At 31.6% G+C, this 71239-nt stretch overlaps 7 protein-coding genes across 10 annotated transcripts in view; 2 read left to right on the top strand and 5 right to left on the bottom strand.

The window, feature by feature from the left end:
* The window catches only part of LOC115718165 (protein PLASTID TRANSCRIPTIONALLY ACTIVE 7), a 1957-nt gene extending 1714 nt beyond the window's left edge, over positions 1 to 243 (top strand). Inside the window, exon 4 of the mRNA XM_030647126.2 lies at positions 1 to 243. This exon is cut by the window's left edge and continues 333 nt beyond it. Within this exon, the coding sequence (XP_030502986.2) occupies positions 1 to 3 (3 nt within the window). The 3' untranslated portion in view covers positions 4 to 243.
* A 9380-nt stretch (positions 244 to 9623) lies between these two features.
* Positions 9624 to 12903, top strand: LOC115716767 (protein phosphatase 2C 57). The gene is made up of 11 exons (XM_030645665.2): positions 9624 to 10134; positions 10213 to 10341; positions 10439 to 10541; positions 10645 to 10755; positions 11586 to 11665; positions 11756 to 11809; positions 11905 to 12021; positions 12111 to 12165; positions 12326 to 12358; positions 12451 to 12497; positions 12595 to 12903. The coding sequence occupies exons 1-11, from the start codon at positions 9806 to 9808 to the stop codon at positions 12716 to 12718; spliced, it is 1182 nt and encodes a 393-aa protein (XP_030501525.2). The 5' UTR covers positions 9624 to 9805; the 3' UTR covers positions 12719 to 12903.
* An 8989-nt stretch (positions 12904 to 21892) lies between these two features.
* Positions 21893 to 22817, bottom strand: LOC115716955 (uncharacterized). The gene is made up of 3 exons (XM_061116702.1): positions 22515 to 22817; positions 22370 to 22425; positions 21893 to 22263 (listed from the first exon to the last, which is right to left on the bottom strand). The coding sequence occupies exons 1-3, from the start codon at positions 22603 to 22605 to the stop codon at positions 22135 to 22137; spliced, it is 276 nt and encodes a 91-aa protein (XP_060972685.1). The 5' UTR covers positions 22606 to 22817; the 3' UTR covers positions 21893 to 22134.
* Positions 22818 to 32905: 10088 nt separating this feature from the next.
* On the bottom strand, positions 32906 to 35534 carry LOC133038095 (uncharacterized). Its single transcript, XM_061116144.1, has 5 exons — positions 35491 to 35534; positions 35095 to 35407; positions 34632 to 34848; positions 33972 to 34161; positions 32906 to 33416 (listed from the first exon to the last, which is right to left on the bottom strand). Exons 1-5 carry the CDS (start codon positions 35532 to 35534, stop codon positions 32906 to 32908), a joined length of 1275 nt encoding a protein of 424 aa, XP_060972127.1.
* A 7314-nt stretch (positions 35535 to 42848) lies between these two features.
* LOC115715727 (uncharacterized) lies at positions 42849 to 46006 on the bottom strand. Its single transcript, XM_030644394.2, has 6 exons — positions 45404 to 46006; positions 45184 to 45286; positions 45006 to 45071; positions 44600 to 44755; positions 44023 to 44119; positions 42849 to 43182 (listed from the first exon to the last, which is right to left on the bottom strand). The coding sequence occupies exons 1-6, from the start codon at positions 45891 to 45893 to the stop codon at positions 43054 to 43056; spliced, it is 1041 nt and encodes a 346-aa protein (XP_030500254.2). The 5' UTR covers positions 45894 to 46006; the 3' UTR covers positions 42849 to 43053.
* Positions 46007 to 46153: 147 nt separating this feature from the next.
* Positions 46154 to 49648, bottom strand: LOC115716403 (acyl-CoA-binding domain-containing protein 1). 2 transcript variants are annotated; one of them, XM_030645188.2, is made up of 6 exons: positions 48723 to 49648; positions 47854 to 47959; positions 47663 to 47766; positions 47254 to 47345; positions 46951 to 47048; positions 46154 to 46721 (listed from the first exon to the last, which is right to left on the bottom strand). In XM_030645188.2, the coding sequence occupies exons 1-6, from the start codon at positions 49259 to 49261 to the stop codon at positions 46551 to 46553; spliced, it is 1110 nt and encodes a 369-aa protein (XP_030501048.1). In that variant the 5' UTR covers positions 49262 to 49648; the 3' UTR covers positions 46154 to 46550. The 2 variants fall into 2 exon arrangements, with proteins under 2 accessions (XP_030501048.1, XP_030501049.1); XM_030645189.2 differs by having other exon boundaries at positions 47663 to 47763; positions 48723 to 49618.
* An 836-nt stretch (positions 49649 to 50484) lies between these two features.
* LOC115717774 (glucan endo-1,3-beta-glucosidase) lies at positions 50485 to 64471 on the bottom strand. Of its 3 annotated transcripts, none has more exons than XM_061115278.1 (4): positions 62105 to 64471; positions 51257 to 52236; positions 50773 to 51139; positions 50485 to 50686 (listed from the first exon to the last, which is right to left on the bottom strand). In XM_061115278.1, the coding sequence occupies exons 1-4, from the start codon at positions 62139 to 62141 to the stop codon at positions 50664 to 50666; spliced, it is 1407 nt and encodes a 468-aa protein (XP_060971261.1). In that variant the 5' UTR covers positions 62142 to 64471; the 3' UTR covers positions 50485 to 50663. The 3 variants fall into 3 exon arrangements, with proteins under 3 accessions (XP_060971261.1, XP_030502609.2, XP_060971260.1); XM_030646749.2 differs by lacking the exon at positions 62105 to 64471 and adding an exon at positions 52330 to 52814; XM_061115277.1 differs by lacking the exon at positions 62105 to 64471 and adding an exon at positions 52330 to 52818 and having other exon boundaries at positions 50485 to 51139.
* Between the last annotated feature and the right edge of the window lie 6768 nt (positions 64472 to 71239).

Below are 71239 nucleotides of genomic sequence, written 5' to 3'. Positions count from 1 at the left end.
TAAACAGATTTTGAGCTTTTGGTGTAAAATCTTCGAGTGTTGAGAATTTTTTCGGCATTTTTTATATTTTAATTGTTAGAATTATTCTGCTGAGTTGCAATACAGGATTTTAAACAGGAATTGTGGCTGATATGATCTCACCAATGAACTTACAGTGCTTCAATGTATCTTCAAATTTTTCAATCAAAATACATGAAAGATCTATACAACCAAATATAATTTTATCAATCTTTCCAATCAAGTTTGTTGTCTTTTTTTTTTCTTGATGATAAATATAATGTTTTAAGTGGGAAATTTGTCAAAATAATATCGATTTGGTATGAGAAATGCCATAAAGCAAGTTTTGATTTGTAAGAAAATAGCTACTTAAGTATGATTTGTATTGTATTTGGTGTTTTAGATTACAAACTCCATAGATAATACTTCTATTTACACAAGCACCAATAGACACAACAATCCCTGTAATTATTTTCTTTTAATAAAAGAAAAGGTTATATATATTTGTTCTTTAGTCATTTTTATGTATGTTTTAATCTTCAACATAATCTTAAAATAAAGAGTATATGGAATCTCTTCACAATAAGTGGAATAAGACTACTAATATTTAGGATACCAAGCCTCACTAAAAAAAAATAAACATAAGAAGATAAAATTTGAAAAATAATAATAAACAAACAAACAAGCTGTATTACTTGTTTTGATCAATTCTTCAATAAATTATTATAGTGATGTTTATATTTATTATTATTATTTTTTCTATAGAAAATATATATATTTGAAGCTCTCACTTAGCAAAAATTACTCTCACTAAGTGGATCCCCTCAACTTTGGGCATTCAACACTTATAAAATAAATAAAAAATAAAAAATAAAAAATACAGGCTTTCAACCACGAGCCCCTAACTGCCTTGGCTAAAGCTGATTAATCTTTTATGGGGTAATCATAAATCATTTCAAAAAAGTGAGTTCAAACTTCAAAAATTACTTTCAATGTTAATACATAGATTTACTATATTAATATTTTGATGTAACTTGTTATAATAATTTATCAGATTCATGCCCTCAATCAAATAATGTAATTCAATTAACAGTAATCTAACTTAATTTTTCTATATCTATTCTATATAAAGTGTGGCTATATAACAGAATTCTTGGTTTATGAAAAATTCATGGGCGACTTTTTATTTATATTAAAAATAAAATGGTTTATGAGAAATTCATGGGTCACTTTTTATTTATATATAATAAAATAAATCCCATTAAATCAAAAAAAAAAAAAAATACGATTAAGTTTTTGCTGTTGTACATCTACGATTGACTTTTCTAAATATACTTATGTTATTTAGTTGGATTTTATTCTAAATAAGAATTTACTACTATTTATATATTATATATATGTTGCTAAAGAATTTTTCTATTTATTTTTTTTTGGCTCGATTAGGTTATAATTGTTTGTATCCACATCTGAATATATAAAATGTAGTGAATTATTTGTTTATGAGAAACTATTGGGTGACTTTTTTTAAAAATATTTTTTTTTATATAAAATGTGACTATATAACAGAATTCTTGGTTTAATGTTATTATTTATTTTTCAATTAAAATGTTAACAGAATATTCTGATTAGAAAATGTTAATTATAATTGATTAATTTTAGCTAAATAATCCTACCAAAATTTAATCTAACAAATTTCTCTCTCTAGAGCAAAAACCCTAGCCTCCAACACAACCTTTACCCGTTTATAACCTTAGTTATAATTTCTTAAGCTATATTTTATAATTTTAATTTTCATTTTAAAATTTAAAAAATACTAATGAAGACAACATGCTACATGCTATTATACAAAAGTATTGCATTTATATATCCCACAATGTTTCAAAAATACTTTGGAAAGTTCATATTGAATTAATTATTAATATGTAATAAAAGATATTAGTTATTATACTATTACTTCAAACAAAGGAAAGTTCTAGCGGTGCTTCTACTTTCTAATCATAAACTTCAATTTTGGCTTCTTTAACCAGCTGCCACACACAAGTTACTTACTCTGAATTTATAATCATTTATAATTTTTTAACACTCAAAAAGTTACCGAGTTTGTTTTCTATAACTCTACTTATTAAGGTAGAAAAATATTTTTAGATTGACTCCATTCCGTTTATTAAATGAATTATTTTTCAAGTTGACACATTAACTTAAAAATGACACAATAATGACCTACTACAAAGTATACACTTATATTCATTCTATTTATTGAGAATCAAAATTTCAATCTTTTTCACTAGATTAGCCAGACATACACACAATATTTGGACATAAACACATGACACAATATAATAACTCAAACTCAGAAACACTTAGTCGAAACTTGAATGAATAATGCCACTCTTTTAAGTTTTAAAACTGTATATGACTAGGCAATTTTAGTTATTGTATTATCATTCCTGCTACATAGTTGATCATTTTCAGATTTTTGATGTGAAATTTTGTATTGTTGGCTTTTTAGAGTTTCTAATAGACTTCAATGAGTAATAGATTTATATAATTATACTTGGAATAAATTTTGATAATGTTGTTTGGTGGATTCCTATTTTGTTATTAGGTAACATAATATTATTATTCGTTAGGTCTGTCACAATTATTAAGTGAGAATGAATCAATTTAAAAACCTTTCACTATATTGAAAGGTGAGATTGATTTTAATATGAGCTTAATTATATTTTTTATTTTGTATATCTATTGTTTTTTTTTAAACAGGTGAATAAATGACTACACTATATACAACAATTAAGGACATCACTCCAACTACAGAAAGTTGAAAGAATAAAATGAGAGTGTTAGAAAAATTTGAAAAGCGGACAAATAAGAGTTCACCGCGCAAATATCAAAAGCTTAATGTTAGCAGACAAAAAAGTATACAATCAGTTAATTTACTGTTGAAATTGTCAATACTCTACTAATAAATGCTATATTTTCTGAATTTTTCCTGTACTCGCATTGCAACAAATTATTATTTCATAAATATATTTTTTTCCTTAAAAATGAACACAGGGTAATGATGTTGAACCTAATAACTAATAATATATTTTTTTAATTTTTTATTGTATCACTTTTTAATAACGTAGAAAAAAACTAGCATAAAATTTAGTATACGTGCCTCGCACGTAACTCTTTGCTAGTATAACCAAATATAGTTATAAGTTTTCAGATAATCATAATTATTGTTTTATTATTCCAATTAATTAAATTATTTTGAAATTTGTTAGGCTATTTTTAGCCTAAGTTTCGGGTCACATTTTATAGTTGTTTTTCTTCTTTATTATTATTTTTGAAATAGAATTACGCTTGTTTTCTTTGGTTTCAAGTTTCTACACTTGGAATGTATAAATTGGATAAATTTCGGAAAAAAGTGATCTATAAAATAGAGAAAATTTTGAAAGAGAATAAATCTGAAACTTTAAGCCTAAATTCGACTATGTTCTGATTATATTTTGGACAAAGTCAAAACATAAAAGTTTTAGATCTCTTTTTTATCTTTCCAATGCATCTTGAATCAGCTCATTTGGAGTTTGTATGAGAAAGTTATGCCCATTTTACTAAAAGAGATCGAAGCAGAAAAATTCCATCTCGCCGCGGCGAGATTTCCATGGCCGCGGCCATAAAGTCTGGGCAGAAACGTGGTTTTTTGATGCACTTCTGGCCGCGGCAAGACCACTTTTGTCCGCGGTGAGCGTCCGTACGGTCAGGGGTATTTTTGTCCGACGAACCCTAAAAATTAGATATAAATAGAAAACTGCGATTGGAAGTCAGGGGAGGCGATTTGGAACCCTAAAACACAGCAGAAAGCGGCAGGAAGAGTAGAAGAAATCAAAGTGAAGATCCAGAGTCAATCCACCAATAGTTTCTTTCTCTATTCCTCTTTAATTTCTTTATGTTGAATATTGTTATAGGAATGGTTATGGATTTATTTCTGAACTAAATTTTCCATTTAGGGAGGATGATGGTTGTTGTTTAATATTTTGCCTAGTTAATGTTTAATTGCCATTCCTCCATTCTTATTTGTGAAATTATCTTAATTTGTTCTTAATTTCATGTTTAAGATTGATCACCTTGTGCATGCTTTATGATCTCAATTCGAAATCTGAAAAGTGAGAATTGAGAATGCTAAAATTTGGATAATCGATGTTCTATGTGAAATGAGAGTATTCACATGACTTATGTGACAAGTAGATTATTGCTTATTACTGATTTCATGTTAGTTTAATTAAGAGATTAATTAGAGAACAAGAGATTTAGAATCTAGAAGATCTGAAAAGAGCTAGGTTAATTTATAATCTGTCATTCACTTCAAGAAAAGGATAGCAATTAGGCATTAACAATTTAGGTAAACATACAACAGGATTCTCCTCCCTATTATCTCATCTTGCTCAACTTTCACTTGTGTTATTTAAATTTTCTGAATTACTTTCATTCTGTTTCAATTATAAAAATTATTGATTTGCCAAATAGAATTATAAGTATAATTTAGTAGTAATTAATCCAATTCCCTGTGGTTCGACCTCACATGCGTGAGTATACTACTTGATTGCGTGCACTTGCGTAGTAATTAATAATTTTCGCAACAAGTTTTTGGCGCCGTTGTCGGGAAATTGTATAAAGATTGATATTACATAAAATTATACTAACTTCTACTTTTGTTCTTTATGCTTATTTCTAATCTGTTTCTTTTAGATTAAATTTTATAATATTATTAAAAATTAAATTTTGTTCTAATTTTGTTTTTCTTTTTAGTTTAGTATTAATTTTGTTGTTTCAAATTTTTATCTTTTTAGTACTAATTTAGTTTTTTTTTTTGTTTTGCTAATGTTTTACTTATGAGTTTGACCTGCAAGATAAATCCAGATGCTATATCTTGAGGATTTTGCCCAACAACATAATGAACCATTATATTCTGCTTGGAGGAGATTTAAAGAGCTTGGAGAGAGATGTTATCCCACTTTCTCAAGTGAGTGTTTTACGTGGCTATTTTATAACGGACTTAATAATGAAACAAGAAGATGGGTTGATTATGGAGCAGAGGAAACTGGAGCGCCTCTATTAATGAGAGGCTATGAATCAATAAATCTGTTGAATGATATGGCAAATTTTGATTACGACTGGCATTGGGATCCATCACTTCAGGGTTGGAGTCACCAATACCCACCTTATTGCCCAAATTCATTCCAACAAACTGAAAAAGAAGAGCAACTACTATCACTTCTACAATCACTTCCAGGAGAGATTAATCGCTTAACTGACATGGTGAGATCCTTATGTGATAATTCAATGACTCATGATTCAGAATGTAATAACTCCAATGATGAAAGTTATGAGAGTTGCTAGTACAATGAAGAAGGGTTGATGGATGAAAGTGTAGATACTATGACATTGGAGGATGAGGAAGAACATGGCATCATTGATTCGACTTCATCGATGATATTGACTAATAAACCACCAATGGATCCATATATTTCATCAACACCATATTATATCCTCTACAAGCTACGAAAATCTTCTCCCCAAGCACATCATCCAAAGTCGTATGTTGTTGGTGCTGATTTTGGTTCAAACTGATCACTTGCTAAGCTTGAAGGCAAGTACAACAACAATTTTCAAGTTTTCTTGCATGACACTTATTACGGGCGTCAACCGCTTATTGATGTGGCACTCAGGTACGTTTCCTTTCCTTTTTCTTTAATGTCACATTGGGGACAATGTGCATCTTTAGTTTGGGGGGAGAGATTTAATTTTTTTTTTTTCAGTTTTTTTTTGTTTTCCCGTTTTTAGTTAGTTAGTCTTTGTTATTGTTAGTGTCACGTATTGAAATCTGAGCTGGAATATTGATTGAACTACTGTTATTCACTTGTGCAATGGATTAAAATCTTAATTGTGTGCTTGACTCATAACTTTTTGAATTAAATTGGATGTGTATTAGAAGGTTGCTCATGTAGATGTAAAACATTTATTTTTGACGCATATCACTTTTGTTCTACTTGGATTGTGGAATGTTGGCTTGACATGGAATAGAATTTGTTTGACATATTCTCTTGAAGCGAAATCCTTGATGATTTTTGTTTGGAAAATGATTTAGGCAAATTTTCTTTGGATCGATTGAGCCTTTCAAGCCTACCTGAAAAGTTTTATCCTTAGTTTACCCAAAGTTGAGCCTTAGCCTATTTCAAAAAAAAAAATTTCACCACTTAACTAAGCTTAATTCATTATCTTTAACTATTTTCATTCTCAACATACCTTATTATGCCATAAGCTTTTAAGCAAGTTTGGGGGGGATGAAATGTTGTAAGTGGGGGAATAATTTTGGCAGTAAGAGATTGAAAAAAAAAATAATAGTTGTTATGTGTTGTGCCTCTATTGAAAAAAGAGAAAGAAGAAGAAAAAAAAGGGAAAAAGGAGAAAAATGAAATGTGACAATTTCTTCTTGAGAATCAATTGTGAACAATGAGGTAGGCACATAGGAAAAAAATATGCAATCTCTTACTATCTTCTTTGGGATACATGGAGAAAGAAAAAATGGATAAGTGTAGGTGCTTGTTTGGTATAATTGTGCTTATAGTATAATGTAGCGTAAATGACTTCTCATCTACCCGTTTTACCTAAGCCATGCTATTATAACCGAAAAAGACCTTTTGATTCCGAGCAAGAATTGTCAACATTAGTGGAGAAAGGTATGTCACTCAAGCTTATTGAACATGGGTTAGCGGAATGTCAGAGAGTGTAGAATGACTGTGATATGATTGTCAAAAGAGGTGTTTTGTGTCCATATGAATTGCTTACTTCTGAATTGTGCATCCAAGTTAATTCTTAGAGTTATTGAGTTGAAATTCTGGTTATAGATTTGCTTGAAGTTGTGCAGGTGGTAGTGGGAGTTCAATCATTTGAAGGTTTAGTTATCGATTGCATTGTTTAATTTCAGTTTGAGTTTTAGCTTTACTCGGGGGCGAGTAAAGATTTAGTTTGGGGGAATTTGTTAGGCTATTTTTAGCCTAAGTTTCGGGTCACATTTTATAGTTGTTTTTCTTCTTTATTATTATTTTTGGAATAGAATTACGCTTGTTTTCTTTGGTTTCAGGTTTCTACACTTGGAATGTATAAATTGGATAAATTTCGGAAAACAGTGATCTATAAAATAGAGAAAATTTTGAAAGAGAATAAAGCTGAAACTTTAAGCCTAAATTCGACTATGTTCTGATCATATTTTGGACAAAGTCAAAACATAAAAGTTTTAGATCTCTTTTTTATCTTTCCAACGCATCTTGAATCAGCTCATTTGGAGTTCGTATGAGAAAGTTATGCCCATTTTACTAAAAGAGATCGAAGTAGAAAAATTCCATCTCGCCGCGGCGAGATTTCCATGGCCGCGGCCATAAAGTCTGGGCAGAAACGTGGTTTTTTGATGCACTTCTGGCCGCGGCGAGCGTCCGTACGGTCAGGGGTATTTTTGTCCGACGAACCCTAAAAATTAGATATAAATAGAAAACTGCGATTGGAAGTCAGGGGAGGCGATTTGGAACCCTAAAACACAGCAGAAAGCGGCAGGAAGAGCAGAAGAAATCAAAGTGAAGATCCAGAGTCAATCCACCAACAGTTTCTTTCTCTATTCCTCTTTAATTTCTTTATGTTGAATATTGTTATAGGAATGGTTATGGATTTATTTCTGAACTAAATTTCCCATTTAGGGAGGATGATGATTGTTGTTTAATGTTTTGCCTAGTTAATGTTTAATTGCCATTCCTCCATTCTTGTTTGTGAAATTATCTTAATTTGTTCTTAATTTCATGTTTAAGATTGATCACCTTGTGCATGCTTTATGATCTCAATTCGAAATCTGAAAAGTGAGAATTGAGAATGCTAAAATTTGGATAATCGATGTTCTATGTGAAACGAGAGTATTCACATGACTTATGTGACAAGTAGATTATTGCTTAATGCTGATTTCATGTTAGTTTAATTAAGAGATTAATTAGAGAACAAGAGATTTAGAATCTAGAAGATCTGAAAAGAGCTAGGTTAATTTATAATCTGTCATTCACTTCAAGAAAAGGATAGCAATTAGGCATTAACAATTTAGGTAAACATACAACAGGATTCTCCTCCCTATTATCTCATCTTGCTCAACTTTCACTTGTGTTATTTAAGTTTTCTGAATTACTTTCATTCTGTTTCAATTATAAAAATTATTGATTTGCCAAATAGAATTATAAGTATAATTTAGTAGTAATTAATCTAATTCCCTGTGGTTCGACCTCACCTGCGTGAGTATACTACTTGATTGCATGCACTTGCGTAGTAATTAATAATTTTCGCAACAATATCTTATGCTAAATGCTCCCTAAAGTTTTTTATATCTATTTAGAAAATTTAGTTGTAAGACTTTCACAAACGAAACACATGTGACGAGACATGAGGGGATGCCTTTCCTGTAATGTTTGGAGTAACAATACTAGTATTGTTAATACGAGTCGAATTTTTTGATACGACACAAAATCGACACGAGTTCGAAAGGTTCGAGCATAAGCACGACCAGACATTAATATATATGGGCTTGGGTACGACACGACTCGATACTACAAATTGACACGACATTGCATGAATAATATGAGCTTAAGCACGATATGACATGAAAAATATAGACTTAAGCACGACACGATAAACCCGAAAAGTATCACACGTAAGCATTTCAAAGAGTGATTAGGTTTGAATTTAATAAATTGGTAATAATAATAATAATAATAATTTGGATAATAAAAATTTAAGTTTTAATAGTTCTAATAATTTTTTTTATATAGTTTTATGTGAAAAATTGTTGATAAAATTATGTAAAAATAATTGAAGTTATAAAAAATACATCATTAATTGTAAAAATAAAATGTAGAAAAGTAGAGTATGAATTTGAGCCTGTATAAGAAAATTGACTGATTTAAGTAAAACACGACATGAATTTAAGCACGACATGACTCAATCCTGTATTTTTTTTATGCCACTGCACGATACGACTCATATTTTTTTACGAGAGTTACTCGTAGAGTAGTCTCTGCCACATGTACAGTGTGATTAATATTTTCAAACTTACTTTATCACTACTATTGTTTATATTTGGTCACTACCATGTGACATATATTTATTATTATTTTTTTTTAATAATTACTTTATCACACCAACTTATTATTTAATTATTATTTAAAATATAATATGTAGGATCATAATAGATAATTTTTGGAGTTATTAAGAGGTAATTTTTATAAAAAAAAATATCAAATCTTATTTAAATGAGAGTGAAAATAAAAAATATAATATTTTAAAATAATGTAAGTACTTTTAACAACTATAAATATGCCCCTATTGATAGTAGTTTTTGTACTAGCAAATATAAGAAATTGTACTATACAGTTAGAAACTATCAAAAAGTGAGTGGCCTTTCTTATTTTACTTACAAGAAAACGAAAGCCATGTCACCTTATGCTTCTTCCAATTCCACGTGTCCAAATCAAACCAATGGTCCCCTGCCACGTGTCTATCCATTTGTATTTTTTAATTATATATATTTTTTTAAGGAGACAGCTTAAGAAATAATTTAATTTTATTGCAATAATCCCAACCGTTAAATCAGTTAGAGGCAGAGCTTCACTCTCTTATCATCTTTGAAAATCCAAACTAACCCATTCCTCACTCACTCACTCCCCCACTGATTCACCCAATCTCCAACTCGTTCCGACTCGGGTCTCCGACTCAGTCGCACCAGCCATTAACCATGGCTTTGTTAAGCCAACAATTACAGAGGTTCCTCCTCACCAAATTCCTCGACTGCCCCTCTTTCAAGTCCAACCCAACCAGATCAACAACCAGTGTCCCCCCAACTCTGAAACCCAGAACCAGAACTTGCTCCGGCGCCATAGCCATCGATGCTCAGTCTTCTCCGTTGGCTGACGTCGCCGGCGTAAGATGGGGTTCGACCAGTTTGCAGGGCCCGCGAGAGGAGATGGAAGACGACGTCGTTTTACGCTCAGATGGGCTTGATGGGTTTTCTTTCGCTGCTGTCTTTGATGGCCACGGTGGATCCGCCTCTGTTAAATTTCTCAGGTGAAGTGATTAGGTTTGAATTTGAATTGGAATTGGGTCTTTCTGTGATTGATTTTAATAATGGTTGATTTGTTTCAGGGATGAGCTTTACAAAGAGTGTTGTACGGCTTTACAGGGTGGGCTTTTATTGACTGAAAAGCATTTCAACACCATTAGTGATGCTCTTCAAGAGGCTTTTCAAAAAGCTGATCAAAAGTTGTTGAATTGGTAAGCAATTAATGGAACTGAACATATTTGGTTTGTGTATGTATCTATTTTGGTCATGTTATTGGATTGAAGGATTAGATGGTGTGTTTTTGTAAAGGCTTGAATTGAATGGAGAGGATGATGAATCTGGCTCAACAGCTACTGTTATATTAGTAGGAAATGATATGATGTTCGTTTCACACATTGGTGATTCATGTGTGGTATGTATACAATGCTAACTGTCCATATACTAATAGATCAAGTGTAAGAATTGTGTTTATATGGTGAGTTGTGTTTGATTTTAGATGACTTTGATCGTTACAGGTTCTATCTCGGTCTGGTAAAGTAGAGGTATTAAGCGATCCACATCGACCATATGGAAGCAACAAAGTCTCTCTTCAAGAAATTAAAAGGATCAGAGAAGCAGGTGGATGGGTGTGTTTTTCTGTTCTGAATTTTCTTTGCAACTTTATTTTTTATGTCTTTAATGGAAACTGTTGTAATGAGTGATGTAATCTCTAGTGTAGGTTTGATATCTTGTTGAGATTCATGGACTTAAAACCAATTGCCAATGAGTTATAGATGTATATTGTTATGCCTTAATATTAGTCTCACTAGTATATCTCATTGGAATTATGGAGGCTGAAATGTCAAGTCCTTAGTGGATGTGTTCAATGTTTCTTAAGTTTGTGTCTAATAATTAAGACTGTTTTTGGTTGGCTAGTTAGGATTATTTGTCAGTCTAGCCTATAAATTCTGAGAGTTAGTCTTGTGAGAAGGTGGTGAATTTTATTTGAATTATTTAGAGTAAACTATTGTTCAGGGAATATACCAAGTTTCTCAAATTATTTGGGGTTTTGTATCTACTCCTGCTCTTATTACTAAACTAGCTTTTAATAGTTCTTTCAAGAACTGAATTGTGCACAAGTGTGTATTATATATACATCGAATTGTGGGACACTCTTATAGAAACCAAAGTTAAAAGCTGTTGGTAAGAGATATTGTTGTGATAATTTCATTAAGCAAGGATTTTGGAGATGAGTTTGATCATATTCAAAATGACATTGATGCTTGAATTATTTATTGTATTGTCAGTCTTATTATTTATTATTCCTTTTCTCTATTAAACATTGATTGAACATTGCAACAAAGCCTCTCTTTTTTCTTGTAGTTCTTGAAGAAACCTGTTGAGATCACTGTGATCTGTCTTTGGTGCTTATGTACCACAGAAAAAGCTAACTGTAAATTATGTTTGATGTCTAAAGATTGTCAATGGAAGAATTTGTGGAGATATTGCTGTATCCCGTGCTTTTGGAGACCAGAGATTTAAAACAAAGAAAAACGAGTTAGTTCTACTAATCTCTGCTTACTATTTCTAGTGCATAACATATTCCCATCGCAACTTATGATCTTATTCATTTACACAATTGAATAGGATGCTGAAGAAAGGTGTTCAAGAAGGGAGATGGACTGAAAAATTTGTTTCTCGGTATGTCGCAAAAGATATAGATTAGTAAATCAAAACACTATTCAATCCTACCCATTTGAAATTTGTATTGCTCTTAACACCTTCTATTGTGTCAGTGTAAAATTCAATGGAGACTTGGTTACAGCATCTCCAGATGTTTTTCAAGTGGCTCTGGGCAAAGATGCAGAGTTTGTACTGTTAGCATCTGATGGCTTGTGGGATTACATTAACAGGTCTACTTGACCTCGTTTCAAATCTCTAATGTTTTACTTATTTTTCTCTTAATTCAGTCTCCTCATAACATATTTTCTATGTTTTTCAGCTCAGAAGCAGTTGATTTTGTCAGGAACCAACTTAGACAACATGGAGATGTTCAGGTATAAACCCCTTCAATTTCCGATATCAAAACTAGCCAATATACAAGTACAAGAATTTCACATATGCAAACTGAGATTCTGAGCGTAAAATCAACATGGGTTTTTAGTTATTAATTGACCAAAAGGACCGAACTTAACCTTCTACTTGTTCTGATTACAGCTTGCTAGTGAAAAGCTTGCCGAAGCAGCTCTGGTATGATAACAAGATTACAACTTTTTCTTCATTTTTTAACTATGTTCAACTTCAATCTGATTATCTAAGTTTCTGAACATATATGGCTATAGGATCGTCGCACACAAGATAATGTCAGCATCGTCATTGCTGATTTGGGGTACGTGTCTATTTGTACAAGCAAAATTTGCATCTTTTTTCCAAACTCATGATGGCCTTGTGTTTAGCCATAAACTTGTTCTTGTAATATCTTGTAGGCAAACAGATTGGCGAAATTTGCCGCTTCAAGAACAAAACTTTTTCTTGGAATTAGGCCAAGCTGTAGCCACCCTTGGAATCGTATCGCTTGGACTTTGGATGACAACTTTGCTTTCTTCATAAGTTTTTGGAAGGAATCCCAACAATGTATAGGAACCAACCAACATAGTAAACAAAATGAATGTAGGGAAGTGTTCATTTAGAGTTGGTATGATCTGTATAACGTAATTGTACATGTCTCATATCTTAATTATGTATTATAATACTCTTTTGGTTTAGGTTAATTAAGAGTAATCTTGGCATAGTAATCTGTAGTTTTCTTTAATGTCATTCTTTTCCAGTTCGAAACGTTTCTTCTAACTTTTGTCTCAAATGGTGACCTTATCTTAGCAAGCTAGATGAAGAAGAAGCTATGGAGACTTTGTAATTAAGGATCAGATGAAGGAGAATAATATATGTAAGTTAAAAAGGAAATTTATAGGCGACATAAAAGCAAGTTGCATATCTTCTCTGAAACATTGTCGTATTTTGGGATTATTGTCGTTTATTTCTGTCCTTTCATAGCCAATGTTTTTTCAAATTTATAAGTGTGTCTGTTTAGTATTTATGGTATTGTTGTGGCCGTTTTAACATAAGTTCAAAATTTTCTTCCTTTTTACATTGCATGTCGTTTATATTGGTGTCCTATTTTCTTTTGATGTCGTTTTTGGCTTTGTGGGTGTTATGTCGTTTTCTCATTGTAGACTTTTCATAAAACATCCAATTAATAGATATAGATGTTTTAAAACAAAATTGATAGATTATTTTACACTTTTCTAATTACATTATAGAGTTGTGAACTAATTTAAAAAATTAAGATTTTTCGTTCTTAAATTTATAGCTATAGGTTCGTTGGCCTTCTTTGGACATTGATGCAGTTTGGTTGGGGTTGTGTTCTGCTATTTCAATTCGATTTTTGCTATTGCGATTAGTCTTGTCTTTGTGACATAGTTTTGAGTATTTTAGTCTTGTCTCTGTGATATAATTTTAAGTGTTTTAGTATTTTATGTGTGATATGATTTTGTTTCATTGTTAGTTCTTCTTTGTTCTTTGATGACTTGCCATCAAATTACTATTAGTGGTTGGGAATAATAAGTTATCTGCAATTAAAAGGAGTTTTTGTCAAACGATCTGAGAATTAAGCGGTTAATTGTTTAGCTCATTTTTCTAATTCTAATCTCGATCTTGTTTCCAACGGAGGAGGTGTCCCGATTAAATTGTATGCTATTATTTCAGTTGATTGCTATTGATAAAATTTCATAATTTATATAAAAAAAATAAACATGGATGGATGGCTTTGCGATTATATGATGAGCAAATGAGATTTAATTTATTTTGAATGTTGTCATAGGGACACAAAATTTTACACATTCTTTTATACAAAATTATAATATAATTAATCTTAAGTATACATTTAAAAGTTAAACATATAAAAATCAATAACAAAAATTAAGTATATTGTTGGTAAAAAAAAATATGTAATTCATTTAAGCTTACAATTAAAAAGTAGTTAGTACTCGTAAGAAAATAGTACAGCAAAACGATTAGATTCAACTAAGAGAAAACTGCTTCAATATTTTAAATTATCGATAAACCATCGAACAAGAAATGAGAGTAAGTTGATGTTCATATTGTCATATGTAGTTTCTAGACCAATTAGTATACAAACTCATAGTTAGATTTATGTTAATATATTAAATGAGACAATGGAAGGGCACCTCCAATGGAGCACTTTATTTTGGTGTTTGATGGATCTCACAAATTTTATTTTACTTAAGTTAATCAATAAGAAAAGACTAATTAGTAATTTTTCTCCCTGAACTTTGACATGTACTAAATCGTGCCCCCGTAACTTTTTTGGCCGTTAGAAATTCCCCCGAACTATTGAGATTGTTAAATTTAAGAACTTTTGTCTAATTTCATTCAATTTTACTGTTTCAGTAATTGTTTATGTACAAAACTATGCTCCCCAGACTTTGATATTTACCAAATCATGCCCCTCAAACTTTGATATGTACTAAATCATGCCCCTCATGTTAAAATTTTTTTTACTAAAATTAGACAAAAATTCTTAAATTTAACAATCTCAATAGTTCGGGGGAATTTTAACAGCCAAAAGAATTCAGGGGGTACGATGTCGATTTAGTACATGTCAAAGTTCGGTGGGAAAAAGTACTATTTAGCCATAAGAAAAAAGGAAAAAGAATTATGAATAACAAATTAGTTTGACATTAGTGCCAAGAGAGAGCATTCTTTCTTGTCCCCTCTCTATAAAAATATTATTTTATAATGTCATATAACTTTACTTACAAGCACCAATATCAACTCTCTTAAAATTGGTCTAATAATCTAATAACCGTCATTTTCTATTTTGTATTGTCGTTTTCACTAAAAGCTAGTATAGTTAAAAAATCAAGTTTTAACATTTTTAAACCAATATAAAAATGAAAACCTAATAATTAATGTAGCCAACTAGGTTTTGCCTGCCCACACTCAAAAGCAAAAAAACATAATCCTTTAGAAAAAGAAAAGAAGCAAAATATAATAGTGTCATCATTATCAAAACGTCTAAAAACAAAATACTACTCAAAATGATAATAATTTTGATACATATATTTTATATAATTATTATTTTTTCAAAAGAAAATTGAAAAGAATATCAAATTAGTAAAGGTATGGGTAAAGTCTAATACTAAAAGTATAAAGTATAAAAGTATAATGTAACCTCCCCGCTTTAAGTCTCTATTGGGCCCTTACACTCACGGAATAAATGACTCTTATACACGAGTACGCCACTCTGGCTACTTTATGGACTGACGACTGACCCTACAGACCAACACAAGTGTTTCCAGCGTGCTTTATCCTCACTCACACGCTTCTTGAGAAAACTTTCCAGAAGGTCACCCATCCTGAAATTGCCCCAGGTCAAGCACACTTAATTGTGGAGTTCTTTCGAGATGGGCTACCGAAAAACAAGATGCACCTTGTTGATATAGGTAGTACCAATCAATCCATTTAAGCCCTCTTCAACTGTGTAGTCCCATACCTACACAGCCTCAGAATCATCCCACTTGACCTTCCCCAGGCAGTGTGGGATTGCACAGCTTATTACCCGATATTTTCCCTTACGGATCACGGGAATACTGACTGTCACAATCACCCCCTGCTTCAAGCCTCCATTGGGCCCTTACACTCACGGAATGAATGACTCTTATACACGAGTACGCCACTCTGGCTGCTTTATGGACTGACAACTGACCCTACAGACCAACACAAGTGTTTTCAACGTGCTTTGTCCTCACTCACACACTTCTTGAGAAAACTTCCCAGGAGGATGTGGTCAACGAAGACGTCGGACCCCGTAAGGGGGGGTAATTGTGACAGTCAGTATTCCCGTGATCCGTAAGGGGAAATACCGGGTAAGCTGTGCAATCCCATACCGCCTGGGGAAGGTCAAGTGGGATGATTCTGAGGCTGTGTAGGTATGTGACTACACAGTTGAAGATGACTTAGATGGATTGTTTGGTAGTACCTATATCAACAAGGTGCATCTTGTTTTTCGGTAGCCCATCACGAAAGAACTCCATAGTTAAGCGAGCTTGACTTGGGAGTAATTTCAAGATGGGTGACCTCTTGGGAAGTTTTCCCAGGAAGCGTGCGAGTGAGGACAAAGCATGCTGGAAACACTCGTGTTAATCTGTAGGGTCAGTCATTAGTCCATGAAGTAGCCAGAGTGACGTACCCGTGTATAAGAGCCATTAGTCCGTGGGTGTAAGGGCCCAATAAAGATTTAAAGCGGGGACGTTACATATAATTTTCTTAACTCATTAATAGATGTTTACAATGATTAGTATCATTGAATATTGTAACAATTCTCAAATCTATTCACAATCTTAAATTCAATATACACTTATAGTAAGAGAAGAGAATCAAACCTCTTCACAATGAGAGAGACAAAAACAAAGCACAAAATATATAAGAACAATATTAAAATAAGGTACAAATATAATAAAATGTAATAATTACTCCGAGTTAGTTCGAATTCCCTCAACCTCATATTACAAATTATAAATTTCTACAACTAAATTACATATGCGGTGATTTATAAAATAAGTGTCATATTGTTATTAGATATTACGACGCCTAATATTATTTTGGACGCGCCTTAAAATTATTGTTTAACAACAACATAAAAAATTATATGTGGCTCTTGCAGATGTGAAATCCCAATTCTCAATTGGTGAAAGAGACTTTGTTATGTTATAGTCAAACGTTTGATAATTCAAAGAATGAAAAAACAGGCAAACGTCATTACAGTAATATCATGACTATATGTATATTCTTTCTTCATCATCTTCATCAGCTGTTTTTAATGCAGATAATTAATTGAATAATATTGTCAATATTTTGAGTCAAATATTGAAGAGTGGAACTTGACTCAGCCACTATTAATATAAGCTCTACAATGGAAAGAACTAGATTTTGAATTATATATACAAGTATATATTATTAAAAACTGATTACTAGATTCATTTGCAGCCAAAAAGTCGTACCTTGTTGTGGCACTAAATATTATTTTCTTAAATTTTGTAAATAAAAATATAGGAAAAGTTTGTTTGTTTGTTTTTTTTTTTTGAAATTAGTGTAAGGTAATATAATTTACTAATATTTTAGACCAGATATAAATTTTGTGTTAAATTTGACACAAAAATTAAGTTTGTGTTATATATTTAGTTCACTATTTAAATATCATTTTAAGTTTTTGTTATTTTGTTGATAAGTTCTTACCGTCAACAGGTTCCTCTAGCATCAGTAGGACTTCTACTATCAGTGGTCCTTCTAGCATTAGTAGTTCTTCTAGCGTTACTGGTTTTGTCTAGATGAATACTACTAGTACTAGGTATTTGACGATCTTCTCTACGGGGTCTTCTATGAGTTTGTTGCTTGGGTCTTTGGTACAATAGTGGAGTAGGTTCAAAGCTACAACATCAGAGACTTTTATATTTTGGTTGTCTCTTACATCATCATCGCCTTCAAAATTCTATTCAGGGTCTAGACCATCACCAAACTCATCATTTGTGCTACAATATTAGCTGTCGACATCATAGTATTTAATTCAGGTAACACATCGGCCACCAACACCTCTAAATTTTTTTGGAACAAAAGTCCCAACCTCGCTATGAGTATCTTTAATAGTATTTGGCGTGGGACTAGGACCGATACATATATTCTTCTTCACCAAAGTCACAAACAGGAGAGTAAATTCATCTAGCTTCTACACAAGCATAGCCAAAAATAACCTTAGACGCTTATCATTTTCAATTACTTCAAGGTGATACATTAAGCCTTTCATGTACTTATAATTCACTTTCAATTTCAAGTCATACTACCCTTTGTCAACATCGAGTTTTTCATACAAAAGATCAATCAAACGTGAGTAGCTTACATTCATATCAATCTCGAATGTCAAATTTATAGCTCGATTATAAACCCAATTTCTACCCTCAAGATCCCAAACACCATTATACATAATGAATGCAAAAATAGTTAAACTTATCATCCACGGACATTAAAAAACACAATTAAAAATTTAGAACAAAAATTTAAGAGAAAATTGATAAAAAAAAGTCCTCTATAAAAGCCATAAATCAGTCAAGCATTGGACAACGTCGGACCATATCAGACCAACATCGTACCACATATGATCAATTTCAACAAATAACAACCGGACACCATCGAACCTGACCACTAAACCACATTCTTATTGTACATCGAACCAACCATAGGTCTTATATATATTGGACCACCTTAACCTATCAGGCCTATATCAAACATACCATCGAACCTATATAGACATCTTCCCTAACTTCCAATCTAAACTAACCATCGGGCCACCATCACACTCCCACCGGACTAAAAAAAAAAAAAAACCAGAAACCAAAAAAATGTAGAAAACTTGTAAAACAACCAATTCCACACAAAAAACAGTATAAAACAGCAACAACTAATAGAGAGAGCATCAAAATAATATTATAAACTAAATATAACAAGGGAAATTTGAATTTTATGCTTACAAATATCTAATATTTTCCCCCTAAATACATAACATGTAATATTTGTGGGATATGATACATTTTACAATATCCCTAAAATATCCCCATTTACATTATCTCCTATCCCCTCTCTTCTTCTCTCTTTCTTCATACCCATCAAACCCCAATCGAGTCCCCATAGGATCCGTCGGACCCAAAAATTTTTTTACCCAACACATGCATCAGACCCCCATCGGACCCGTCAGACCCAAAAGTTTTTTCGACACATGCATTGGACCCGTCAGACCCAAAAATAGAATTTTTTTCACACATGCATCGGACCCCATCGGGCCATTGTCTTCCCCAAACTGCGATTTCCCCAAATCGCAGATCTGAACCTTGGACATTGTTGGGCACCGTTCAGGTCTCATCCGTGCCGAAGTGGGCCTCCTCTGTGGCGCGGTGATGAGGGTCGGAATGGTGGGTGTAAGTCTCGGTCGGAGTGGTCAGTCGGAGTGGGTTGTGTGTGTGTGGGGGGGGGGTGCGATGTGGGTTCGGGTGAAGGGGAAGAGGCAGAGAGAGTTTGAGGGAAGGAGAGATAAAGGGTTTTGAGAGGGGTATTTTTGGAGTTTTAAAAAAGTGGTCATATTTTTTCAATGTTGAAAAGTATTAGTTTAGACATAAAATATTAAAGTATTTTATGCATATTTTTTCAAATTTCCCTATAATTGTCAACAACAAACAAAATCAAGAAAATCACTTACCCATTAAATTCGTCCTGCCCGTGCTTCCTCAAATAAAAAAAAATCTAACCACCAATGCACCTCAAATGTGAGCTTGGAGTAGCTAGGAGTAACTAAATTTTTTTACTTTACACAAGAATTTAGTGTGATTTAATTAGGGAGAATGATAGAAAATATGGGTTTGTGAAGTTAGAGAAGAGAGAAAGAGAAAGGGAAGAGGAGGAATAGGTTTGGGTGTAGGAAGGCCGGGTATTTTGGGAAGTATACCTATTCTACCAATATGAGTTAACTTTGGTTTAAATTTTTATTTTTTACCTAATGTATGCATGTTAAGTCAAATTTCCCAATTTTTTTCTTCTTGTCTTGTGTGACATTGTATCATATGTTAGCTAGAGAGGTTTTCGCCTAATTTAGCTTGCCAACCTGTTCTGAAAAATTCGTGGGCTGGATCATGACCCATTAATATTGGTGAAATTTTCATTTTTATGGGTTTTAAGGTATTAGTTTGAAGAAATATGACTTTTTCTTTTTAAAAAGTTGTTTTATGAGAAAATTTTAGAAAAAAGTTAAAAAATATACGAAAACAGTATAAGGTAAACGGTTACTCTTCTTATGGTAACTGGTTACACTCCCTATGGTAACTGGTTACCCTAAGAGTATTTGGTTATGTTTGCTTAATTTTCTCATTTTTTTTTAAATTTTTTTCTTCAATTTTTTCCATAAAATAATTTTTTTGAAAAAAATTATATTTGTGCACAGAAATATATAAAAACTAATAAAATTTGTAATTTCTTGATATTGAAGGTGGTTTGCATGTCCTTACATTAAAGATGGTTTAAGGTCTACTATTTTTTTTTTTTTTTTTTGATTATTCATAAATACCAAAACATGAAAAAAAAAGTTTTTTTTTAACGAATCTACTATTATTCTTTTTACGAATTATTGTTACTATATTTTATAAAAATATGGACCGTTATTTTTAGTTGTTTTGAAAAAATATTGTAACAACATTATATATAATGTTTTTGCAATTTGAAATTAACGTTATTTAAAAGTAAATAATAACTAAAAAAAATAAAATAAACGTTCGTAAAAAAGTAAAAAAAATTCATAAATAAATATGTTCAAAAATACAATTTTAGATGCTTTGTGCAAATTGACAACTTTCTTTTTTCTGATAAATAAAATTACCATATCAATTAGTTACAAACAAACAGTTGTATTTTGTAACTTATTAGTGCTATATGATTTTGTACTAAGATTATTGTCTAGGACAACCCAATTAATGGAATAGGTTAATCTTAGTAAGGGAATGGTAATGTGAAACATTACCTTGTTTGTTTGGAGAGTTTAGCCTTGGAATATTATTCCCCTAGTAATATAACTACCCTTGAGAAGGGTAATGTTCATACCTTAAAAATGGGTAGGATTGAATTATTACCTTCCATCATATTAATTTGAATAATATTTTTGAATTAATAAATAAATTTAAATACCAATAATATTATCATTTATTATAAATAAAATATTACGATGTATATATTTAATCTGTGAGATCAATTAAAAAGTTATTTTATATTATTAGCAATAACATATATATATTTATTATACAAAAATTTTATACGGATGGTGTACATAAATAATATATCTAACAAAAATAAATAACATAGTGATAAAATATATACAAATGTTCATTTTAATTAATAAAAAATACAATAAAATTTAATGTTTACTAATTAATAAATATATTTCTTTAATAAATAACTATTTTATTTTTATATGTAATTAACATTAAATAGATATAATAAAAAATATTTTTATTTTAATTTCTTAAAATAATATATATATAAGATTCTTGTACTCAACCAAACAGTGTAACTTAATTAACAATAATATGATTACATATTACCCTACACAGCCAAACACAGTTTACACATTTTCCTATAATCATATTCTCCTTCATAATATTCCCTATAATCAAATTATTTTGAACACCTCATACCAAACGCCCTTATTCCATTAAGTAATTACTTTGAGATATCAATGGCTACTGAGTAGTCGATGATCATGAAATATAAGAATTAGGGTATAACATATTTGAATGGCAAACTAATATTAATTAATAACATAGACCCATTTTTCAATATAAAAAGATTGATGTATTTTTTTTTCAGCATTAATTATCTTTTTTTATAAAATATTTTCTTTTATAGATTTATATATGTAAATATATCTAACTTTTACATGCTGGTGCAAACCAATTGGTCTATTAGGTTAATTAAAAGTTAAATTAATATTGTTTATGTATATATAAAGGCTACGTTTGGAAAGTACAGTTTCTTAATAGAAAGTACACAAGTATAATATGTATATAGTAAGTTTCATACTTTGAATTATAATACTATTACATACCCACGTAGTATTATTACAATCAAGTAGTCTCTACTAATACTAATACTACTACTACTTCTAATTAATAATAATAAAAAAACACTCCTAATAAACTATAATATAATTTAGATGAAATTACAACATAAAACATATCTCTTCATCATATATATTTGATCATAATACCAAAACCTCTGAATAGAGAGATAGAGAAAGAGCTAGTGGGATTTTTAGGTTCATGCATGTCTAGATATAATAATATATAATAATAATAGCATATATATATATATATATTTATAGTATTATTAATATAATAATAATAATAATAATAATTAAATTAAGGGTTTGATCTTCTCCTTCTAGGGTCGTGCCTTGGATTAGGTTCAGCATCATCATAATCAAGTACAGCTTCAACTTTAATCATTGCAAGCTTCCTACCAATCTTTGTATTTGTAATAATACCCTTCTTCTCATTTTCCAAATAATACAAAAAAATATGCATTTTGTTAGCAAAACTTTAATTATATAATCAAACACATTTCTTGAAAATTCATAGAATTATAATTAAGTACCTCTTGAAGTGCTTGAATGGGAATATTAGTAGTAGTGGCCACCTTGAACCCTTCAACTGCCAAAATATAAAAATTACATAATAATGAATATTTATATAATATGTACATACAATAATAAATGATGATTATAATATAGATAATTTACCTGATGAAAGAGTAATGAGGAATAATATTGTAAGGAGGGAAAGTAGAAGAAAGGTAGTAGTAGTAGAAGTGTTGATCCTAATAAGAGCCATAATGTTTGGCACAAAAATTTGTGATGAACTCTATAAATTAGTGGGTGTTTTGGGTAGGGATATATATAATGGTTGGGGAGAAGAGAAGGGTACACCTATGGGGTTTTTATGGGGTAGAATATATATACATTAAAGTTGGCATCATTAGGGTGTGTTTGGTTGGTGTCCCATGGTGCACCCCACTAAAAATATTGTAAGAAAAATCATGATGATAAGAGTGCTTGTTTTATTTCTTCATATAAGCCCATCAACACTAACCCAAAAAATAAAGTCAACTTAACCATAATATGTTGAAAATATATATGTAAAAATAATATAAATTAGAGAAGCAATGAAAGTGTATGCATGTGCACACATATACCAAATAGTGTATATTGGCACAATTGCATGGCTTAGACTCTATTGTCAGCAAATTGGCTTTTGCCTTTTGAGTTAATTATCACATTTTTTCTTTCTTTCTTTCTCATAAGTCAATCTGCTTTTCTTTCTTTCTGTCTTCAAACCAACATATATGCCTTTGAGGGTATCAAATCCCACTTTATATCAATTTATCAATACAATTAATTAATAATTAGTACTATTTACCTTTCATTATTTTTGTTTAATTTGGAAAGTCCTCTAATCCAAACATTTATTTTCTTGGTGCCCATTGTATCATAATTTTAGAAGTCATGATTATTGATTGGCTATATGGCACCAAACCACTCACATTCTCACATGTTTGGTTGATTAAAGAATTGAAATATTATTATATATATGTTCCCAAATTACATGTCTTCTCACCCTATTCTATTACCCAAATTTTGACATATATTATATTACTCTAGAATAGATTAAATATATATTCACTAGAGAGTGAGTTTAAGTAAATAGGTGTGATTTCTCCAAAGTGATCCAACATGTAATTTGTGGACAAAATATTTTGATCTTAATTAATTTATTAATTAAAATCATACTTCTTATTATTTATCTAATAAAGTCTTCTCATCTCAAATAAATAAATAAATAATAGTGTATAATATTATTCTTTTTTGTTAAGGTACCAATTAATAATAAGTAAAGTCTATATATATAACTTAGATTCTAACACCAAAATATTAGAGAATAGTGTGAATAGGTACAATTTAATAAGGCCATTTTTTTTAAAGTAATAATTACTTTTCCTGATATATATTTTTTGAGAGGTACTAAAAGGTGGGTGGTTTCATTTATTTGTGTGTTCTATCAAATTATGGGACATAATAATACAAACTACAATTAAAAAAAATATTTTTAGTGACAATTATTTAGCCACAATATAATTTTTTTTGACTAAATATGATTTCTAGTTACAATAAAAAATTACTTGTGACTAAAACATAATATTTAGATACAATTGTTACTAATTTAGTTTTAGTCATAACAAATTTTATGACTAAAAATACATGAAGTCACAATATAAATTGTAATTTTTATGACTAATACATTTAGTCACAATGTAAAAAAATAATAATTTATAATTAGTCACTATTTTTTTTTTACTTTTAAAGTTTTGTTGTAAATAAAAAGTAATGACAAGTGAAACTTAAAGAATTTTGTTGAGAGATATTTTGGTATTTGGATATTATAATTTAGTTTTAGTTACAACAAATATTATGACTAAAAATACATATTAAAAATAAAATTTTTATAGTGATAAGTAAAACTTAAGAATTTGTTGAGAGATATTTTTGATATTTGGATATTATGTGTATATATACATGGATTTTAGAGATTCTTCCATTCCAAATGTTAATTGTGAGTGTATAACTTTTGAGACTAACATTAACCAATAATATTATAGTGGAAAAAGCTTGGTAGAATTAATTGAGAGAAGGTCAATTTTTATTTTTTTTCACTGAATAATATCAAAAATATTCTTGTGTTGTTTTAGTTATTAACAACAAATTAAATAATATTTAGTCTTTGGCTTGATCATTACTAATGATTGTAAAATTTTATTGTCTTCTTCACCTAATATTAGTTTACGTTTTATTAAACGATCAGCAAATCGAGTGGCCTATTTTGTGGCTAGACGCTCTTGATTCTACTCTGATCGTAGCATTCTTGAGGATAATGTTCTGGCTGACCTTCATACTATCTTGTATTCAGAATGCTAATTTTAATGAAGTTGATATTTCATTTTTCCAAAAAAAGAAAAACAACAACAACAACAACAAATTAAATAATAATTGTATGAAAAAAAATAGTATTTTTATTTATTTATTTAGTAAGTATATAGGCTTTAAGCACAAAATGTATATACCTATGTATATTGTCAATGCTCATATTGTTTTTTTATTGTTGTAATCACATTGTGATTTCTTGGTGCTCGGATATTTGTTGTTGTGATTTTTTGGCCAAACTTTGCCACAATATAATATGGAACGTTTCACTTTATTATATATTGTTAATCCTTCTATTAGTTTTCAAAAACAATTATTTAGTCAAAAGTTCAAGAGAAATTCATGTCATCTAATTATTAAAATATTCATCTCAAATCTCATCTAAAAAGTTGTAACAAATAATATAACAAACGTACAATTAATAGTGCTAAAAATATGATGTATTACTAGATTTTATTAGTTTCTTGATGAAGAATCATTTTTTTGGTAATTTTTTTAGTGATAATGCCAATTCTGACAAATTTTTTGGCGTTAGCAGCAACTCCGATGACTTTTTCGACATCGACTGCTACTCCAGTGATTTTTCTGGCACTGACAGCAAACTCCGGCGACTTTTCCGGCATCAGTGACAAATAAATCTACCTAGACAAATATGGGATTCGAAAACCTAATTTACATATATATGGCATATTAAATACCATAAAAAGATCTAAAAAAAAAATACCATATAAATTGATCAAACTTAAATATGTCATATTTATCATAAGAACTTTTAAAATCCCATAGTAAGTATAATTTTTTTTATATTTTGCCTAAAATACGACAGTACAAATACATTAAGGAGTAAATTGCTAATTGTTTAACGAAAATCTCATATTTCATTAACGGTCATAATTTTGGGAAATATTTAACATCGAAAATAATTATGTGACTAAAATTATTGATAATTAAATCATTATTACACATTGTGTAGGTAATATTATCTGAACTCTATGATTAGTGACACTTAATCACATAAATTAATTTAGTGGTAAAATCCTTCAAACCTCACTTCTGATAGCTATTTACCATTTCCATTCAAAAGTTTCTGGAAAGTGCCACGGTAAATATGTCACAGTGTACACGTAACAAATTTTTAGTAGCCCACATAATTTTAATTAATTAAAATATTTAAAAAATCATAAAAAAAATAACTATGTTTTTTTTTTCTTTTCTTCTTCTTTCTTTTGGAACCATCGGGGTTCCTTCTTCTTCATCTGTGGTTGGAGAAGATGAACAAGCGAACCCAACAGACTATTAGATTTCCTCCTATTCCTCATTCTTCTTCTGCAAAAACCATCAGATCTCCCCTATTCCTCCTCCTTCTTCTTCAGCGACTAGAACCATCAGATCTCTCCCTTCCTCGTTCCTTCTTCTTCTTCGACAGACCCATTGAACCACGATGAACCCAACTATGAACTGGTGAACCCCTGCGACTATGTGGTATTGATTAAGAGTTGCGGAAGAGGGAGAATTAGATGAAAATGGGCGAAAATTCGTGGGAGAGGGAGAATAACAATTGTTCTGGTGTTGGTTTCCGGCAAGGTCAAGGCAAGAAAGAAAAACTTCAAAGAATGGGTTTGTAAGGTCGAGAAGTTGGGTTTTGGTATTCCACTACAAAAAACTGCTATTTTTAGTGACAATTTTTTAGTCACAACATAATTTTTTGTGATTAAATGTGACTTTTACTCACAATAAAATGTTACTTGTGACTAAAACATATAGTATTTAGTTACAAGTTGTCACTAATTTAATTTTAGTCACAACAATTATTATGACTAAAAATACATTTGGTCACAACAAATTGTAATTTTTGTGACTAATACCTTTAGCCACGGACCTTTTAGTCACAACATAAGAATAATAATTTATAATTAGTCACAATTTTTTCATTTTTAGTCACAAATTTTGTTGTGACTAAAAATAAGATTTTTTGTAATGTTCGTTTAGATTGAAGGTGGCCAGAGGGGACCTTGTTGTGGTTGTGCGAGAATGAGAATGGAAGAGAGAGGGAATTTGTGCGAGAAGGAGAACATAAGAGAGAGACAGAGAGAAACTGTATAGAGAGAGAGAGAGAGAGAGAGAGAGAGAGAGAGAGAGACAGAAACTGTGTGAGAAGGAGAACAGAAGAGAGAGGGAGTGCTGTTGGAAATTAGGTTAGGAAAAAAAAGTAAAAGAAAGAGAATAAGATAAAAAAGAAAAAAAAAATATTGTTAAATTTTATTTATTATTTTTAATTATTTTTCATATCTTAAAATTATTTATTTAATATTAAAATAATTAAAATTATGTAAACTAATATGAACATGACATGTACATTTTTATACATGGCCGCTATCATATTTGGCACTTAACAGTATCTTTTGGACAAAAAAATAAATACTAAAATAGTCAATTTAAAAAAATTTAATACCAAAAATTAATTTATTGGGGGTTAAAAATTTTAAATTTAGTTGAAATAATATTGCCGCCAATATTTTTTGTTATATTATTTATACCCATTTGGGCTCGTTTGGAACGCCGTATTAGGTCGTATTGTATTGTATTGTATTATATTGAATTGTATTTTATGCAATATTTTTATGTAAAACTATATGTGGTATTAACTTTTATGGACACCTAAATATATAATATTTTAGTATAAATTAAAGTTTAACATAGTATTATATAAAAATATGATATATAATCCAATTCAATATAATACAATACAATACAATACGGCCTAATACGGCGTTCCAAACGAGCCCTTTATAGTATATATAGTGCACACATAAACCCAAAGTAGTACAATACAAACTTGAGTAGTACTTAGACTTTAGTAAATATTTCCCTACTACGTACGTCATGTTAGCATTATATGTATACAGTTTCTTTCTTTCTTTCTAGTGTAGTGGTTAGAATTTATTTGGGCCACTAAATTCATATCTTTATATATATAAATATATAATATAATGTAAGGAGAGAAAGACCAAATTTTCCAAAGTAGGTTCATCTTAGTATATTTTCCGTGGTACCAAACATGAAACACCACTTTAGTGATGAGTTACACACTTTTGGTCATCACTTTTCTAAGTCAATGGATTGAGACAAATTGGGTTACACTCCAAATCAAATTTATAATAACAACAAAATGAAGCATTAATTAATTATTAATTACTAATTAGGCATATATATATATAGAGAGAGAGAGAGACAATGTTTTATATGTTGGTGAGTCCATTAGTAAGAGCACTAGCAAGAGACAAGGCCGACAACTCAACACTAGTAAGAAATTTCTTATCATCATCACTAGCTAGTAGTACTAATTTTAAATCTTTACACCTAAAGAAATTTATATTAAAAAGGAGAAAAAAACCAAAAAGTTAGACTAATAATCTTTTACAAGAGTAATTAATGTGTTTGTGATGGTCACCATGATTAAATGCTTCTTATTAATTCATTCAAATTTCCTAATTAAACTATTTAGTCTAATATACAAACTTCTTTTTTGGAAATGGTTGTAGGATTTATATACACTCATAGAAATGTTATGGTATCACTATAGTGTCATTGAGTATACTTCTTGAAAATATTATGTACTATATATATATATATATAACTATAGTAGTCAATATCTTGCTGGATTAAAATTTTATTAAGGGCAGATAATATATATGCTATTATAAAGTATGATACAAAGTTAAATGACTAATTATGTTATGGATATTAAAAAAATATTAAATTGACATGAAGATAATGTGTAGATACCATAAGTTGATTTATAATTTGTTGATGGGTTAAATTATAAATACTTATAACTCATTCTATGATGAAACTATAAATAGATAGTGGTCCTCAAAAAACACTAAGGTTCCTGTATTCTCTCATTTTCCATAAAAAAAATACTTCAAAGAAATATAATATTCTTGAAAGATCATAACCCCTGCAATCTTCAACAATGATTTTAGGTTAGGGTTTCTTATAGCACTTTTGAAATATAATTAGATCTCTGATTATTTGTATTTCTTGAGTATTTTATAAATCCTAACATATGTAAAACAAGAGGAGGAAATTTTTATATAGTTATGGGCTTTCAATACAGTGTGTGTGAAAAATTGTTTATTTTTTAGAAAAAAAAAAATGTATTTTATGAATAAAAAATTAAAAAAGAAAAACGAGAAAAACTATTAAAGATAATCAGTTACTTTATACTATTTCCTTCATATTTTTTTAACATTTTTTTTAAAAAATCCCATAAATAATATGTATATATATATAGAAAAAAAACCACACTTTTGTAAACTTTTGTTAAAAAAAAACCTATAAAAATTGATTTGTACGCATATGCGAAACTTTTTATTTGGAACTTATTTTTAGCATCATAAATTATTCAGAAATCATGAAAATTGTGAGAGAGATTAAATAATATCTTAATTTCAAAAATATAAGTACTCTAGTTCAAAGAAAATTATAAATGCTCAAAATTATGGAAAGCAATAAATTACTTTTTCCTATACAAATTGTAAGTGACAAAAATAATATCGAGGTAAAAAAGTAATTCTGAGGTGATTCAAATGAAAAATAGTTGATGCTATGATGTGGCGAGTCTTTAACAGAAACACAATTGTTTCATCTAAAAGCAATGTAATTACTTTTTGGCAAAGTAATTATCAAAATATTATTCAATTTATTTTGCATATTTAAAAAAAAAAATTAAAAATTGATTTTATTTTGTCAATCATTAGCTATGGTTGATTTGTATTTAGTTGATATTTTTTTTGCATAGTAGAGAAGAAATTCTTTTTATAGAAAGTTCTTTTTTTTTTGGAATGATTTTATATAGAAAGTTTTTAATATTGCTATATTTGGTCATAATTGATTGACATAAATCATTAATTGATATTTTCAATTTTTCTATGTATATAGCATATATTGTGATATTTTTATGGCAAGTATTAGAGCCAAAATTATGGTTGTGTAGTTATAAGAAAACAAAGCTTGATCCTATTTGATTTGCCACATCAGTTTGCGAATTTGTCACCGTAGATTTGGTAGATTTTAATGATGATTGATTTTTATGTAGGGTAGGGAAAGTTTGTGGCAGTTGTAAGAACATATTTGTGGCTGTCTTTAGAGTTTCTATGATCTATAAATAGTACTAAGAGAGCAACCAAATATTTTTATCTCTTCTAGTCTCCTATTTCAATATCTTAATTTTGTGAGAAGAGTATTTCTTTTGTAAAAACTTGGAGTGTTTAACTAGATTTTTGTTTTCTTGTAATGATCTCTTGTTGTTCATATTAGGGGTGTTCAACAAAATTTACAAACCGCCCAACCCGAATAAACCGTCCAAACCAAACCGAATAAACCGACAAAAAATACAACCCGAAATAATACAATGAAAATCCAAACCGCCCAATGAATATATTGGGTGGTTTACAAATTATTCTAAACCGCCCAATTAACCCGAATAAACCGAATTAAACCGATTTATATATTTTTATAGAAGTGTATATATTATATCACATAAATTACATTTATTAGTTAAACTATTTTGTATTTAAAGTTTATACATTTTAGTGTTTAACTTAAAACTTAGACTTTATAGTTAATAATTTTTATTGTATTTGGATATTGAAGTTAAAGTTTAAAATCTCTACCATATTTAATTACTTTTTTTTAATTATTTTATTCAATTATTTTATGTTTACTCAATTATATTTATCTTATATTAAGGTTCTTAAAATTAATTTAAACTATAGTATTTTTTAACTTGAAATATAAATAATATGCTTTTATTTTTTTAAAATCTAATTATATGAATAGTAAAAACTAACAATAATAATTATAAAAAGAAAGTGAAGAACGGTTTGGACGGGCTAACCCGACCAAACCGACGAAAGTATTGGGCAGGTTGAACTTTCTCTAATTTTTGATTGGGCGGGTTACGATTAAATATTTGCAACTCGATATTTATATTAGGTTGATAAAAATATGCTATAACCCGACTAAACCGACCGACGTACACCCCTAGTTTATATAATAAGTTGAAGAGAAGATTTGACAAATATGGTTCTTTGAGAAAAGACTTTTCTAAGTCTCATTTCAGGAGGAAGTGAGCACATATCTTCAGGAGAATATTTTTCTTTCGTCAAAGTTAAAGAGCTCTTTGACACTTTGAAGATCAACTTAAACTTTTCTTTCGTCACATATCCACAAGGAAATGGACAAGTTGAGGCAACAAATAAGACCATCTTCAATAATATTAAGAAAGACTTGAAGAGCAGTAAAGCTAAGTGGCAAGAAGATCTACCAAAGGTTTTATGGGCGTACTGAACCAATAAAAGAACCCCCAACACGAGAAACATCATTTTTCCACGGTCTATGGAATGGAAGCACTAATTCTAACATACATAGGTTTACTGACCTTACGAAGTGAAATCGTAAAAGACGAGGATCAGAATCATGCTTAGATCTCTCATAATCTTGATCTGCTAGAACAAGTTCGCAAATCACCCAAATCAGACAAGTGAAATATTTGAGAGCAGACGAGAAGCATCAGAGAGCTCAACTCAACTAAAGAACCTTTTCAGTAGGAGAATGGGTGCTCAAAAAGCGATCGGTAGCTTCAAAGAATCTAGAGCCACATTAGGATGGACCATATTGGATCCATGAGGTCCTAGGCAAAGTGAGATACATCCTCAAGGAAGTTAGCAATGGAAGGGTGGTACTAAACACTTGGAACTTAATGTCTTTACAGAAATATTAGTTTCGATAAATAGAATATACTACAGAAAAATATTATTTTGCAACTAACTTTCTACCATTTGAAGTTGTTAATTTCAAGAATAAATGAAATACATGAGGAATTTCAATAACATTATGTGCGAAATGGTAGAACCAAAACAACAAAAACTTTAGCTCAGGGCTAAGTAAAATTGATCTTTATTTTGAGTTAGAGAGTAACATCCTTGGCTTCGACCATGGAAATGATAAAAGTCTCAGCATAGGCTCTGAGCATCAAAAAAAGACTCACCATAGGCTCTACGCACCATGAAATGATTCAATGAACATGTTGAGCACCACCAAACACTCAGCGAACGTGCTGAGCACCATTGTAACACCCTACTAGTTTAGGCGTGTTAACGTGATTCTTAATTTAATTGTGTAGCTCATTGCTAATCAACGAGTTTATTGAAAATCGTGAATAATTAGAACTTTATTTAATTATTTATAAATACCCAAAATAATTCACTTATATTAAACCGAGATCCCGTTAATAAAATATTTACAAAAGTTTTACAGTGCATAGTACAAAAGTTGTCGTCTAGCGACAATTCAAAAGATGCCCAGCTGTCCCAAAGATCGTACGCTCCAAGCTTAACTGCCTCGACATGTACAATCTTCATCTGCTCGCTCACACGGCTGCTCAACCTTAGCCTTGCCCTTACCTACACATGCAAACAATATCTGTGAGTCAACAGACTCAGTAAAAAAAAACATAATCAATAACATAGCAATAGCCCAGATTATAAGATTCTCATGACTCAGCACATGCATAGGATCTATAACGTATTTCTGTAACATAAAAACATGAAACACATTCTGAATTGCTGAAAGAGCTGGAGGCAAGGCTAGAAAAAATGCAACCAGTCTAACCTTTTCAAGAATCTCGAAAGGCCCTGTAAACTTAGGGTATAACTTGCCCCTTTTTCCAAAACATCATATCACCTTCATCAGAGACACCCGTAGGAACACATGATCTCTAACTTGAAATTCTACATTTTTGCACTTCAGATCTGTATAACTCATTTGCCTACTCTGAGAGGCAAGCATTCTGACCTTAATCTTTTCTATGGCTTCATTATTCCGTTGCACTGATTCTGGACCTAGGTATTTTCTTTCTCCCATTTCATCCCAATGAATAGGAGATCTACACTTCCTTCCATACAACATCTCGTAGGGAGCCATCCCTATAGTACTCTGGTAACTGTTGTTGTAGGAAAACTCTATCAATGGCAGGAACTTACTCCAGGAGCCTTCGAAATCCATCATATAGGCTCGTAACATGTCTTCCAGTATCTGAATTGTCCTTTCGGACTGTCCATCATTCTGAGGATGGAAAGCTGTACTGAATTTTAGTTTGGTAACCATAGCCCGCTGAAGACTCTGCCAGATTTCAAGGTAAACTTTAGATCTCTATCCCATATAATGAACTTTAGAGCGCCATGTAACCTCACTATCTCTTTCACATATAACTTTGCATATTGATCCACTGTAAATGTTGTTTTTACCGGTAGAAAATGTGCAGGCTTCGTAAATCGATCTACCACAACCCAAATTGAATCGTACATTTTCGTGGTTCTAGGTAACCCAACCACTAACTCCATAGTGGCATCCTCATACTTCCACTCAGGAAGTGCCAGTGGTTGCAATAATCCCACCGGTCTCTGATGCTCAGCCTTAATCTGCTGACAAGTTAAACATCGAAATACAAATTCTACCACATCTTTCTTCATCCCGCACCACCAGTAGTAGGGTCTTAAATCTTGGTACATCTTGGTAGTGCCAGGATGCAGTGAATAAGGAGTGGTATGAGCTTCCTCAAGAATCTCATTTCTAAGTTCCACATCACTTAGAACACAACCCCTGGTCTTATACAACAACATCTCATTATCTGACACCATAAAATCTTTAGCTTGACCAGCTAAAACGTCTTCTCAAAACTTAACTAATTCCGGATCAGCTAACTGAGCATTTTAAATTTGTTCCAATAGATCAAATTGTAATGTCAAGTTATGAAGTTTGCTCACAACAAACTCAATGCCTGATTTGACCATGTCATCTGCTAACTGAGGTGAAATCTTAATCATACTAGTTACCTGCCCAGGTCCCTTCTTACCCAGGGTATCAGCCACCACATTGGTCGTCCCAGGATGGTAAAGGATTTCACAGTCATAATCCTTAACCAACTCCAACCAACGCATCTGTCTCATATTCAAATCTTTCTGGGTAAAGAAGTATTTGAGGCTCTTATGGTTGGTATAAATCTCACATTTTTCTCTGTAGAGATAATGCCACCAAATCTTCAAAGAAAGCACTACCGCGGTAAGTTCTAAATTTTGAGTTAGGTATCGCTGTTCATATTCCTTTAACTGACGAGAGGCATAAGCTATGACTCGGTCAACCTACATCAGTACACACCTCAGACCCTGTTTGGATGCATCGCAGTAAACTATAAACTTTTCTCTATCTGATGGTAGGGCTAATACTAGAGCTATAATCAATCTCTGTTTTAGCTCTTGAAAGCTTGCTTCACAATTGTCTGTCCACAAAAACTGCTGATTCCTTTTAGTGAGTTCAGTTAGGGGTGTAGAGATCTTAAAAAATCCTTCTGCAAATCAACGATAATAACCAGCCAGACCCAAGAAACTTCTAACTTCTGTAACTGTCTTCGGTCTCAGCCAATCCCTGACAGATTCAATCTTTCATGGATCCACCTTGATTCCATCTTTACTGACAATGTGTCCAAGAAAAGACACATGAGATAGCCAAAACTCACACGTCTTAAATTTGGCATACAATTTATATTCTCGTAGCCACTGTAGAACCATCCAAAGATGTAGCTCGTGCTCCTTTTCTAATTGAGAGAACACATGGATATCGTTGATAAATACAATAACACAGATATTAAAGAAATCCTTGAATACCCTATTCATCAGATCCATAAAAGCTGCGGGAGCGTTGGTTAGTCCAAAAGACATAACCAAAAATTCATTGTGTCCATACCTAGTGCGGAAAGTAGTCTTTGGAATATCCTACCCTCAGACTCTCAACTGATGATAGCCCGATATTAGATCTAACTTTCAAAATGCACAATAATAGAGTCGGTCGAAATAGATTGAATAGGTTTGGCATTATACACAATTTGGTCAATATCAGTTTGATGAGGAAAAGGGGGAGCAAACTCAGATGAAGGGGTTACAAAACCTAAAGGGCAAATGGTAGTACTAGGGGCAGTAGAGCTTTGAGCTATAGCTTCAGCAGTTTGAAGACTTTCATGCCTTTGGGTCAAAAGGGCCTACGAACGATAAGACTTCTTAGAACTCTTATCTTCTTGGAGATCTTGATTGTGCTCAACAAGTTTCCTCTTTTTATTTCAAGAATCTTTGGCTTTTAAAGGAATATAAATAGGGGAAGAATTCAAATAGGGTTGAATTGGGTCAACATCATAAGTGAATGCATCAACACCTCCCAAAATAAAATTTCCCTCTTTGTGTAGCTTAGTGGCAACACTAAAAATTGTGCATTGTCAGTCTTTGGAAACCTCATAGTCATGAGCGTCAATCATGGCTCTAAGACCTTTAATTTGGGTAGGAGAAATCTCTTTAATGACCAATGGATCGTTTGCGGTATTAAAACTCTTCAAATAATCTTTGTAATTGATGGTCAAATCATCCAACTTGACCTCAATTACTATTTCTTTAATTTTCAGAGCAGAAGATGAGCAGAGGGTAGGCAACCACTTAGAGACTTCTTCAGTAAGGATGACTCCTATTGGGTATGTATCATCCTTGATACTGTCAATAATCTCCAATTTACGCAAAATATCCCCACGAACTATAAGAATCTTCAGCGTGCTAAGAAATTGAATCAACAATGCAATTAGTAATAGGAAAATCTCAGGGTTGAAAACCTTGGGAAACTACTTATCACCAATTACAAAGACAAAGGAGTCCCAACCCTTGTTTGAAGAAGGAAGACCATGAACTAGGTAATTGGGGCTTTTCACAAACATCAAACAACAACCAAACCCAAAATTGTTCGAATAAAGTTAGGGAGGAGTTGGATCATAGAGACTCTAGTGAAAGAAAGAATGTAAACTAGAAAAGGAGGGACATTGAATTTCAAAAGCTCCATGCAGTTCCTAGTGACCATAGTTTCACCTTTGGCTAATTCAACTTCCTTAAAATTTTGGTCCAATTCTTCTTTCGTCAACATGTGGAAAGTAATCCCTTATGGAATAGGGTACTTAACACATATCTCATTGAAAGTGACTTCATACTCAATTTTGAATTCAGAATCCTCAACATAAGAAGCTTTCTCAGTAATAGATTTTGTTCTACCCTTAGAAGATTTGAAGTCATTGTTAAGACGAATGGTATCAAAGAGCTAGAGGAAAGAAGGAAATTTCAAGGTGGAAGGGGAGAAAAGCTCGAAGAAAACAATTCAAGATAGGGATTTGAAAAAAAATCACAGAAGTAACTTAAACTTTTTAACTTCTCCTTATATATATATATATCTTTTAAATTTAAAACAAGAATAATAACGAAATATTCGGGAAGTAGAAGCGAGTACAGTTTCCAAAAATTTTGAAACGATTACATATTAGATCAATCAATGTACATTAATGACATGTGACAATATTTTTTGGTAACCGGTTTCTCGACATCAAAGCTCAAACTAAAATAGTCACAAGTTCAAATACCGTAAAACCAATGGGAAATTGTAAGTGAGAAAAATAATTGGGAGTAAAAATATATTTTTGAGATGATTCAAATAAAGAAAGAGTTGATGTTATATTATGATAGCTCTTTAACAGAAACACACTGTTTCATTTAAAAGAGAGCAGAGCAAAATGCGTACAGAAAAGAGAAGCAGAGCTCATAGAGGGAAGGATTCGAATCAGGGCTCGGGAAAGGAAAGAATAAGCACTTAAAGAGCTCTGAAAACGAGAAGAGGAAAGCACGAAGAGAAGTTATCCACGTGGGCCAATTAGAATAAGAGAAATGAAGGAAGCTAACGATCCTCCGGGCCTATCAATAGAAGACCCCCTCATTCAAAAAAATAGATGAATTTTTGCTCACATCAAACTAGTCAAAACTCTCTTGGAATACATTCTCAAGAACCCTTTGAGCTCAAGAAGCAGTCACACCAAACAAATTAAGAGAAAAATTGTGTAAACTGTTAGAGATTATATTTTGATTAGACTGAATCTAGTGTAAAGAATTCAAAGTTTGAATATAATTTGTTATTGAACTAATTTTTGGCATCAACACACATAACATGTACTTTTTATTGTAATTACTCCAAATCAAACGGGGCATAGTGGTCAATACGATATAAATGAGATCAACCAAAGTGCTCTATATGGCATGAGATAAGTCACTATGTATGATAATTGCTTGGTGAACCCTAAAAGGTGGTACTTGCTATTCATATTGCATAATACATAATACATACTCATTGTACTTTTTTTCAGAGAATATATACCTTATGCATTTGTCTTCTTTTTTTCATTGTTTGATTTCATTGTTGAAAATTGTGGGCATGAAACACTACCAATCTCATCTACCTCCATTTGTTAATTTGTAAATAAGATATTATATATATGCATGGTGGAGGAGGGTCATATCATATCACAAAAGCTTTCATAGCACCTTCTTTGAACCATCTCAAAAGTTACAAATCCTTACCATATTCATATATAGTACCAACATCTCTCTTTACTCTCCAAATTTAGATTATTATTATTATTCTCATCATTATAATTTTGGTTGCTATGTATTCAAAGGATAAATTCTTGCATGTCCACAATGGATTTTGCCGACTTGTATTTGAGAGTTATATTTGACTAATATTTAATATTTCTAGAAGGGAGTGGAAATAGATTTTTCTTTTTTCTTTTCCTTATTATTATTATAGATTAGATTTACAAAATGTTTCTTTGTTGACCACACAAAAATTTGACAACAAGTGTCGAACGAACAAGGCATGAGGCCAATATGGAGAGTAGCTTAAATTAATGTTAAAATTAATATATAGTTTAAGATGTGGAATTAGAATACCACACACACTTTTTTAATTTTCAGATCATTGATCCACACTCGGTTTTCTGACTATGGTCAAGGTTTTTAGGAAGGTTAGTTAAGTTTGTTAACTATGATTTCTCTTCTTTAAATAGTATTCTATTTTCTTTCATTTAATAAAGTTTTACTTTTATTTTTTATTCTGCAATACCAATCCATAACTATTCTCATCTCTTGTTTGCTTTCATTTTTAACAATAAAAAGTAAAATTTAGTAAAAAAGGATTTACCTCATTCCATAGTCTCAATAATATATCCCTCTGTCATATACCAAATGAATAAATATATGAATAATATTAAAGTATATTAAAAATATCAGAATATGGGTTATTGTATATAATTACAGAATCATCAGTTCAACATTATAACTAAGTCACTTATCGTTATATTCATGTAATTAATATTAAACTTCATATATTTTAATTCAATAACTAATATAAAAAAGGAAAATTTGATATTATATACTTAAAATTAATTTATTCACTAAAAATATGCTAGCATATTTTGCATCGTGCAAAATATACTCCTAAACAAATAAAAACCAAACATCTCTCTCTCTCTCTCTCTCTCTCTCTCTCTCTCTCTCTCTCTCTCTCTCTCTCTCTCTCTCGGATACTCACACCACACACACACACACTCTACCAGTCGGACGATCCATCACCGGAGCTAGTGTTGTTCGGCCGCCTTACATTTCAAAAAAACTTCTCTCGTTTTTTGCATTTTTTTTTCTTCTGGTTTACTATCTTTTTGCGATATTATTTTGCAATATTTAGCGATGTATTTGCAATGTTAGAATAAATCTGAGGTCAGGGATGAAGTTTAGTGATGATTTGCGATATTTAGCGATGTTTAGAGATGATATTCGCGATGTGTTTCGCGATGCTGTGAATTGGAGATATTTTCACAATTTTGCGATGTTTCGCGACATCGTAAAAAACCAGGAAAAAAATCATAAAACAAGCGTTGTTGTGAATTGGAGACATTTAGAGATGTTTCATGATTTCGCGATATTTCGCGACATCGTCAAAAATCAGAAAAAAAAATACAGAAAACAAGCGCTAGATGGGTCAAAAACCAGAAAAAAAAATGTAGTGGTCGTGGGTTGTCTTGGGTGCTTCTCGTGGGTCGTCGTGAGTCGCGAGTCGTCATGGGTCTTCTCCGTCGTGGGTCGTCTTGGTCGGTCGGAGCTCGTGAACAGTCGGAGCTTGAAAGGTTTGGGGCTGGGAATAACAGAGAAAGAGGGTGGGAAGTAAGACAGAGAGAGTGGGAAAAGAGAGTTTTTGAATTGTAAGGGTAATTTTGGATTTTAGGGTGTTTGGAGAATTTTTAGAGTATTTATTTTAAGGTGGTATATTAAAAGAATAGTCTAAATTTTTCAGTATGTTTTAACAAATTTTCCTATAAAAAATTCATTATAAGGCTATTATTTGTGATGTTGAATTGGAATATAGTGTCTATAACAAAGCTCGAATAAATATGAAAAATATATGTATGTTAAGAATAAATTTAAATAATTATATTATTTTAAAATATAAATCAGTAAAGAGAAAAATTATCAAAAATATAATACGTATTATCATTGTGATATATATATACTAGTATATTGTTACGTGCGATGCACGTATGTTATGTTTTATATTAAGTATTATATTATGAGTTCGGAAGGAAATAAATGAATCAAAAATAAATAATATTTAATTTAGAGAGATTTGAATAATAAATTTAAATTTAACTTTTATGTCCAGTATAATAGAGTTTAAATTAAACTACAAATGTTAGTAAAAACATATTGGAAACAATAATAATAAGGTTATAATATATGTTGCATTTGTTCCCGTTCAAATATTACAAAATTAAGAATAACTAACACTTGAAGGAACATTCTCACTACCAAGAAGAAATCTTAGATATGGAGTCAAAAACAGAGCAAAATCAAAATTAATCGTAAAGATTATTTAATTTTTTTTTTTTGTTTAATTATTGGGTTTATTTTTTAAAATTTGAATGAATAAAAAAATTTCAAAAATTGTAGTTTGTTAGAGAGATATGTAAGTTAATCGTAAATATTATTTAATTTTATGGGTTTAATTATTGGGTTTATTTTTTGAAATTTGAATGAAGCCGTGTAATTTGTTAGAGAGATATGTGGGTAAGATATTTTTTTTAATTTTGAAAAAGATTGTTTAATTTTTTGGGTTTAATTATTGGGTTTATTTATATAGAGAGATATGTGGGTAAGATATTTTTTTTAATTTTGAAAAAGATTGTTTAATTTTTTGGGTTTAATTATTGGGTTTATTTATTTGTTAACGTTTAACGTTAACAGTCTGTTAAGTTAATCGTGTAAAGCTAAATAAAACCAAGAATCGTTAAACCAAGAATTGCCGTTAGATAGACATTTTTAATATATAAAGATATTTTGTCTATGTTGCTTCAAGGGTAATTGTAGTTTGATGGTGGTCAATTTTCCTCCATACTTATTTTTGATTATTTGTTGTCGTTTTTACTTAGGTGGCGTTTAGTTAGAGATAATAAAATTGAATAGAATTGAAAAGAAATAATTTTTATTCAATTATTTTGTTTGGTTACATTTTAAAGTATTAGAATAATTTTTTCATCATTTTAGCGTAATGATTATTCTATTTTTTTTTATATATATATATAATCAATGACTATTTCATTTTAAAATGAAAGAAAAGATAATAATAAAAAATTTAATAATTTTTGTATACATTTTAAATTTGATTTAATTTCATTCATATTCTTATTCTTATTCTCATTATCATCTTTATTGATGTGTTTATTCCTTCCAACCAACCAAATGTTGTCCGTTTGAGATTCTTGTCATTATCCCCTTATTCATGTTTTTTTGGCTAAAATAATACCTCAAAATAATCCCCTTGTTCATGTCGATGTCATTCTCTTCTATGTTATTGTTACGTTTTATAATATTAGTGTCGTTTTCTCTTTGTTGTTGTCATTTTACTTTTATTTGTGCTAAAAGATGAAATTATACATTTTATGATTTTTTTTATAATATGGGCTGTTAGAATTTGGTATAAGATGGATGGAGTTCCATCTCAAAACTAATTGACAATGGGAGGACTAGCTCATTCATCTTATATATCATAATTTATTTTCACACATGAGAAATGTGGGACTAACCCTAATACACCCTCCTCACATTTGGGCCTGGAAAGTGTGGGTACAATGAACGACCTTTAAGAGACCACAGGACCGAATGTGACATTTGAAAGAATCCCACAAGGCCAAATATCGGGAAATTTGTAGGTGTACACATCGGGAAATTTGTGGATTTTAAAACAGGTCAAAGACTCCAACACTGGAAATTGACACACATTGGCCGAAAGGTCCCAAATGGAGGTTAAAGGGGAGACAGTGGAAGTATCTGTTTGGATCGGCAACACTTTGGCTCACAACGAATCACAAACGGCTTTTTGGACCGGTAGCACTTTGGGCTCATAACGGATTACAAGTGGCTCTGATAGGATTAATAGGGTTCCTCTCAAAATCAATTGGCAATGAGAGGAGTAGCCCATTCATCTCAAAATATATTTTTTTTTTCTCTTTCAAAAAAATTAAGGGTAATTAATTACCTTTTTAGGTAACTAAAAAAAATTACCTTATATTGTTTTATCTATACTTTTTTTCCCATAAAATAAATAACTTTTTTGAAAGTAAAAAAGTCACACTTAAACTTGTGCCTAGAAAACCATAAAAATGTCAGATCCCGGAGCTAAAACTGGTATTTATGCACAAATAATTTGTGAAAATGTATACATGAATCAACTTTTGTCCTATTACATCAACTTTTAATCTAAATTAGTAAAAAAAAAATGTTCAGTATTCATAAATAATACATTCGATTGTTTACCATAAAATAAATAAATATATCTGCTTGGGGGTTCAAGGAAAGTTTTGGTAATTTTAATAATTTTATACATATGATGACATGTTTTTGATAAAAAAATGGGCCTTTTTTTGAGGCCCTACACAATCTGCCTATGCCTAGTAACTGGGCCTTACTACTGCAAAAGTGGGTTTTCAAATTAAATATTAGGCGAATTAGTAATTTTTCCTCCCGAACTTTGACATATACCAAATCATGCCCCCTGAACTTTTTTGGTCGTTAAAAATTTCCCCTAAACTATTGAGATTGTTAAATTTAAGGACTTTTGTCTAATTTCATTCAATTTTACTGTTTCAAGTACTAAATCATGTTCCCCAGACTTTGATATCTACCAAATCATGCCCCTCAAACTTTTATATGTATTAAATCATGCCCCCTGAACTTTCATCCATGTTAGAATTTTTTTTACTAAAATTAGATAAAAGTCCTTAAAAGAAACAATCTTAATAGTTCAGGGGGAATTTTTAACGGCCAAAAAAGTTCAGGGGGCATGATTTAGTACATGTCAAAGTTCGAGGGGAAAAATTACTAATTAGCGTAAATATTAATAATTTGGAGAAAATTATACCCACTTTTCATTTTTTATTTTAATTTTTACTTTTCCTTTATTGCTTTTCAATTTATACTCAATTTTATAAGTTATATCTTTATTGTTAGGACCTCTAATTTTGATTAGTTATGTAAAATTATATTTAACACTTTAATCATAATTAAAATAATTATTAATTAAAATTATATTTTATTAATTTATAATAAAAATTATAGTTCTTAACTTATTCCAATAATTAATTTATGTAACAACAATTACTTAACATAAATGCAATAATTAATCACACATGCTTAAAACAAGTTATAAAGAGGCTAACTAAGAGCATCTTTAATGAAAATACAAATAAGTGATGTAAATGCAAAATATAGCTCATTCTGTTAAAAGTCTACTCCAATGGTGTGTTAAATTATGATGCAAAAATCTCACAATAACCAAAAGTGATCCAAATTTGCATCATAATATAGCATAATACAAAATTTTTACCACAATAAATATTATACTTTTATATTTACCATTATAACATTTTTAATATTTTATTATTAAAGTTTAGCTAATATATTCCTTTACATTAAATGACTTGCATTATTATTATTTTTTTATTAAAGTTTACATTTAACTTTGTATTATTATTATTATTTTATATTTTTTAATAAATTATTAAGTAAGCATTAAATAACCTATTAAATTTTACATTAAGATTTACAATTATGCATTGAAGCACAATAATAAAAGTTAATGTAAAAATATCACAAAACTATTTTTTATATAAAATTAATATAGCTCAACATTTATATCTCTAGTAATGTAGTGTAGTGTATATATATATAGAGAGAGTGAGAGAGTTTAGAAGAGCAAGATGATAAAAAAAAAGTAAGTATCTACATATATTAAATTAATTAATTACATGAATATGAAGTAATATATATGAATTTTATAGTTATAGTTCATCATGGAAATCATCCTCAAAATCTTCATAAGTATCATCATTATAAACAGTGCTGTAAAATATAGACTCGTGGTTCAACATCTCTTCAAGTGTCAATTTTCCATCCTTGTTATCATCAGCCTGATAATAACAATAATTAACTCCAACAATTACTAAATCAAACTCATCACCAATACTATATATAACTTAGAAACATATATATACACATATATAAGACTACTTTTCTATTTTCGACACCTAAAAAATTTTCATCTTAATTTTTGTTCTGCATGTATGGTTTGGTTGGTTTTAGGAAATTTAAAATAATTTATGATGTGAAAAATAAAGTTAAAAATATTCCATTACATAAAAATATATATGTACGTGTGTAATTAAATGTTTAAATTTTGCTAAAACATGTTATAAATCTGGTACTTATTCTGTTGAGGTTGTGGAAGCTTTGAGAATCAAGGAAGCTCTTAGTTGGATTAAGAGGAACAATTGGCAAAAAGTTGAACTAGAGACCGATAACCTCTTTGCTGTTCAGGCTATTCGAAGTGACCAAAATATATTCTCCACCTTTGGTTTAATCACTAAAGACTGTCATGAGCTATTGTTGTCTCTAATTGATATTAAGTTACATTTTATTAAACGATCAGTAAATCGAGTTGCTCATGCTATTGCTAGGCATGCTCGAATTTCCTCTAGTTGTAGCATTTTTAAATATAATGTCTAGCCTGATTTGAATGCTCTCTTGTATTCAGAATGCTTTTAATTCAATGAAATTGATATTTCATTTCAAAAAAAAATATTTAAATTTTATTTTTTACACCGTAAATTGTTTAAAAATTTTCGAAACTGACATGATATTTAATATGACTACATATAATACATGAAAAAGAAAAAATGTTGATACAATTATATTGTTAAAGTAGAAAATGGCCAACCTAAAAATATTTCAATGGCATAAGTTATTCTTACCTCCTTCATTAAGTAACCAGCATAATATTTAGCATAGGAGAGTTCTCCAGGATGAAGATAACTGAGTATGGGAATCAATTCTTCAACTCCCAAAAACCTGTCACATACATATTAATACATATAAAATTTTACACTATCACCAAATTAAAACCTAGCTACCTTTACTTCTTTTATTATGTATATAGATAAATATTTATATATATCATTTTATAGTACCTTTTATGTTTCTCTCAGAACTATTTTTGTATTTTTTTTTTACTCAATTTACACACAAGAGCTGATATTGTTTAGTTTTCTCTTAGAATTAATTTAACTAATTGTACCTTATTGTTGAAATAATACAATGGTAATAAAATAGTTCAAAAGTGTATGAGCTAAATCTTCCCAAATATTTTTGGTAAAATAATTTATGTTTGTCAAAATTAGTTAAGAAGAAAAGAAGGGTACACCACTACCATGCATAATGTACAAAGTACTGAAAATTTGAAATAGTTCTTATTATTTATTAATTTATCAAAATATTATGTATAAATATATATATATATACATATTTTTGCTATATTATAATATATTATACTTGTCTTTGTTGATGTCAAGCTCTGCAAACTTCTCTTCAGCTGAGGATACTTGAAGCCAAGAAGTTTCATATTCCACATAATTCTTGTAGATTTCATAAGCATGCTCACAAAATTCCATGAAATTCAGTTTACCATCTTTGTCAGAGTCCATTACCCTGCATTTATAATATATATAAATATATATAGATTTTAAATTGAGAATTGCTAAAAGCGGGATTAATACTTTTTTTCGGTATTATATTATTATTAGTATAATTAAATATTAAATCTCATATAATTGAAAAAATAACTTTTGAAAAATATCGTTAACCAATCATAAAATATTGAATATAGATTAAATTATATATATAAATCAGACAATAAATAAATAATATCAATGTAAATGTATATGTATATGTTACATACTCTAGTTTTTCTTTCAACAGCCATTTTTTAATTTCTTCATTGTCACTATCTTCTGGGTGCAACAAACTGCATAAATATGAACAAAATAAGGATTATTATTGTCATATATTGTTGAGTTCATTAATTAATTTAATTGTGAAATGAGAAAGAAAGTGTTTGGTAATTAATGATGTATTACTCTTTGAATTCATTTAATGAAAGGGTTCCATTATGATCAATGTCAGCATTGATGAACTGTTGTTTCCACCATCCAGCTTCTCCATGCCCCATCTCATTTTTCTCTGTTACAACTTACAATACCCCTTTTAATCACAGTATTAAGTTTCCGAAAATTCTAAATAATTTTGAAAATAAGATTTTAACAATCATATATACATATATATATCAGAAGTACCTACCTATATCTTCATCTGAAAATTGAGGGAGGTACTCAAGGAAAGAAATGGAACCATCATGATTCTGATCATGTGAAATCATTTCTTTTTTAGTCCTCTGATTGAGTCTCTCCACGGCCATATTTCTAACCCAATTATTTAGCTCTAAAGAATTAATGAACCCATCTTTTGGTGATTTGTCCAACATAGGGAACACTATCATTAGCCTCAACGTTATGTTCAACGTTCCTTCTGAGCCAATGTATTGTTCCACTTCATCATCATCAACACCATCCTCATGATTTGATGATCCTTTTCCCTCCGAGTATCTTTCAATTTTAGCAACAAGAGGGTCAAAGACCAAGGCCCGGGATCTGTTCCCGAATCGACGATTTACGCGGCCAAAATGGCTATGGCCACCGCCACTGCTGTTGTGGCGGTGTTCGGAAGGGCCTAAGGTGATGAGGAGGACGAAGGCAGCTGCCACAAGGGCATAGATCACTGCCTTCGCCATGTTAATTAATTAGGGCATCACAAAGATTGGGATTGGAATAGGGCTGGGCTTTAAGGGAGAAACAGACATGGCCATGTATTGACAGTTATTGACCGTTAAAATTGGAAGGTACATTCATATACATACACACACAATATGTACCGGCTAGGCTTGATTTGAGTTGTGTTTAGAAATCTTAGCCAGAGATATACCCAAACCAAGCTAATAATAGGGATTCATCATTAATCAACAAAATAATGCTATATTTATTTATTTATACCTTTCCACACATAAACTACCATTTTATTACAAACGAAAATCTTTACAGAAACAAAAACACACTAAAACAGAGAGCACAATTACATGGTGGTTCAACAAATTTGAGCATTTAACTACAGAGTAGGGACCAAGTACTCTTTTGATAAGAGCAAGTATGTCAAGTTGAGCAGTTGAGGAAAAGACACGTGTCAATTCTATTGCAAATGCCAAAGAAAATGAAAGAACATATTTGTTTTGCTACTATTGAACCAGTGGAACCTTATCCTTCCTTTTTTAGAAAAGAGAAAAAGAAAAAACTTAAGGCTCTAAATTAGTATAATATCATGAGATTAAAGGGTTGGCTGTTCTTGTACATGGCCATATACAACCAGAATTTTTCTTTTATATAACTGAATACTACTACTCCTTCGAGTGTTGCATCCAAGGCCAGTTTGATTCGCAAAGATCATATGGGGAGTTGCCGTCGTTGTCTTTTACATTGATGTCTGCATTTTGCTTCACAAGATATTCAGCAATGGCTTCTCTCTCACACATTGTCGCGTAATGCAATGGGGTCTGTCCTTCATTGTCCTTCAAGAAGAAAAATTACAGAATTTTAGCAAGGAAAATGTGATCTCATGTTCTACGAGTTTTCGTTAATAAAGGAGGTGTTTTCAAATCATTATTTCTAGGTATTGTCAATAAAATCTTCATAAGTTCTTCCACTACGCAGGCTCGGGAAGTGAAAGGATGACGAAAGAAATGTAAAGGGTCTAATTGATTAGGTTATGTTAAGGAATAAAATGTTGGATTTCCATACCTGTGCATTGATATCAGCATTCTTACTGACAAGGAGCTCTGACATGTTAAGGTGACCACGATCTACAGCCCAGTGTAATGGAGTTCGACCCTCGCTATCTGTATAATAATTTCAGCAACTGTGTTAGGTCCATGCGGATAAATGTTCAGCCAAAAAGTCCACCAGAAACTCAAGATAGGTTCCACAAGTCTGAGGAGCTTGTTGGTTGAGAATCAAACTAATTAAGTGGGTGTCCATGTGGGAAAAAAAAAACGTTAAGTGAAGAAGGAAAAGAAGTAGGTAACCGATGATGTAAAAACAAACCCTTCAGATTCACTGGTACACCACTTTCAATGCTTTTGAGCAAATTGTCCACTTCTCCTTCTCTGGCGAAACCATGAATAGCATCCATCTTGCTGAAACGTAATAGTACTTTTTAGAATCCTATAACAGTTGTCACAAAAATTAATAACCAGTAAACTATAGGTACAGATGTGAATACAATCAGAAAATCATAAAATCCATAGAAAGATCTGGACATAATAAAAGATGTCTTTCAATTTTATAGCTTCTGGAAGAAGTAATATGCAGTTTTCTTACTCCGCTCTCTGTATAAGTACAAGTACTTAGTACTGAGTAGCCTCCACCGTATAAAGTTCATTTACATCAATGTGCAGAAAACTAGTAATATAATATACTCAAACTTATACGTTTAAAACTCTAAGAATCTTACAAATCATTTGCAGATTCCTCCTCGTAAACAAAGGTGCTGAAAACTGGTCCCATTGGCCCTCTGGAATCATTACTAGGTCCACCAGTATCTCCACCCCTGCTCTTCTAGTTAACACAGATGAAATACACAGAGTCATTATATGAACAGAAATGCTAAATAAATACATACAGAAAAGAGAATCACGGTCTCACCATACTTGCACCTGCCAGCCATGTAGGATACAGTGCACTAACAATATCAATGTATGTTTGCATTGCTTCTTCTGGTGGCATAGCACCCAGTTTCTGCCATGCTTGCCTAGAATGTTGATCCAGAAATAACTATCAAACCATCTTGATAAAACATTCTCACTACCCTAATGGAATAAGGTAAAAGCAACCAAGCATAAATTCCAAACAGTTAAATTTTGTCTTAGAAATCTATAATTTTACCCCATTCACCAAACAAATAAATGTAGGTAGATAATCTTTAAGTATTTTCACAAACAGTATTACTCAAATGAAACGAATTTAATGCTACAGCTAGTAAGTACCAACCAATAAACTCTTACCATTAAATTTGATAGACTCTCAATGTCTGCCATTCATACATTGGCATGGTTCCTCATAATACTGGTTTTCCCAGTCATAATTTACACAATATCTCTTTCTCAATGTTGTTCGATTTTCAAAAGTCCATCACTCTAAAACACCTATCACAAAATTTATGATGAAACAACAGACAACGCCTAATTCTCCCCAAAAGTGTAATGTATCTATAATGACTTCCTAAGTATAAACTATCTGCTAAACAACATCTGGGTAATAGTGCTTTCAATTTTCCAGCATCAATTTACCATTCTACAGAAATTGTTAACAGTTTGGAATATCAACAACTTGTTCCTTAACCTTCTTCATTAGCCTTAATTAGTCTCAGAGCTCAATCTCAATATGACAAGACAAGTATCAGAATTCCTAAATTACGCAATAAACTATTATCATTGTAGTAAAACAAACCCACGAAAAATATAATAAATAAATCTATATATATACACAAAGTAACAGTAACAGTGAAGCAATACCATTTGGCGCGAGCAGTCATTTTAATTGCCGATGGCTGAGGCGCACTACAGGGACCCTCAGTAGCAATCTTGTAGAGTCCATAAAGCTGCAATTGCACATCATTAGAGACTTTCTTCGTCGATAGTCGATCAGCCGCCGCGGCCGCCACAAAAGCCGTAGCAGCACTAAACATCTCATCCAATTCCGTACTCTCCACTCCCTCCCAATCATCATCGTCCGAATCCTCATCTTCATCATCAAACTCGTCACTACCAGCTACGCTTTCATTCCTAACACTACCGTGCTCCGCAATCACAGAATCAACATCGTGTGACCCGCCCAAATCTCCAGAACCCACAGCAGGAGGGCGAACAGATTCTCCGTCAGTCTCCCGTCCGGATTCGGACTCGGGAAGAAGTTGATCGTCCTGGGTGTGACTCCGAGTGAGTGTGAGATTCTCTTCCTTGAAAGACGTTACTATGGAGATGAGCTTGGCGAGAAGGTAAGAGAAAATGAGTCCAATAACGATTGATTGAATCAGCTGTTGCCAATCGGCCATGGTTAGGGTTTCTTGATTAAAAGAAAGGAAGTAAAACCCTAGAAATTAGAGCATGAAAATGATAATGAATGAAGATTAAAACCAAGAATCAGAGAGAGAGAAAGACAGAGCCGAAGGGCACAAGGGAGCTGAGCTGAGCTGAGCTGAGCTGAGGTGGCTATATATATAGTGGAGAGTGGAGAGAGGGAGGGTGGTGGCGGTCGTTATCGGTGGATAATGCGCAGTGCGCACCGGACTGGTATCAAAGATCGTGTACGCGGCGGTCTAGTTAAGATCGGTGAACTTTAACTTACTAGAGATGAGGAGAAACCGAGGAAAAAAGAACATAAATTGAATAAAATAGTTCATTTTGTAAAATTATTTATGTTGAAAACAAAAAAGTTTTTATACATAGAAATTTTCTAATTTTTTTTATTTTTTCATTTTAGGGCGAAGCGTTTATTGTGTTAAATTTTGATTGTTGTTCTACGATTGTTTTTTTAGTTATTTCACTATTGTTTTAATTGTTTTGTTTTGTTGATTTATAAAAAATAGTATTTTTATAAAAAATTCCGTGTAGTAATAAAATTATAAACTTTTGTTTAAAATTCAATTTTTTTTTTTTTTTGTAAAAACTCTTATAAAAGAATTATTTATGTTCCTTTATGTCTTAATTAATTCACAATGAAATAAATTTATGGGTATAGTTTTTCTTTAAAGAATGGGTGGGTCTATTTGTACTCATTTTTTCTTTATCTTTCTCTTTTTCTACTTTTAAATATAAAATTTGGGTGAATTAATAAATATATTATCTCTCAATTTAAAAAGAAAAAAAAGATTGGTGAATGTTTATTTATTTAAAATATTTAAATTACACACAACTTGACAGTATTGATGCCACAAAAGATTTAAACTAACCATCTTTATGTAAGATGGTTATGATGTAATGTATATATCTTTTTATATATAATTTATATGTCTACGTGTCATTACTCTTATTTTATGAGTTATTTCATTTCTTATTATTTGATTTTGAGATGAAATTTAATTACATCTCACCATTCACTCTATTATATTTTCTCAACCAACTTCTATAATTTTAACAATTAAGAGTGGCAAGTCTTCTTTTTCTTTTTTTTTAAGCAATAAATCATCGAAATTGAACTTTTGTACTTATTCACTAATGGGTAATCTATATACAAAATGTAATAATATTTAGACAAATTGATATTTGCAGAGCAAAATAAAATTAAAAAAATGTAACTAATTTTATTTTAGCTTTATATATAATAGTAAATAGTAATTAAACTACGTAATTTGTATCATATAAATCATTAGATGAAAAAGAGCTATTTATGGTCACAATAGTGTGAACAAAAATTAAACTAGATTGCTCTCAATAGAATTTTCTTCAGCTTCATCCTCAATATTTGCATTTTCCATAGCCTGGTATTAAAAATAAGTAACAAAAAAATAAATAAATATAACAAAAATACGTGAAAATTATATGATACCAAAAAAAACATACGTACTTGGATCAACGTGTGAGATTGCTCCAGTTTTCTCGAAATCACAAGCATAGCCGTTCGTTCCCATTACTTGGTAATACAAGTTCATGGCATAAGCTGCATGGGCTCTGACTGAATCAGGTAGAAAGCACGGCCCACCTTGTTGGATTGGGCCACAGTCCAGGCCCAGCCCACATACATAATCAATATTCTTCTGCAAGGCTTCTGAATCAGCCGCCATTTTGGGTAGACACCAACCTTTTCCTCTCCCTCTTCTCTCCGCATGCGGTGGTGGTGACGCCACTGGTCCATCATTTGGGCCTGGGCTTGGGCTTGGGCTTGGGCTTGGTCCCGGGTACGGACGATCCCCAACAGGTACGGACGATCGAGCCTGTCATACAATAGACAAGGCGAAAAACCAATCAAGCAATATGACCAAAACGACGACGATTATCAAAGATATTTTTGGGTGGTTTTTATCAACAACAGCAGCGTCTACTACAACTACCGTGGGCCGTAAGATTCCAATGTCGTAGACTGGCGTAAAATCGGGCCTGAAAAGCCCAAAGTTTCTCTCGCAAGTTGGGCCGGGCTTGAGATTCTCATTAAAGAGACCAAATATGTAAGTCTCGAAAGTCCGATTCGGCATGAGAGGCGTGCCTGAACCAGAGGTCACGTGACGTAAGAGATTCCCGTTGTACTCCGCCGCCGTTGCCGGATCAACTCCGATTTGGGGCAAATCTCCGTCGGATGGCCAACCCGTTTCGGCGATCACAATATCAAGATCTGGAAACCCCAAAATTTTCATGGCTGAATACACCGCGTCCAGCTGAGCATCCAACATGTTGTTGTATTTGAGCTCTGTGTTCTGGTCAACGACGCCGGCGTTGACTCGGAACAGAGCGTAATCGATCGTTAGCGGTGAAGACCCAAAAAATGGGTATGGGTTCACCATGAAAGGGGAATCGGTGGAGTTGAGAAAATCGAGTAAGGGTTTAAGCACATGGATGTCGTAGCCTTGCCGGAACTTTCCCGTCGACGGCGGACTGGAAGAGGCGAGAATGCCGAGGGAATGAGGAGTGGAGACTTTGATTTTGCGGTCGAGTCCTGCGTCGGCGAGGGCGGCGTGGAGGGTTTCCATGGCGGGGACGAGGGAGGCGATTAGGAGTTTGTTTGCTGTGGCTAATACTTCGTTGCCCATTAAAATTCGGACAATGTCGGTGGCCGGAAGGTAAGGTTGGAGGTTGGTTTTGAGCCATTGTTGAGCTGAAGCGAGCTTAGTGAGATGTGGGATTTGATCGTTGGGGATAGTAATGGTGAGTGAGATTCCAGTATGAGCAAAAGCTTTGATGATTTCTGGGTTTGTATCGAATAGTCTAATTTTGTTGATAATGGTGGATTTAACAAGGAATTTGGCCACTTGAGTTGGTGGTGGAAGATCATCTGCTACAGTTCCATAGTTAACCCCAATACCTTCTCCTTCAACTCCTACTTAGCAGAAAATCAAACCATTAATACTAGTATATATAAATATATAAATGTAATTTGTAAATGTATTGATATATAGTGTTGTATTTGTACCTGAATGGAGAGAAGAGATGGTGAGAAGAAGCAAAAGAGCGAATCGAAGAGGAGTTTCCATGACAGATTACAGTGAAGAAGATTACAATGTCAGTGGTGGTAGAAGAAGCCATTGGTGAAGAAGAAGAAGAAGAAGATATGCTTTGCTTTGGAAATGGGGGATTTTGATATCTTGTTGGTAAGGGTTTAGTATAATACACGATTATTAATTTGGCAGACATAGGGATCAATCACTTTGAGTACTACGTGATCTTTTCCTTCGAATATTGTTTGTTACAATTTTATATGATTGAAATTTGATGATTTGGGTTGCATTGCATCAAGTTATTTTTTTTTTTTAAAAAAAAAAAAAACAACTATACATCTTAAAAAATAAAATAGAAAGTCATACACCCACATAAATTGTTGATCAATTCGAAGAGACTAGGGGGGTCGTTTGTAACATTGTATTAGGTAATTGTATTAGGTAGTATTGTATTGTATTATATTACTAAGAAAAAAAATCCAAAATATAAAAAAAAAAATATCAATATAACAACAATGACATTAAACAATCATTAATATTATATCATAATAGAATTATATTTAAGTAAATATAATATTTATACATGTATTACAATTTAGAAGAAAATTACTAATTCTACATAAATAATTTTATAAAATATATGTATATATTTTATTAAGATGTAATTATTCTTATATAGATTTATACTTTTGTTAATACGGGACTTAGAAATTGTATAACTAATTACAATTTAGAGATTATTCTTATTTATAATAGGCCCAAATTGGGACTTGATTTTTTTTATAACAAATTAGAGATTATTCTTGAATAAGGTATTCTTAAATAGAGGTTCTTCTGTATATAATCCAATTCAATATTATACAATACATTACGACCTAATACGACGTTCTACAAGTCCTAACCATCCTATATTGCATTAATTTTTTGGAGAATTATCCCATATATTTTTTTTTTCAAATTTACAGTTTGAGTTTCTAAAGTAGTTGGAGCGCTAGTTGCAATAGGGGTTTCTATACGATTTTTTATTGCGATTTAAGTTACACTGCTAGTTGCAATAAAAAATTTTATATAAAATTCTGTAAAAATATAAAAAAAAAATATTTAGAAGTGTAAAAATGAAAAAGATGTTATTTTTTTTTCAATGAAAAATAAAATCTTTAACTTGTATGGTAAATTGAAATTTGTTGCTATTGCTGACTCTGCAGTAGCCTAAATCTTTTTCTTGCTTTGATTCGACAAAATTGGTCAGGAATAGCCTTTTCTTAGGCCCGAGGATAAGGTATATTTGTTTTGTTTTTTTTAATAGATTTATACATCAAATCCATATTTATGCATAATACACATAAATGTAAATATGTAGTATTTATTTTTTTAATTGTATATTTTATACCCACATAACATCATAAAAAGAAGATAAATTTATATATGGACGAGTATTGTTATTGGGTAATTTAACATTTTGTAGACGTATTGTTTTATAATTGGGTAGCAATACTTTGTAAAAGTTATTATATCAAACTCTATATGATTTGATACATAGTTAGACCAATAGTAATATTAATATGTTACAAAATTTAAATAATGACATTTTTTTAAGGCATTCATCTGAAAATTTCCCTATACATCTAAGGATATACATACTTTATTAAAGTCAAAATTAAATATACTATAATTTATCTTTAATGAGATCATTTTTTTTTATTTTTTAATATTATTTAGTTTTATTTGCTTTTTATTTTATGTTTTTATGTTTTTTTTTTTAGGAGAAATACCATGTTATTATAAATCAGAAGATAGTTCATTTACAACAATAGAGTATATCGGCGGCGGAATATTATCCAACCAAAAGCAAGCTTCTTCTAACCCTAAAGCATATCTAGCTAACCCATGGGCAGCCATGTTAGCTTTACGCTTAACATGAGAAATATATACATTAGGGAGAGAGGAAAGAAGACAAGATATGTCTACAATTAAGTCTTGAAAAGAAGAAATTGCAGAACAAGTGCCAGTGAAGGCATTGGAAACTATGAGCGCATCTGTTTCAATATGAGTAATTGGCACTTCCATTTGTAAAATCCAATTGATGCTGTGAAACAAAGCTTTAGCTTCCATTTCATGGGATGCGAAATTGCCAACAATAGGCTTTGACATAGCAGCAAGTATACAACCAGTAGAGCCACGAACCACTGCTCCCACTCCAATTATGTTGTGCTGACTATCCACAGCGGCATCAACATTAAGCTTTAAAGCAGATGGAGGAGGGGGCTGCCATGAAGGAGCAGCTACAGAGGCGTTGTGTTGATGTTGTTGGTGATGTGTTGCGGATCCAGATGGTTGTTGTGGTGCTGAGCTGCGTTGATGAAACTTTGTTTGGGCTGTAGCAAATTGATGCAGATAATTGGCAGCAAAGGAACCCACAGTTCTTGCTGGTTTGGCGCTGTGACCGTGCACAACACGATTACGCTCGGTCCAAATACACCATAAAATGCAAATTATGAGTTCCATTTCTGGTTTAGCATATATGGTTGAAAGGTGTACCAAGTAATCGCCCTTATGCATTGTTGAGGAAGATTGCCAATCAAGAGTAAAACCCGCATATCGCCAAACTGCACGGGCATATTTACAGCCAAAGAAAGCATGGCCTATTGATTCCCAAGCCCGATGACATAGAGAACAAGTTGCATCCGTGATAATTTTTCTTCGAACAAGTGAAGTAGCAACTGGTAGTGCATCTTGGAGAGCTCGCCAAGTGAAGATTTTGATCTTCTGTGGTAAATTTAAAGACCAGAAGAAATTCCATTGGCATGTTGTTGAGGAAGAAGCCGAAGAATTGGCAATATCATCAAGAGTAGCAGCAAGATGGTAACCCGATTGTACGCTGTAGAGGCCTGTTGTGTTGTGGCGCCATATCAAAGCATCAGTACTTTGAAAATAGCTTAGAGGTATTGTCAATATTTTTTCTACATCCACATTTGAGAAACAGCCACGTAGTAGAGGGATATCCCATTCTCTTTCATCTGTAATAAAGTCAGCAACTTTTGCTGATGGAGGACCCGAAAAAAAAGTAGGTTTAAAGTTGTGATGTCCTGGGATCCAAGCATCAGATGCACAACTAATATTCCTACCATTTCTAACTTTCCAACGAAGGCCGGCCTGAAGAAGTTCTCTCCCATATAAAATGCCTTGCCATGTGAGAGAAGGGGAGTGACCATGTGAAGCTTCCAAAAAGATGTGTGTGGAAAGTATCGTCCTTTGAGTATCTTGCTTAACAATGAAGACAGGTGATTAAGGATCCTCCAGCTTTGTTTGGCTAAAAGGGCTTGGTTGAAATGCACAAAAGAGCGAAATCACATGCCTCCATTTGATTTTGTTTTGCAGAGTAGCTTCCAATTTTTCCAATGAATTCGAGATCCCGATTCAGATTTACCCCACCAAAAGTTTGCCATCATTGACTCTAGTTGATTGCAGGTTGTTGTTGGTAAACGAAAACAACTCATAGCAAAGGTGGGAATGGACTGGACCACCGCTTTAAGAAGAACCTCCTTTCCTTCAGCTGAGAAAATCTTTTCACTCCAACTATTCATTAGTTTCCACACTTTGTCTTTTATATCCCCAAACAGCTCTTGTTTGTTCCTACCAGAATATGATGGCAACCCTAAATATCTCTCTTGACACTCACTTATAGGCATAGCAAGGTGTCGATGAAAGAAAATTTGGTTTGCCAAAGTTGTGTTGGGTGAAAAGGATAATACCGATTTGTCTGGATTTAGTAACTGTCCCGAAGCTCTATGGTACAAATCCAAGGATCTTTTAATAGCCAAACAAGAATTCTCAGTTGCATTGCAGAAAAGTAGGCTGTCATCGGCAAAAAATAAGTGTGAAATTGGAGCAGTATGACGGGTTAGAGAATAGCCTTGTAGATTGCCGACCCTTTCCTCATGTTGTAAAAGCCTTGACAAACCTTCAGAACAGATTAAGAACAAATATGGTGATAAAGGACAACCTTGGCGTAGCCCCCTAGATGGTGTGAGTGAACCAGTAACTTCACCATTAACTTGAAAAGTGAATCGGTTTGTAGTGAGGCAGCTCATGATCAAAGATATCCACTTAGAAGCGAAGCCCATTTTCTCCATAATTGAGCGTAGAAAGCGCCATTCAACTCGGTCGAAAGCCTTGCTCATATCAAGTTTAAGAGCAGCGGCACCTTTACGACCCGTTGTTCTGTGTTTAATTCCATGAATGAGTTCAAAGGCAACTAGAATGTTATCTGTGATCAGACGGTTGGGCAGGAAAGCACTTTGAGTTTCAGAGATGACATGGGGGAGGACATGCTTGAAACGGTTCACCAAAACTTTGGTAATTAGTTTCGAGATGACATTGCAGAGACTGATAGAACGGAAGTCTTTCACAACTTGTGGCCTCTTAACCTTAGGAATGAGTGTGATTATGGTTAAGTTAAGCAGGGTAGGGTCTACGCCATCATTGAGTACAATAAGGACAGCAGCAGTGACCCTTTCCCCCACAATTTCCCAATTCTGCTGATAGAACATGGCTGACATTCCATCTATCACAGGACTCTTGTCGGCACCCATCGTTTTCAGAGCAGCTTCAACCTCTGAGGCAGTGAAAGGCTTGGTAAGATCATTTTTCATGTCATCTATGACAGTTGTTGGCAAAGTATCCAAGGTGGTAGCAAGAGTTGCATCATCAATTGAGTTTGTAGTGAAAATTTCAGCAAAGTATTGGCAAATTGTCTCCGCAATATCCCTTTTAGAAATGACCGTGGTGCCATCATCAGTCTTAAGGGAAGTGATTTTATTATTAGCACGTCTGGCATTGGCTTTTGCATGAAAGAACTTTGTGTTTTTGTCACCCGAATGCATCCAATCAACCCTTGATCTTTGCTGCCAATAAATTTCCTCTTGCTCCAAAAGATCATCAAGGACATTTTCGGATTGTTGCAGATTTGCAATTGAAGAGCTTGTGTGGTGTTCAACATTGTTCAGAGTAGAGACCTTTGATTGAGCATCGACAATTTTCTTCTTCATTCTACCATACTTGTTGATGTGCCAAGTTTGAAGGGGAGTTGCACATGAATCAAGCTTTGCAATAACATCATAAATGGGGTCTGAGGCAGCAAAGTTAGACCAGCAAGCAGCGATGATGTCTTTACTTTCAGGATCCGAGAGCCATAATTTTTCAAAATGAAACCTGCTCTTTCTTTTCTCAACTGTGTTTGCATTATTCAGTTGTTGGAATTCAGCTGTAATAGCTCTATGATCTGAGAGGTGAAAGTCAAGATGTGTTACTTGTGGTTGTTCGAAAGCTTGGTTCCAATGAGTATTAACAAAGCACCAATCAAGCCTCTCTTTAATTGTAGCAATGGACTGTCTATTCTTCACCCATGTGTACTTGTCCCCGGAATATGGCAGAATTTGAAGTTGGCAGTGGTCTAAGGCATCCCGAAAGCTATTTATTTGTGCATCATCTCTTGTTGAACCACCATGTTTGTCTTGAGTTGACAAAATTTCATTAAAATCACCTATTGTAAGCCACGACAATAATGGTGCAACGTCAGCCAATCTCTTGAGGAGTAACCATGAAGCATCTCTGTTTTGAAGAGTTGGCTCTCCATAGAAGGCAGTGAAATGGAAAGTATTGCAGCTATTGTAAGTGGCAAAACAGTCAAAATAGCCATGACCAATATTATTCAGAGAGATGTCAACAGTATCATTCCATAGAAGTATCATACCTCCACTTAAACCAACTCTTGGCATCTCTAAACCATTATTAAACTTTAAGGATTGTCGAACATGAGAAATAGAATTAATACCTAGCTTTGTTTCCATAAGGAAAACAATATTGGGGGACTGCTGTTGAATAAGCAGTCGTAATTGCCTGAACGCACTCGGGTTCCCCAATCCCTGTGCATTCCAACTCAAGATTTTCATAATGATTCGCGCGATTGCAAAGCAATCATCGCGTCATTGTCCAAAGAGCCATCTGAATCCATAAAATCCAAAGAAACCGAGTGGCTTGAACCTTCGCCTTGGGACAGATTGTCAGCAAAGGATGTTGAGTTTTGGTTACAGCACCTTTTTAAGAATTGCCTCAAGGTAGGTGAGTCATTGTGTCTTTTAGGTGAATTAGCAGGTGGTGTGTTTTCCTTGCCTTTTGATGAAAAATTACGTGAGTGGGCTGCTACTGGTGCTGTGGAATAAACGGCCGGTTCAGTGTTTGAAAAGGTGTTGATAGCAGTAGACAAAGTTGGGGTAAAGACAGTAGAAAGTGTGTGTGGTGAAAGTGAGGAAGTTGTTGGTGGGTATGTAGCAAAAAGCATAAAAGGTCTGGAAACATTTCCCACATCAGGAGTATAAATGTGAGAGAGATTAATGGCTTTAAGGGAGTTGTTGCTATTGGTGGGTAGTGGGGTACTGGTGGTGTTTGTAGTGTACATAGTTGTAATATTTGGTAGTGGAGAATGGTGTATAGGAGCAGCAATAGCAGTGGAAATATTGGTGGCTGATGGTGTATAGTTGGATGGGTTTACAGTAGTATGGGTTACAGGAGGCATTACAGTAGTATGAGTGTGAAGGGATTGATGAATAGAAGCAAGAGGCGTAGAGGATTCACCATGTAACAGAACACCAGGCTGAGGTTGTGCAAGATTTTTCAGTCGGGGAAGTGTAGACGTAATCGATGATCGTGCCAAGCGGGTTAAGAGAGGCCACGCATTTCCTTTAGAAAAATCAGTACGATATTTGTCATAGTCCGTTGATGGAAGTTTGGCACCCTTCATCCAAGGTCCAAAAAGTAAATCGTCATCATTTCTCGAATCCATTCTTTCCATAAAAGCAGTACACTTCTCAAAGGGATGTCCAAGTAACCCACATTCGAAGCAAAATTCCGGGAGACTCTCATATCTAAAGTCGACCCAAAACTCATCTCTTACTTTCGGTAAACTGATCATGCGCCCTCTTGGAAGTGGCTTGTTAACATGAATTTTGACCCTTATGCGGAGAAAAGGACCCCACCCTTCGTCCAAAGAGTCTTCGTGAACATCTATGAATTCACCAATGAGATTTCCCAAAGCTGCAGCCAAAGGTTTAGACTTGCTTAAGAGAGGCAATCGGTAAATTTGCACCCAGAATGGTACAAAATTAAAATCTTTCTTAGAGACATTCTGCAGAGCAGTTGGTGTGTGCATCACAATAAGGTGATTTTGGAAATGCCAAGGCTCCTTATTAAGGACTCTGATTTTATCTCCTGCACAATGGAATACAACCTTGAACATATCCTCTCCATAATCTGATATTTCCACATGAAAACGACCCTTCCAGTGGCCTTGCATTTGATCTATGAAAGTGGGTTTATGCACATAATTCTCTGAAATAATAGTAGCCAACAGAATGTGGCCTGGTGATTGTGGTAATGGTGGTGCAACATCCTCAGAGAAAGCAAACACAGAACTTTCTTCCTCTGTAAGTGAAAGGGTGGAATGTATTGAGTGTGAAAGAGAGTCCATCACAGATAATGAACAACGATGGAGCAAGAAAAAAAGAAAAAAGAAGAGAAGGGAAGAGAAGATTACTGGAGAAGAACCCAGAAAAGCAGTTGGTGGAGGCGTGTATACAGGGGAGGGAGATTGGGAATTTGAAATGTGGTAGTTAGAAACAAAAGTTAGTTAAAATGCATATAACTGCAACAGACCCAAAAAAAACGGGCACTTACAATATTTTTTATGTTTTTATGTTTAAGAGAATAAAAGTTAAAGAATCAATGTTTTCTTAGTTAAAATTAATCAACAAAAAATTATCAAAGGTACATCTGGCTTCTTGGAACAAAATTTACCTTCCAAAGGAAGGCAGAATTTGTTTCGAAGACAGTTTTAAATAGAATAGAGCCATTTTAGCAAATTCATTATTTCAGAAAAACAAAATCTCATTTGGGTGAAGTGTGTTCATAACTTATAGGTAATAACAAGTAAGACTTTTACGAGTACCAACTCAAGGCTGATTCGAGTTGGTATTGCGCAAGCTCTGTAATATTCGGACTTTTAACTTAGAAGATATTGTACTTAGGGGTGCATAAAATATGGGTCAAACCATTCAACCCGACCAACCCAATTTATTTTTTATAGTAAAGAGTTATGTTAAGAGTAGGTCATGGCTCATTGGGTTGAAAAGTGATAGGTCATATAATTATGGGTTGGTTATGTGTTTGACACATTTTAACTCTATGTAACCCAAACAAACTCATTTTTGAAAGATGTTCCAAATTTAAGACAACTTTTATACATAAAATATATTTTATATTCACAAAATATATACAAATATACATTTTACGTTTTCATAAATAAAAAAATTATATTGTGATAACCTTAGAACGTGAATTAACCAAAACACATCACTAACATGTAGTGTATAGTTATCCTACTACTTCTACCAACAAGCCTAATGTGAGAATCAATCACTATTATTAATTTTGCTACTCACACAATAATACCACTACTATCTTAATTTTTTTAAAAGTACTATATTACACACACACACATACACATATGTATCGCTTTTATGTGTATGCACTAGGTTGAATAATTTTATCATGTTTGTAACATAAATATTAAAGTTTAAAATATTCATCTCAACCCAATGAACCCAACCCACCCCCTTATTATTGTACTAAGTAGGGTTGGGTTGTACAATAAAAAAATTGAATGATTTATAGCTTATCCAAACCACAATCATTGAGTTGGCCTATTAAAATACCTTTAACCCAGCCCATGTGCACCCCTAAATGTAGTCGTTGGTTACAAGGGAAAATTCTAGGTCAAGAAGCTGTATAATAGCACAACTCTACAAGAAAAGGTGGTCTTCACAAAGGTAAATTGGTTTCTTCTTAACTTGCCCAAACACATATTATTTTGTGGCAAGCAACGCATTCATATCTTCTTACTAAAGAAAATCTTATTATTAGGTACAATTTGAAAATTTACCTCTCAAACTTTGATATTTATTAAATTATACCTTCCGATCTTTCAAAAGTACGAAATTGTGCCTCTTAAATTTTCATCTACATTAGATTTTGTTTAGTACAGTTGGACAAAAACTTTTAAATTTAACAATTTTAATAGTTCAGTAAAAAAATTTAACGACTTAAAAAGTACTGTACATATCAAAATTTAAGGAGTAAAAATTTAAATTAGCTTAAATTAAGAGAGAGAGAGAGAGAGAGAGAGAGAGAGAGAGAGAGAGAGAACAAAAATAAAAATGCCTTTCATTGATTTCTATATGAATTAATTTAAACAGTTTACATATTGTTTGACCAAGATAGTAATATATAGCTCATTTGTCTCTCTCTCTCATGTGTCTCATTGAATTTTGGAAGGTCTATTTACTACGAACATGCATGTAATACATTGTTTGGCCAAAAATGGTAATAGCATTTTTTATGTATCTAAATGTATTTTATTCATTTGTCATTACCAACAAAAAAAAATGTATTTTATTTGTTAAGCAACAAATTAAAAGTATTTTATTTTGGAATGATTTATTTAATGCAAACATATATTATTCTCTGCAAAGCTCTAATCTCTAGAAAAGGAGTGGAAGAATAAAGAAGATATTAAAAACATGATTTTTTTTTAGTTTTAACCCAAAAAAAAAAATAATAATAATATTACAAAAATACTTTCAATTAGTCAAATAAACAAATATACAATCAAAATAAAAAAAAAAATTACATAAATACCTCTTACACACATTGAAATCTTCATCTGATGCAACATTCTCAACACAACCGAAACAAAATCTAACCAAAAAAAGAACCACTATTAAAAAAACGACCGGAATCAATCAAAACAGGATTGTTTCTAATTCATGAAAAAAAAAAGTGCAGAAAAACTAATATGAAACTAAAATTTAACCAAAAATCTAATTTAATTTGCATAAAATTAATGTCCTGACTTCAATTTTCAGATCCATGAAATGCAGATCTCAAAAAGTTAAACTAGAGTTCACAAACAATCTAACTCAAGTATAATCTAAAAAAAAATTACATCAATACTATAGTAAAATATTAATCCTAGTGTATTTTCGTTGTTTTTTCAAATTTCTAATAGTGAATTTGTTCGTATTAAATCACGAAGAGACATGTAGATAGAATTACGTACGTGGAAACACTGCTCTGATTTTTAATGTTTCATAGCAGTTGCATTACAGTTGCATAAATATTTTGCTAACAAATATTTCTTCACATATTAGTACTATTAAGGTATAAGTAATTATCGATCAGTGACAAAAAAATACTAACAAATAGTTTCTCACATATACACATTCACATTTTATATTTTTAGTTGCAATTAAGTTGGACGTTAGTTGGCTCGCAACAGATATAACTGTTGCATTACAGTTTCAACAACAACCCACGATCCATGTTTACTGGGATTGAAATCTTCATTTGATGAAGCTTTCGGTTAACCACTCAGCAACCTTCATTTGAAAATAGGTGAAACACCTCCTATATATACCTATAATGTACATAGTTTTATTAAAAAATTTGAATTATAATTTCTCTAGATATTAAAAATAGGGACGATGGATCCTACTAATAAAGACAAAATGATATTCTTAAAATTTTTCATAATATATATAGGGCAATTATAGTAAAAGTATTATTTTTGTCCCTACAAGTAAGAACATATGCTTTTAGTATTAAGAAAAAATTATAATTTATAATTATATATAATAGAGTCTATGTTATAGTTTTAACTCTTTTATTATATTATTCATTAACATAAAAATTGGTAAATGGTATATAATTTGTATCCATTTACTAACTACAATTCATCACTTTACTTATTTCATCATGTTAAAATTGAAGAAAATGTAATAAAAAGATTACGTTACTGTAAAATTTATATTTCAAAAAATATTATTAATAAATTATATACTATAAAAGGCACAACTTACTAGTATAAAAAATTCAGGAAGCAAAAATACTAATAATTAAAAAATAAATAAGTAGTGTGTAACTTAATTTGAATCTTAGGTTTTTTTTTTTTTTTTTTTGACAAATAACAAATTTTTCATTAAAAAAAATCAAGAGTGTTTAGTATATCGTAAGAAATGAAATTTTTTTCATCTAGACTAGTTTACTATCCACTCTAAGTGCGTGTACAATTAACTCATACGCAGTTAAATTAACCGAACGACATACATAAATGAGAGACGCCTTAAAAAAACTGAACAAGAGACTAAAAATAGTGAATTGCTAAAAGGTATCATTGTGCATAACACCTTCCTCGGTGTCATACTGTTATTAGTGTAATTAAGTATCGGGTCCCATATATTATGAAAATAATTTTTAAAGAACATCACTAATCAATAATAGGGCGCTACCACCACTAATACCCAATAAAATGGTTCTAAAAATATCTTCTAAAAAAAGCTAAAATCATTAAAAAAAAACAAAATCTCTTAGCAGAAGGAGAGATCAAAGCTAAACTATATACTTATAATGTCTTCTGCAACTAAAACTATAAAGGAAAGAAAATTTGACTTACATAATCAAGTGTTAAAAATAGAAACTACCCTTTGGTGCCCTAGTATAATTTTTCAGTATATATATGCTTAAATAATGATTAATTTTCTTTTAGATCTAGTTTTCATATTTATCACACAAAGTTTAAGAGAAGAAAGCATAATAAACATAAATCAAGAAAGACAGAAGTAAAATAACTTATCTGGTGAAGAGAGACTTGATGAAGAATCCATAATAATTACTATAACAATCAAATAATTTAGTGCCTAAAATACCCTTTTTGTGTAACATTGCTTGCCCAAATGAGCATCTCAGATACCAGAAGAAGTCATTAGATCACATATTATATATATATATATAATATATATGCAACTACTGTTGCTGGAATACTCATTTGAGCAAGAGAAATTACAAAGAAGATTCAATACTTATCTAGATCTCTCTCTCACTCTCACTTTCTTTCTCTCTTAATATGAAGCAGAAGAAGACCTTTCTGTTCTGATAAGACTTATTAGGTTGGGTTTAACTATATATGTCATGTTTGGGAGTATATATAAAGTAAATGCTTTCTATATTGAAGCCCTACAAACAATACCCAACTGACAACCCATAATCAAAAGTACGAAAATGCCATTAGGTACAATACTAACACATGAAAGTGGTCGAGGAGATTTTGGTAATTTTATAGAGTTGTTTGTGGAAATTAATGAAGGGGAAATTTTTTTAAGAGAATTATCTCATATACTGTTCTTTTAACTTTTTTTTTTTTTTTCAAATTTACAGTTTAAGTTTCTAAAGTGGTTGTAACGCTAGTTGCAATAGGGGTTTCTATACGATTTTTTGTTGCAATTTAGGTTGCAGTACTAGTTGCAATAGGAGTTTCTATGTAGAATTTCGTAAAAATGCAAAAAAAAAAAACTGTTTTAAAGTGTAAAAATGAAAAAAAAAAAGCCCTTTTTTTATGCCCTAAAAAATTTTAAAGATACTTTATTTTAATAATTTTTATTTTATATAAAATTTATATTTTTAATTATACTAAATTTTTTTATTATATTTCTTCTAATTTATATTTTTAAAAAATATACTTATCAAATAAAAATAAATTATATTTTAAGTATAATAACAAAAAAATTAAAATAAAAAATTGTATAAATTTTTTTTTAAAAAAAATAAAAATATATATATACATGAATTAGAAAAATTATAAAAATAAAATCAAAATAAATATTGAAATTAGCATAAAATAATGTGAGGAAAAAAATTAAAAAAATATATATTAATAGTAATTTTTAAGAATTATAAATTTAAATTTTTTTAATAATAGGGTGTATTTATTATTTTATAGAGTTCAAATAAAACTCTCCTTAATCCAATAGGTTGAATAGGTACGACGAGTCGTTGGTGTTGAGAGAATGGTAGTTCACTTTTCATATGCATCGAATAATGGAATGGAATTGGAACCCACCATTTTTCATATTTTGTCTTATATCAAACTTTAAGAATAAAAATTGTGGTTGTTGCTTACTTTGTAGTTTGTACCATTTCACTCTCCTTTTCTAATAAATGAATATGTCCAAATTATCACTATTATTTTCTTTTGGAAGGAGAAAAATATCTACAAAATTTATTACCATACAATGTAGGTAGACACGCACCTTTAAAACAATGTGGAATATGGATACCCTTTTCAAAATACATAAAATGTTTTTAAATATTTAAAAAGGACCATCAATAATAATGATATAAAATAAAATAAATGGCGTCAAAATTTTCCAATACTTTCACTTTCGTTGTACTTAATTTTTAAAACTTAAATTTTAGTGGTAAAACTCGTGAAACTAAAAAATCGTTAGTAATTTACAATTTTCATCCATTTAAAGTGTTAAGTGTCATGTTAGACTGTCCATGTGTACATCTACGTGGACAAGATGTACACATGGCACAATTTTATTGGTTCACATAAAAAAATATTTAACAAATTAAAAAATTAAAAAAAAAATTAAAATAAAAAATCTATTTTCAAAAAAAACTATTTAAAAAATTAAAAAATATTTAAAATTATAAAAAAATTGTAAATAAAAAAAAGTATTTTTTATTAAAATAAAAATCTGAAGAAAAAAAAAATCCTTTTTTTTTCTTCTTTTTCTTTCTTTTCCTTAATCTTCTTCTTCAGCCATCACCACCATTTTACCCTAATTCCCAAACCATTTTACCCAATCTCTTCACCTTATTCTCTCTCTCTCTCTCTCTCTCTCTCTCTCTCTCTCTCTCTCTCTCTCTCTCTCTCTCTCTCTCTCTCTCTCTCTCTCTCTCTCTCTCTCTCTCTCTCTCTCTCGATGGGATATGCCCAGAACAAATCCCAAACTCCGGCGACCCATTGTTGAAGCGAACCACAAAATTAAAATCTTCGTCCCCCAAAACCTCTATATTCGCCCCTCTCTCTTGTTTACTGGTGGAGATGCACTCACGGAGAAGTCGTCGGTGGTGGTGGAGATGCACTCTGGCATGCATTTAGACCACGAAATCGAGATTTACGCCCCCAAAACTCAGATCCTGCCGAAACTCATCTCTTTTGTTTTGCCTCTCTCTCTTTCTCTCTGTTTATCGCTCTCTCTCTGTATTTTTTTGTACAGGGTGGACGAGGACGACGATGGGGTTCGTGGCTCGAAGGGGATGGGAACAGGTTTGTGGGTTTGTGGTTCGACGAGGATGGTCTTGGTTCATGGGTTTGTTGTTTGATGATGGGGACAATATTCTTGGTTCAACGGGGATGGATGGGTTCGTGGGTTCGTTGTTGCGCTGATGGTGGGTGAATTAGGTGATGGGAGATGGTGGGTTGTGGAGGGTGGTGGTGGGTACTGAGTAATGGTGGCGATGGCTGAAGAAGAAGGTTGAGGAAAAGAAAGAAAAAGAAAAAAAAATTCAAATTTTTATTTTTATTTTTGTTCAAATGAAAAAAAAAAAACTGGAATGATAAAAAATAAAAAATACTTTTTTTATTTACAATTTTTTAATTTTGAATAATTTTTTTAAAATTAATTTTTTTATTTTTTAAATAATTTTTTTTGAAAAATATATATTTTTTAATTTTTTAATTTGTTAAATAATTTTTTACGTGGACCAATAAAATCGTGCCATGTGTACATCTTGTCTACGTAGATGTACACATGGACAGTCCAACATGGCACTTAACACTTGAAATGGATGGAAATTGTAAATTGCTAACGATTTCCTAGTTTTGGGGGTTTTACCACCAAAATTTAAATTTTGGGAGTTAAGTACAACGAAAGTAAAAGTATTGAGGGTTTTGTCGTCATTTATCCCATAAAATATAACATTCAAGTTATCACGATATTTTTAATTAAGAAAAAATTTTATTTCGCAAGTTATATGGTTTAGTTTTGAGTGATATTTTATTATTTAATAAAAAATTTAGAGTGCTTTTGGTATCATTTTTTTAATTAATTAGTTCTTTATTTTCAAAGTTAAAAAAATAAAAATATTGTTTTTATTTTTTAAGTTTTTAATTAATAATCTAATTTTTTTTAAAAAAAAAAAATCACTGTTAATTTTTTTAAACAGTTTTTTAATTAATATTTTTGACTCTAACCCCAACTTAAACCTTAGAAAACGAACCTGGACTCGGCCCTAGACTTGGACCCGCCTCCGGTCCCGACCTCAGACTTGGCCTCGGACCCGATTTAAATAAAATTAATAAATAAAATAAAAATAAAATTTACTAAACACACTTTTGTTTTTTATTTTTAAAATGGAAAAATAAAAGTAGTTATAGAGCACATTTTTAATTTATAAAAACAAAATTTAAGAGCAAAAATTTTACTTTTATTTTTATGATTAAAAAATTTTTTTAAAAAAATATTTTCAAACTTCGCCTTATTGTTTTAAAGTTTTTATTTTGTAATCGTTCTGCAAAAGTTTTTTTTTTTGGAAGAACGACGAGTTCATTAAAAAGAAAGATGGGAATCACAGGCGGAATTCCCTCCCCTTGGACTACATTAGCATCCATATTAGAAACTCTAGCAGATTTTGCCAAACCATCGACAAACAACAAGTCACCAACAAGTCACCATCGACAAACATCCATTGGAGAGCCAAAAAAACTGCTTTTGTCTCCGCTTCCAGGGCTGAGAAAGCAGTGGTATTCCCTGTCCTGAAAGCCCACAAACCAGAAACCAGATCTACCATGACCACAGCTACACCAGCCGAGCCATCCTTCCACAAAGCATCTGTCATCAAAACTACAGAAACTTGTTTATGGAGCAAGGGAAAACAAACTTTGTTTCCTTTAAACAACAACTTATTTCTCACAGACCAAACTAGTTGAAACAGACAACCCATGTAGTTGATTATGGAAGTTCTATCACCAGATGGAAAAATAGATAATAAGTTCTCAACATATTCAATCATACTACCACCCTGGTATATTAGTGCTATATAATGGAATTTCATGATCTGAATCAATTCAATTTATGTTAGTACTATTTTAGCTAAATCATGAATAATAACATTTGCACAACTCAAGTATTATTTTATGTTATTTTAAAAAATACAGGATTTAATTAATTTATTATATAACAAAATAAAAAGTTGAATTAATAACTTTTTAAAAACATAATTTATTAAAAAAAATTAAAAAACATAAATTCTAAAATTACTCCTAATTTAAACAGTGACTATGACTTTATTAATGTGTTTATCTTCGTCTATACTATATTGTATGTTAATTTATTGGCCTTTGTTGTTCCTTGCTTACCTTTTGGAATAGTAATTTTTCAATTTGCGATATGACTATATTTGGACATTGAAAAATTATTCTTGTATGCTTCGATCGTGGTGGATACAATATGGAGAGGACGCAATGATAAGGTACACAAGAATGTTCAGGGTAGCATTATACATTATATTGATTCTATCTCTTCTTGTTACGCAGATTATAGTTCTTGTTTACTTACCTCTTCGAAGGTTGATGGGTCTCCTGTTTGGCCGCCACCTCCTGATGACTGGATCTAGATCAATTGTGATGTCAAAGTTAGTTGCGACTCCATGTGTGCTATGGCCATTACTAGGATAAGGAGTCTATTTTGTAGGTGGTTACAAACTTGCTCAACTTCTCTCATCCCCTCATTGGAGAAGTTGCGGCTTGTTTGCTAGCCATGGAGACTGCTGTTTCCTAGCATCATCGATTTGTTTTGGTGAAGAGTGATTCGGAGACGGTTATCAAGACTCTGACGGGCACCGGTACCTTTTGGGGAATTGACACCTATACGCGTCATCGTAAACGACTCTCTACCTTTTTGTTAAGTTGTAATTTTTTGTTTGTTTTCAGAACTTGTAATATCTTGGCTCATAATGTGAATAGGTGAGCTTATGCTAACTTAATTTTCGGTATGGTAAATCTTTCTTCAATACCAATTATTATCATTTGTAATGACTAAGAGGTCTAACTTTTTTTTTTATCTATAAAATGTATTTTTTCAAAAAAAAAAAAAAAAACGTGATCCTCTTTTATTAAATCAATGGGTTATTTGCGGCAAAACCTCCTAAAGTGGACATGTTTTTGCAACTAACCCCCTAATCTAAAATTTTGGTGGTAAAACTACCTAAACCACTAGTCCGTTAGCAGTTAGCCCTTTCCATCCATTTTTGGCTGTTAACTGCCATGGTGGAATGTCCACGTGTACACAGTGTACACGTGGCACAATTTTATTGGTCCACGTAAATAAATATTTAAAAAAATAAAAATTAATTATTTTAAAAATAAAAAATAAAATAAATAAAAAAATTTCTATTTATAAAAAATTAAAAAATTAAAAAAAAAATTAAAAAATAAAAATTAAGAAAAAAAACCCTCCTTAATCAAACCCATTTCTTTCACCCTCTCTCACGTTCTTCTTCTTCTTCTCCTAAAACACTGGTTCTTCTTTCCCTTCTTCTTTCTTAGTCAAACCCATCAACCCCATTTTGGTTTTACCGAAACTGACCACCACCACCACTTCTTCCCCTTCTTCCTCCTTAATCAAACCCACGAAGACCAACAATTTCGAAACCACCACCACCACCACCACCACCATTTTCTATTTTTCTTCTTCTTCATCTTCTTCATATAATCGGCATCCACCACCACCAACATCCTCCGAAAACCACCACTTCATCTTCTTCATTATTTTCTATTTTTGTTCTTCTTCATCTTCTTCATCTCTTTTTCTGTTCTTCTTCTTCTTCTCGCCCAGCCCGTCTAACTGTATTTGTTCTTCTTCTTCTTGCAGGTGGCTGTTGGATATGGGAAGATCTGGGTTGAGTCCGGTCAGATCTGGGCGGGGTCAGTCGGATCTGGGCCGGGTTCGCTGAATCTCTCCTTCTTCTCAAGCTGAGCTTCGACGGAAAGAGGCGGGATAGTGGTGGCCTTCGTTTTGATCGTCGGTGATGGGAGGCAGCGGTGTGGGTGGCTGGGGGAGAGAAAGGTAAATGAGGGATTAGAGTTTTATTTAGTTGATTTGAGTATTTTAGGTTAGATATGAAAATAGAATTGTTTTTTAATTTTATTTTGGTGTTGATTTGGATAAAAGGAATAGATTGTGGCTGTTGATCGATCATGGATGGTAATGGAGATGGGCAGTTGTAGTGATGATGGTGGTCTGTTGTGGATGATAATGCAAATGATAGTTATGGTGATGATGGTGGATGAACCAGAGAGATCCAAGAAGAAAAGAAAAAAAAAATAATAATAATAACTTATTTTATTTTATTTATTTTTAATTTTAAAAAAAATTTGTAATATTTAATTATTATTTTATTTTATTTTTGTAAATAGTTTTGTAATTTTTTTTTTAAATATTTATTTATGTCGACCAATTAAATTGTGCCACGTGTACACTGGGTCCACGTAGACATTCCACCATGGCAGTTAACAGCCAAAAATAGATGGAAAGGGCTAACTGCTAACGGACTAGTGGTTTAGGTAGTTTTACTACCAAAATTTTAGATTAGGGGGTTAGTTGCAAAAACCTGTCCACTATAGGAGGTTTTGCCGCAAATAACCCTAAATCAATATATGGGTCTTACATGGGAGAAAAAATAACTCGCTAGTCATCACATATAATATAAAAAAGAGCAAGTGGTTTCTTTCATTATAGGAAAGAAATGAGTAGAAAATATAAAATTTTATATAATAAACCAAAATTAAAAAATAAATACTTTAACAGCAAAAAAATTTATTTTCTCTTTGAATTTTTTTTATTTGCAAAAATATCTATTCAGTAAAAATAATAAAATATTTTTTATTTATTTTATAATTTATTTATAGTTGTGATGAGATTATTAGTC

This window comes from Cannabis sativa, chromosome 5 (assembly GCF_029168945.1).
Source record: "Cannabis sativa cultivar Pink pepper isolate KNU-18-1 chromosome 5, ASM2916894v1, whole genome shotgun sequence".
NCBI lineage: Eukaryota > Viridiplantae > Streptophyta > Magnoliopsida > Rosales > Cannabaceae > Cannabis > Cannabis sativa.
The sequence above is the reverse complement of the archived record's forward strand: the minus strand, read 5'-3'. Positions and strand labels throughout refer to the sequence as shown.

What these genes read in the sequence shown, in the direction of transcription:
- LOC115716767 (XM_030645665.2), top strand. Translation starts at nt 9,806, where the DNA reads ATGGCTTTGTTAAGCCAACAATTACAGAGGTTCCTCCTCACCAAATTC. An exon ending in TTTAAAACAAAGAAAAACGA is followed by an intron (nt 11,666 to 11,755) that starts GTTAGTTCTACT and finishes ACAATTGAATAG; the next exon opens with GATGCTGAAGAAAGGTGTTC. An exon ending in GACAACATGGAGATGTTCAG is followed by an intron (nt 12,166 to 12,325) that starts GTATAAACCCCT and finishes TTCTGATTACAG; the next exon opens with CTTGCTAGTGAAAAGCTTGC.
- LOC115716955 (XM_061116702.1), bottom strand. Translation starts at nt 22,605, where the DNA reads ATGGCTCTTATTAGGATCAACACTTCTACTACTACTACCTTTCTTCTA. An exon ending in CCTCATTACTCTTTCATCAG is followed by an intron (nt 22,426 to 22,514) that starts GTAAATTATCTA and finishes ATATTTTGGCAG; the next exon opens with TTGAAGGGTTCAAGGTGGCC. An exon ending in CCATTCAAGCACTTCAAGAG is followed by an intron (nt 22,264 to 22,369) that starts GTACTTAATTAT and finishes GAAAATGAGAAG; the next exon opens with AAGGGTATTATTACAAATAC.
- LOC133038095 (XM_061116144.1), bottom strand. Translation starts at nt 35,534, where the DNA reads ATGGTCTTCCTTCTTCAAACAAGGGTTGGGACTCCTTTGTCTTT. An exon ending in GTTGGGACTCCTTTGTCTTT is followed by an intron (nt 35,408 to 35,490) that starts GTAATTGGTGAT and finishes TCAATTTCTTAG; the next exon opens with CACGCTGAAGATTCTTATAG. An exon ending in TATTATTGTGCATTTTGAAA is followed by an intron (nt 34,162 to 34,631) that starts GTTAGATCTAAT and finishes GTTGATTTGCAG; the next exon opens with AAGGATTTTTTAAGATCTCT.
- LOC115715727 (XM_030644394.2), bottom strand. Translation starts at nt 45,893, where the DNA reads ATGGCGAAGGCAGTGATCTATGCCCTTGTGGCAGCTGCCTTCGTCCTC. An exon ending in ATTTTCAGATGAAGATATAG is followed by an intron (nt 45,287 to 45,403) that starts GTAGGTACTTCT and finishes AAGTTGTAACAG; the next exon opens with AGAAAAATGAGATGGGGCAT. An exon ending in TCATTAAATGAATTCAAAGA is followed by an intron (nt 45,072 to 45,183) that starts GTAATACATCAT and finishes ATATTTATGCAG; the next exon opens with TTTGTTGCACCCAGAAGATA.
- LOC115716403 (XM_030645188.2), bottom strand. Translation starts at nt 49,261, where the DNA reads ATGGCCGATTGGCAACAGCTGATTCAATCAATCGTTATTGGACTCATT. An exon ending in TGTACCAGTGAATCTGAAGG is followed by an intron (nt 47,049 to 47,253) that starts GTTTGTTTTTAC and finishes ATTATTATACAG; the next exon opens with ATAGCGAGGGTCGAACTCCA. An exon ending in ATGCTGATATCAATGCACAG is followed by an intron (nt 46,722 to 46,950) that starts GTATGGAAATCC and finishes TTCTTCTTGAAG; the next exon opens with GACAATGAAGGACAGACCCC.
- LOC115717774 (XM_061115277.1), bottom strand. Translation starts at nt 52,390, where the DNA reads ATGGAAACTCCTCTTCGATTCGCTCTTTTGCTTCTTCTCACCATCTCT. An exon ending in CATCTCTTCTCTCCATTCAG is followed by an intron (nt 52,237 to 52,329) that starts GTACAAATACAA and finishes TCTGCTAAGTAG; the next exon opens with GAGTTGAAGGAGAAGGTATT. An exon ending in TTGGAATCTTACGGCCCACG is followed by an intron (nt 51,140 to 51,256) that starts GTAGTTGTAGTA and finishes ATTGTATGACAG; the next exon opens with GCTCGATCGTCCGTACCTGT.